This window comes from Acinonyx jubatus, chromosome C2 (assembly GCF_027475565.1).
Source record: "Acinonyx jubatus isolate Ajub_Pintada_27869175 chromosome C2, VMU_Ajub_asm_v1.0, whole genome shotgun sequence".
In the NCBI taxonomy this organism is placed as follows: domain Eukaryota; kingdom Metazoa; phylum Chordata; class Mammalia; order Carnivora; family Felidae; genus Acinonyx; species Acinonyx jubatus.
The window spans coordinates 79652158-79722978 of record NC_069384.1 but is presented as its reverse complement, the minus strand read 5'-3'; the positions used below and the strand labels follow the sequence as shown (position 1 = coordinate 79722978).

General features: G+C 42.4%; 3 protein-coding genes across 6 annotated transcripts; all 3 read left to right on the top strand.

Moving 5' to 3' along the window:
* The first annotated feature begins 11544 nt into the window (after window positions 1-11544).
* FETUB (fetuin B) lies at window positions 11545-23264 on the top strand. Its single transcript, XM_015064336.3, has 7 exons — window positions 11545-11858; window positions 12195-12308; window positions 14318-14405; window positions 16572-16735; window positions 17456-17557; window positions 21559-21642; window positions 22788-23264. The coding sequence occupies exons 1-7, from the start codon at window positions 11634-11636 to the stop codon at window positions 23166-23168; spliced, it is 1158 nt and encodes a 385-aa protein (XP_014919822.3). The 5' UTR covers window positions 11545-11633; the 3' UTR covers window positions 23169-23264.
* A 3281-nt stretch (window positions 23265-26545) lies between these two features.
* HRG (histidine rich glycoprotein) lies at window positions 26546-36484 on the top strand. Of its 2 annotated transcripts, none has more exons than XM_015064337.3 (7): window positions 26546-26832; window positions 28738-28854; window positions 29703-29790; window positions 30430-30596; window positions 31752-31835; window positions 33852-33953; window positions 35526-36484. In XM_015064337.3, exons 1-7 carry the CDS (start codon window positions 26557-26559, stop codon window positions 36447-36449), a joined length of 1758 nt encoding a protein of 585 aa, XP_014919823.2. In that variant the 5' UTR covers window positions 26546-26556; the 3' UTR covers window positions 36450-36484. The 2 variants fall into 2 exon arrangements, with proteins under 2 accessions (XP_014919823.2, XP_053077067.1); XM_053221092.1 differs by having other exon boundaries at window positions 26810-26936.
* Window positions 36485-39192: 2708 nt separating this feature from the next.
* Window positions 39193-67806, top strand: KNG1 (kininogen 1). 3 transcript variants are annotated; one of them, XM_027061227.2, is made up of 11 exons: window positions 39201-39604; window positions 44337-44447; window positions 45475-45559; window positions 49478-49650; window positions 50534-50641; window positions 57548-57632; window positions 58498-58670; window positions 63672-63779; window positions 63897-63983; window positions 65418-65495; window positions 67576-67806. In XM_027061227.2, exons 1-11 carry the CDS (start codon window positions 39413-39415, stop codon window positions 67654-67656), a joined length of 1281 nt encoding a protein of 426 aa, XP_026917028.1. In that variant the 5' UTR covers window positions 39201-39412; the 3' UTR covers window positions 67657-67806. The 3 variants fall into 3 exon arrangements, with proteins under 3 accessions (XP_053077064.1, XP_026917030.1, XP_026917028.1); XM_053221089.1 differs by lacking the exon at window positions 67576-67806 and having other exon boundaries at window positions 39193-39604; window positions 65418-67499; XM_027061229.2 differs by lacking the exon at window positions 65418-65495 and having other exon boundaries at window positions 39200-39604.
* Window positions 67807-70821: the final 3015 nt, after the last annotated feature.

Below are 70821 nucleotides of genomic sequence, written 5' to 3'. Positions count from 1 at the left end.
GTTGGTTGTTCTGTAGAATGCCCTCCAGGTTTGGGTTTACCTAATCTTTGCTCACAATAGAGTTAGTTTATGCTTTCCCCTTCCCCCAGGAATACCAGAGAAGGGATGTTGTGTCCTCAGTGTATCACATCAGAAAACATGTGGTATCTACTGGTCCCATTATTGGGGATGTCAATTCTGATCCCTCGGTTAAGGTCTTCCACGTTTCCCTGCTATATAATTATAATCTCCCCTTATAATTAATAAGTAGCTTATTAATTAATAAGTAGTCTGTAGGGAGATACTTTAAGACTGTATGGATAATCTATTCCATGTAAAAATTTTCACTTGATAGTTTAATACACACTGATGGTTCTCCCCTCAGTTCATTATTGCAACAATGGTTACCATGTTGATTTTCCGACCCCATGGTTTCATCTATTTTGAGTCATTGGCATTTTATTGTAAACAAAAGTTTCACCTTTTTCCTTATTTAGTTAGTACTAGTATGGGATCTCTATTTCATTCTGTAGATTGTAATTCACTACCCTCATCATTTGTTGTAACGCTCAGGTAGTGCCAGATTTCTTGCAAGTGCCTTCTTTTCAGAGGCAGTCTGTCATTCTTGGAGGGCTTCCTTACTTTTCCACCTTCCCTGGGATCAACCATTACTTTGAGGAGCTTTGCTTGCTCCTAGTGGGGAATACTACTTAGAAAGCAAGACCCGAGCACTGCATGGGCTGAGTGCTCTCGCTTCCAGGACTTCACAGTGGATGAAGTTGCAAAGAATAGTCATTTCATTGGGTCTTGCACTCATGCAGTGTAGCTTGCACTCATGCAGTCTACATAAAATTATGAATTTCGGGCCTCCTGGGCGGCTCAGTCAGTTAGGCGTCCAACTTGCGCTCAGGTCATGATCTTGCAGTTTGTGAGTACAAGCCCCACGTCAAGCTCTGTGCTGACTCGAGCCTGGAGCCTGCTTCCAATTCTGTGTCTCCCTCTCTCTCTGCCCCTCCCCACTTGCACTCTGTCTCTTTCTCTCTCTCAAAAATAAGTAAACATTAAAAAAATTAAAAAAATAAAATTATGAAATTTGTACTGCTCCCTCTATCACGGATCCAAACTCAGAATGTTCCTTGTCTTTCCCTATTCTCACTCTCCTCCTGGGGGAGAACCCTTGTTGCCAAACAGCAAAACATTTGCTCAATACTGAAACACACAAAATAGTTTCAGGAACTGCTACATCCATTCCAAAACCAAACCTACTAAGTAAAGTTCAAGATTTGTCTGTGTTTCTTTTTTCTTTACACTAATGATATGTAATTAAAGAATTGTGTTCAAAAGTTACTTGGATTTCTCCACTTTTCCCCTTTCACTGTGTCTGGTATTCATTTGAAACACAGGCGCATGTGTTTCAATTTGTACTCGTTTTTCGATTTTCGTTTTCTGCCCCCAGCTTTATTGAATTAATTTTATTGTTTGGAATAATTAAAACATTAGCATGATTCAAAAAGTCAAAACTCTACAAAAAGGAATATTTAGAAAACGGTGCTGGCAATTTTGAGTAATTTATTTTTTGCCTCATTATATTTAAAATTCTCTTTTAATTATTACCAGGTATGTCTCTCTTCAATAGGATTTGGTGAACACCCTGGAACACCCCTCCTTCTTGTTCCACTCAACTTTAGCCACCCTATATCCCTTTTCTTTCCAGCTTCATCGAGATATAATTGACATATAGCCTTATGGTAATGTAAGGTATACAATCTGATGACTTGGTATTTGTGTATATTTAGAAATGATCACCACAATAAGGTTAGTTAGCACATCCATTGCCTCACATACTTACCTGTGGGTTTTTTGTTTTTTCCTTTTGGTGGGGGGCATTGGGTTGGTGAGAACATTCAAGATCTACTCTCTTGGGGCGCCTGGGTGGCTCAGACAGTTAAGCGGTTAACTTCGGCTCAGGTCATGATCCTTCAGTCCGTGAGTTCGAGCCCTGCGTCAGGCTCTGTGCTGACAGCTCAGAGCCTGGAGCCTGTTTCAGATTCTGTGTCTCCCTCTCTCTGACCCTCCCCTGTTCATGCTCTGTCTCTCCCTGTCTCAAAAATAAATAAAACGTTAAGAAATTAAAAAAAAAAAAGATCTACTCTCTTAACTTTAAGCACATAATACGGTATCGTTGACTAGAGTCACCATGCTATACATTAGATCCTCAGAATTTATTCATCTTATAACTGGAAGTTCATACCCTTCGATCACCTTTGCTCGTTTTCCCCACCCTCAAACCCATATCCTTTTATTTCTTCATCAGAATCTCCTTAACCTCAACCATTCAAGCCAAATCCAGAAAACAAACAACTGAATCATAGCTGAGCTTCCACTGAAAGAAAATGTGCCAGAGCGGCCGCCCCTCCATGAGAATGTGTCCTGTGGTCAACTTCTGGTTCTGTTAATCTGGCAGGTGTCACCACACATGGGATACCGGAAAGGGCACATGATTTGGGGTGACACAGTCATCAGATAGGGATAGAAAGATCTTCCAACAGAGTCTGAGGATGGAGTGTAAGACCTGCCCCTCAACAGTGCTGGCATGAACCAGGCACTCAGCGGTATCAATGCCCCTTCCCTTCTTTGGTGAGAGTGTGAGTGGTCCTGGTCAGGGTGGAGTCTGCAATCAAGCCATCCACGGGGAGTGAGACCCATGAGAACCAGCACTTCTGGGTAAAGGAAGCCATCTGCAGAGTGGCCGCACCCTCCAAGCTGGTTTGTAAAGGTGTTGGTGAGGTAATTTGGGAAGTCCCAGGTCCGAGCAAGGTGCTGGGCGGCTCCTCAGAGAGAAACTGTGCCTAATTAAAGATGAGCCTTCTGCCCCCAGCTCTAATTCTGGAACCAGGGTGTGTGCTTGGCAGTGGAAGCCAGCTAATGAAGGCTGCGGCTCAGCCAAGTGTATGGTTGCCTAGCATTCTGACATGACAATGAGGTCTGTTCGCAGGATACAAAAGGGTGATCAGAGGGGAGAAACTTGTCAGTGTTGGTCCAGCCTGCTGGGGAGATGCTGGAAAGGCATCCCCCTCCAGTGTAAATTAACCAGTGGGCTTCTGGTTTTTACATAAGCTGCTTGTGCGTAGGGTCAGTGTGGGTCAGCCCCTAGGTCTCAGTGACTCTGGATCCTTAGGAAAGCCTGAATGTGTGATCTGCTCTGTTGACATGTGCTTGACATCTCTTCATAAACCAGCACTGCTCCCTCCAACCTCATTCACAACCGTGAATGGGAGATGCGGGTTTGGAGATCCTACCTGTGTTCCCTGAGGGTGCCTTCTTACCTTTTAGAATCTCCTTGGTGAGGAGCGCCTGGGTGGCTCAGTTGGTTAAGCATCTGACTCTTAATTTCAGCTCAGATCGTGATCTCACACTTCATGAGATGGAACGCCAAGTTGGGCTCTGCAGTGTCAGTACAGAGCCTGCTTGGGACTCTCTCTCTCTTCCTCTCTCTCTGCCCGCCCCCGGTCTCTCTAAATACATAAATAAATTTTTAAAAAATCTCTTTGGTGAGGTGTTGAAGGAAAACTGTATGCCAGGCACTTTATTTGTGTGTTGGAACCCACCTGACCCTCTACATCCCTCCTGTGGATTAACTGTGGCCTCAATTTATCAGTGAGGAGGTTGAGATTCAGAGAGGGGGAGGAACCCCTCTTTGGCCACACATCTGATGAATGGTAGAGCTGGGATTCCAACCCAGGCTTGTTTGGGCCCAGATGTCCTCTTGGCTACAACACCATAGGGGTTCTTAGACGACATCTCACTCATGACACTGTAAGGCAGATTTGCCCTAAGAATATTTTTGATACTGGGAAACGTACCCCAAACATTCTGAACTTTTTTCAAACATTACCTAAATATGATTGATAAAAGTAAGGGAGAGGAAGATGCTCCCGATGTAGGGTTCTTTGGGAGCTGGACTGCTAAAAGGTAGCTCGAGGCTATTGGGTGGGGTGGTGGGGCAAATACCATTCAGTCTATGGAGGAGATGGCTGAAAAGACAAGGAAGACAAACTATGTAACTCACATTTTATGTTTATTTTTTTTTCAATATATGAAGTTTATTGTCAAATTGGTTTCCATACAATACCCAGTGCTCATCCCAAAAGGTGCCCTCCTCGGTACCCATCACCCACCCTCCCCTCCCTCCCACCCCCCATCAACCCTCAGTTTGTTCTCAGTTTTTAAGAGTCTCTTATGCTTTGGCTCTCTCCCACTCTAACCTCTTTTTTTTTTTTCCTTCCCCTCCCCCATGGGTTTCTGTTAAGTTTCTCAGGATCCACATAAGAGTGAAACCATATGGTATGTCTTTCTCTGTATGGCTTATTGTGGTTTATATACACAATGGAGTACTACGTGGCAATGTAACTCACATTTAAAAATTTTTACTGATTCCTGCTCCCACTTCCTGGGGCTCCCTTCATGCCTTGTCTATCAGGAGTACTTTTCTTCATTCTTCCCGCCCCAGACAGAATGTTACCTCCTCCGGGAAGCCTTTCTTGACTTCCCCAGCAGAGCTAGTCTCTCCCCCTGTTCCTCTCCTAGTATCCACTCAAGAGGGCTTTCCTTTCTGAAGCCATATTGGCTAGATGCAAACCCTAACAGCAAGGCTTTGGGCAACCCACTACATCTCTCTTTTCCTCAGTTTTCCTTGTCTGAATAATGAGAATAATAGTAGCACCTACCGTCCTGGGTTGGTCGTGGACTTTAAGTGACAGAAGGAATACACACTGTTTAGCACAGGGCTGGGCACATACCGAGAACTCATTAGTGTCGTCTATTATTTATAATGCTGGGCATTGGCAGGATACAGAATATGCTGGAAGGATATTCCAGGCCCTCTCAAGCCAAGACTTGGTACCTGTCTTTCTAACTTCCCAGAGACCCAATCCCATGCACCACGCCTCTCCCAGCTCTGCAGCAAATAATGTCCTGCCTGTCTGACTGCTTCCTGCTCCAGAACAACAATCCTGAATCACACCTGTGTTGGGAGGCGGGCGGATGAGGAGTCCTGGTACCAGCCCCTCCTGGCTCAAGACAAATCAGCCCTGTTTAGAACCTGACTCACCTGTTTCTCCTAATCTGGCCTACTTGCTGGTGACTTTGTTCAGGTGGATCTGGAAAAGGCGGCCAGCAGAGTCGAGTGGGATCCGCACTGAATGAGACAAGGTGGGGACACAAGGAACATCACGGCACTTCGAGCAGATGTTGTCTCCCGGCGCCCTATGTGCCAGTGCTTGACAGACACCTTGCTCACACTTCCCTGTCCCTTCCCAGTCCCGGCCTGAGGACAGACTCAGGAGGTGGGTGATCCAGCCGCCTTCCTTTGACAGGGAAGAGCCTGTATGGCCTCATCACGTGGCCACATCGGACCACTGGGCACCTTAAATGAGGTATGCTGCAGTGTGGAACCAAGAGGGAAATTTTTCTCCTTGCTCACTGTTATATTCGTTTCAGATTCAAATGATAACGTCTGGACCTCATTGGGTGAAGCAAAATATTAACATTAATTTTATCGGTTTCTTTTTACTTTTTAAACATGGCCATTAGAAAATTTAAACTGCCATGTGTGAGTGGGGTTGTGTCTGTGGAGAAGCACTGGATTAGGCGATTGCCCTAAACCAGAGCCGAGATGGAGAGCCAGGCGGAAGGTGTGCGCAGCCTTGCCTTTCACTCTTGCAACCAAACTTCTCCGCTGACACTAAACTCGTCCCCACACGCGATGGGGACCAAACACAAATATACCTGGGCGGGGGGCGGCTCCTGGGGACACCAAACACGTTCCCTTCTTTCTTCAAGTGGGTGCAACGTTGTGTGTGCGTGCACACGCGTGCACTGGGCGTGGGGCTGTTTCGCGGAGAAAGGAACTAAATGCTACGCGCAGGCAGTGTCTGCGTGTCCCGGGCCCCCCACCGTGCAAAAGGCAGAGGTGGAACTGAAGCCCAGGTCTGTCTGACTCCAAAGACTGGCCTCTTCCCCGCTGTAAAATACTAATCTGAAAGCCTCCCTCCAGTCTTGTTTTTTTTTTTTTTTCTCTTGCAACAAACTACCTCTGATATGTGTATGGGTTTTTCTTAACAGAAAGTTTAAGATATTTATGTTTTGCAGTTTCGATCAGTAGTAACTTCCTGAACCCCAGGCAGAAGCTGAAAGAAACAAAGCAAGAGTGCTGACCAGGGTATTACTGGCTTTCCAGCCCACCTCCCAATCATTAGCTGTCTTTTCTTTATTGTTTTATGTATGTGCACATAAGTTTATTCTTTTAATTCTTTTAAGTTTTTATTTTAATTCCAGTTAAAATACAGTGTAATATTAGTTTCAGGTGTACGATGTAGTAATTCAACACTTCCATACGTCACCTGTGCTGTCCTTAATCCCCATCACCTATTTCACCTCCCCCTTTCCCTCTGGTAACCATCTCTGTAATAAGAGTCTGTTTCTCGGTTTGTCTCTATTTTTTTCTCTTTGCTTGCTTGTTTCTTAAATTCCATATATGAGTGTAATCATATGGCATTTGTCTTTCTCTGACTTATTTTGCTTAGCATTATATGCTTTAGCTCTATCCGTGTTGTTGCAAATGGCAAGATCCCATGCTTTTTTAAGGCTGGGTAATATTTCACATATATGTATCTGTATGTGTGTGTGTGTGTGTGTGTGTGTGTGTGTGTGTCTGTGTGCCCCACAACTTTTTTATACATTCATCAGTTGATGGACACTTGGGCTATTGTATCTTGGCTATTGTAAATAATGCTACTATAAACATAGGTAGAGGTACATGTATTCCTTTGAATTAGTGTTCCTGTATTCTTTGGGTAAATACCCAGTAGTGTGATTGCTGAATCACAAGGTAGTTCTATTATTAACTTTTTGAGGAACCTCCATACTGTTTTCCACAGTGGCTGCACCAGTTTGCATTCCCAACAACAGTGCATGAGGGTTCCTTTTTCTCCACATCCTTGCCAACACCTGTTGATTCTTGTGTTGTTGATTTTAGCCATTCTGACAGGTTTGAGGTGATTTTGATTTGCATTACCCTGATGATGGGTGATGTTGAACATCTTGTCATGTGTCTTGTGGCCACCTGTATATTTTCTTTGGAGAAATGTCTATTCATGTCTTCTGCCCATTTTTTAATTGGATTATTTGTTTTGGGAGTGTTGAGTTTTTTTAAGTTCTTTGTATATTTTGGATACTAAACTTTTATTGGATATGTCATTTGCAAATATATTCCCCCATTCTGTAAGTTGCCTTTTAGTTTTGTTGATTGTTTCCTTTGCTGTGCAGAAGCTTTTTATTTTGATGAAGTTTCAATAGTTTGTTTTTGCTTTTGTTTCCCTTGCCTCAGGAGACATATCTAAAAAGGAGCTGCTACAGCCGATGTCAAAGAGGTTACTGCCTGTGTTCTCATCTAGGATTTTTATGGTTTCAAGTCTCACATTTAGTTCTTTAATCCACTTTGAATTTATTTTTGTGTATTGTATAAGAAAGTGGCCCAGTTTCATTCTTTTGCATGTAGCTGTCCAGTTTTCCCAACACCATTTGTTGAAGAGACTGTCCTTTCCCCATTGGTTATTCTTTCCTGCTTTGTTGAAGATTAATTGACCGTATAATTGTGAGTTTATTTCTGGGTTTTCCATTCTGTTCCATTGATCTCTGTATATTTTATGCCAGTACCATACTATTCAATTACTACAGTTTTGTACTATAACTTGAAGTCCAGAATTGTGATGCCTCCAGCTTTGCTTTTCTTTTTCAAGGTTGTTTTGGCTATTTAGGGTCTTTTGTGGTTCCATATGAATTTTAGGATTGTTTGTTATAGCTCTGTGAAGAACGCTTTTGGTATTTTGATTGGAATTGCATGAAATGTGTAGATTGCTTTGGGTGCTATAGCCATTTTAACAATATTTGTTCTTCCAACCCCCTGAGCATGAAATGTCTTTCCATTTTTCTGTGTCTTCTTCAATTTCTTTCATCAATGCTTATAGTTTTCAGAGTATAGGTCTTTCAGCTCTTTGGTTAGGTTTATTCCTAGGTATCTTATTATTTTTGGTGCAATTGTAAATAAGATTGTTTTCTTAATTTCTCTTTCTACTGCTTCATTATTGGTATAGAAATGCAGCAGATTTCTGTACATTGATTTTGTATCCTGCAACTGTACTGAATTTAACAGTTCTAGAAGTTTTTTGGTTAAGTCTTTTGGGGTTTTCTACATAGAGTATCATGTCATCTGCAAATAGTGAAAGTTTTACCTCTTCCTTACTGATTTGGATTCCTTTTATTTCTTTTTGTTGTCTGATTGCTGTGGCTGGGACTTCCAGTATTATGTTGAATAAAAGTGGTGAGAGTAGACATCCTTGTCTTGTTCCTGACCTTAGGGAAAGAGTTCTTAGTTTTCCCCATTGAGGATGATGTTAGCTGTGGGTTTTTCATATATCACCGTTATTTTGTTGAAGTATGTTCCCTCGAAACTTACTTTCTTGAGGGTTTTTTTTTTTTTTATCATGAATGGATGTTGTACTTTGTCAAATGCTTTTTCTGGATCTATTGAAATGATCGTATGGTTCTTCTCCTTTCCCTTCTTAATGTGATGTATCATGTTGATTCATTTGGGAATACTGAACCACTTTTGCAACTTGGGGGAAAAAATCCCATTTGATTGTGATGAATGATTTTTTTTAAATATATTGTTGAATTTAGTTTGCTAACATTTTGTTGAGGATTTTTGCATCTATGTTCATCAGGGATATTGGCTGTAGTTCTCTTTTTTTGTAGTGTTTTTATCTGGTTTTTGGTATCAGGGTAATACTGGCCTCATAGGATGAATTTGGAAGATTTCCTTCCTTTTCTACTTTTTGGAATAGTTTGGGAATGGATTTTAACTCTTCCTTAAATATGTGGTAGAATTTGCCTATGAAGTTGTCTGGTCCTAGACTTCTGTTTGCTGAGTTTTGGTTGTTGATTCAATTTCTTTGCTACTAATCAGTCTGTTCAAATTTTCTGTTTCTTCCTATTTCACTTTTTGTAGATTATATGTTTCTAGGAACTTATCTATTTCTTCAAGGTTGTCAAATCTGTTGGCATACAACTCTTCATAATATTCTCTTATAATTGTTTGCATTTCTCTGATGTTGGTTGTTACTTCTCACTCTCATCTGTGATTTTATTTCTTTGGGTCCTTTCTCTTTTCTTTTTTATAAGCCTGGCTGGAGGTTTATCAATTTTATTAATTTTTTCAAAGAACCAGCTCCCAGTTTCATTGATCTCTTCTATTGTTTTCTGTGTTTTTTTTTTAAAAAAGTTTATTTAAAAAAATTTTTTAAATGTTTATTTTTAAGAGAGAGAGAGAGGAGGAGGACAGAGGATCTGAAGTGGGCTCTGTATTGACAGTAGAGAGCCTGATGTGGGGCTCAAACTCACAAACCATGAGATCAGGACCTGAGATGAAGTCTGATACTTAACCGACTGAGCCACCCAGGCACCCCGATCTGTTCTATTGTTTTTTTTCGTTTCCACATCATTTATTTCTGCCCTAATTCTTTATTATATATTCCCTTCCTTCTGCTGTCTTTAGGCTTTATTTGCTGTTCCTTTTCTACATCCTTTAGGTGTAAGTTTAGGTTTTTTATTTCAGATTTTTCTTGCTTCTTGATGTAAGCCTGTATTGCTGTATGCTTCCCTCTTAGGACCACTTTTGCTGCATCACAGAGGTTTTGGACCATTGTATTTTCATTTGTTTCCATATACTTTTTATTTCTTCTTTTATTTCCTGGTTGACCCACTCATTGTTTAGTAGCATGTTCTTTAACCTCCATGTATTTGTGGTCTTTCCAGATTTTTTCTTGTGGTCGAATTGAAGTTTTATAGTGTTGTGGTCAGAAAATCCTTCTTGATTGTCTCCTTCTGTTTAGATGATCTGTCCATTGATGTAAGTGGGGTATTAAAGTCTTCTGCTATTATTGCATTGTTATTGATTAGTTACTTTCTATTTGTTGTTAACTGTTTTATATATTTGGGTGCTCCCATGTTACATGCATAAATATTTACAATTATTATATTTTCTTGTTGGGTTATCCCCTTTATTATTATTTAGTGTCCTTCTTTGTCTCTTTGTTTTAAAGTCTTTGTTTTAAAGTCTATTTTGTCTGATGTAAGTATTGCCACTCTGGCCTCCTTTTGACACCCATCTGCATGATAGATGTTTCTCCATCCCCTCACTTCGAATCTGCAGGTGTCTTTAGGTCTAAAATAAGTTTCTTGTAGGCAGCTTACAGATGGGTCTGTTTTGTTTTGTTTTTTATATCCATTCTGTCACCCCATGTCTTTTGGCTGGAGCATTTAATCCATTTATACTCAAAGTTATTATTGATAGATATGTATTTGTTGCCATTTTATTACTTGTTCGGTGGTTGTTTCTCTGATCCTTTCTTGTCTTTTTCTCATGTCTTGCTGATTTTCTCTAGTAATATATTTGGATTTCATTCTCTTTATTCTTTGCATGTTTACTAGTGGTTTTTGGTATACGGTTACCATTATTTTGTACATAACCTCTTCTGCAAATAGCAGTCTATATTCAATTGCTGGTCATTCAAGTTTGAACCCCTTCTCTCCTCCTCACGTCTTAGGTATATGTTGTTATAGTTTATATCCTTTTTCTTGTGTGAGTCTCTTGACTGTTTGGTTTTTTTTTTGCAGGAATATTCATTTTTACTGCTTCCATGTTTCCTATGTTTATACTGTCATTTTTGGTTTCTCCTTTTTACTCAAAGAGTCCCCTTTAATATTTCTTGCAGGGATGGTTTAATGGTCATGAACTCCTTTAGTTTTAGTTTGGGAAACTCTTTATCTCTCCTTCTATTCTGAATGATTACCTATCTCTTCTTAACCACAGTGTGTAACGAGTTTGCTTCCGTACAGATCCATATCCAGAGAGGTGGGCTTGAAATCTGATGCAAGAACTATTGATGTACCATTCACTTCTTTTTTTTTTTCTTTGCTTAAATGCAGTATTTGTTTTAGAAAACTTAAATAAGGTTAAATAGAACACTTTCTAGCCACATCCCAAATTGCTTTAGGAATGTCACTGGTGCTTCATGTAGGTGATGTGATCTAACAAGAATGGTGAATATGGGAGGTCACAAGGGAAATCTGAACTCACTGAATACCATTGAGATCAAACCCCGGGTTCCATACCGGGAATAACTATCAGTGTAGCCCAGAACATCAGCTGGAGGGCAGGTGCTAGGGGAGAAGGGTGAAGATGACAGCCCACATATTCTGATTCAGGTGGACCCTGGACACAAACCAGAATTCATTCATGACGTCCTACAAGCCTTGACCCAAGTATTTATTATGGCTTCTTAGGAAAAGGTTAGGAAACAAGTTTGTTTACATGACCCATGACTGTGAGATTGCTCAGGAGTCCAAGGTTAGAAACGTTGGTAAATCCCAGGCAAAGTACTGACTCAGGGAAGTCCACACTTAGAATTCAAGGAGATAAAATGGGACACTGTGTTTCAAATCTGATTACCGGTTCAAAGTGTGATTACAAAGAGAGCACTATAAACAGCCCCGTCCCTGTAACTCTACCCATACTGGGCCTTGTTCCCCACAGAATGGGTCTGCTCTTACCGGTGGTGCTCTGTGCACTGGCTGCATGCTGTGGGGCTACATCTCCACCCCTGCCGCCCCTCAGATTCTGGCCTCCCATCGCCCGTGGCTGCAACGATTCAGGTATTCTGGAATTGGCAGGCTTTGCCTTGCAGGACATCAACAGGGACCGAAAGGATGGCTATGTGCTGAGCCTCAACCGAGTGAGCGATGTCCGAGAACACAGACAGGCAAGTGACAGTCCCCTGTCCAGGGCATGTGCTTGCACAATCTGAGGAGAACAACCAGGGAGGAGGGACCCAGGGACACATATTGCCAGGTACTTTCCGAATTGGAAGCCCTGCTAAGAACGCTCCCCTCTCCTCTGCCAGGGTATGCGCCACACCCCTATTGTTATTGTGCTAATAGTTATCGCACTCTGACCCTTCTCTACTGTCCCACAGGTTGTCAAAAATCTTCACAAACATCACAGACTTTGGCTGTACCATAACAGAGACTCTTTGGCCAGTCTTTAGGGGTTTCTGCTTCACGTGGGACACAATGCATTTCTCAACCCCCTCCAACAGGTTAACAGCCTGGGATCTCTGTTCTATTTCACACTGGACGTGTTAGAGACTGACTGCCACGTACTCAGCAGGAAGGCATGGAAGGACTGTGGGGTGAGGACCCTTCATGAATCGGTAAGTGCTCGTGTCCAGGAGCTCTGGAGAAGCTAGGTGTCCTCTGAGCTGAATGAAGATTGCTCACTATGTGCCACTCTTTAATGTTCTTCATTATAATCTCTTGGGCACAATGCCCATGTCGTTATTCCTGCACTGTAGATCAAAGAGCATCTAATTGAAGCAGTTTCTGTGAGTCCCAGTGGGAGCCATAGCCCCAGAATTGATGTTGCCATCAAATTGTTTCCCACCTCCAAGACTCTCCTGTAGTCTCTGAGCTAGTGTTCAAATTGTGAGAAAAAGGATCAGAGATACAGTGCTGTGGATGCGGATCTAAGGAAGACTGTAGAAGCAATGGAGGGAGAGCTTCTTTGTTGGTTTTATTTTGCTTTTGTTTCAGTGAACAGTGATATGAGACATGGGGCTGGGGAGAGGGAGGGTTTACAGTATGACAGCTCCCAGAGGTGCCATGGAAGGATTTCCTGGATTCCTAGAACCTAAAGGGCCTCAGAATCCATCCTTTCAAAGGCAACTGTTGAAGAGGCTTGAAAATAACATAGTCAGCTTTCTTTTGATTCTCAATTATCTTGAGGTTATTTCCATTAACCGATATGAAACTATATTTTGAGGGCAGGACTGTGTTTGGAAGTAAAGTACTTTTCTAATCATTTAACCAAATTTGTCAAATTGCACCTATCTGATTTTGATGAGCAAAGAGTTTGTTTACCCTGTTATGAATTATATTTGTTAAGGTGACACTAGCTGCTGTGATACATGCCCTAAAATGGGTTACCTGGGTGGCTCAGTCGGTTAAGCACCTGACTTCAGCTCAGGTTACAATCTCACAGTTTGTGAGTTCGAGCCCTGCATTCGGGCTCTGTGCTGACCGCTCAGAGCCTGGAGCCTGCTTCTGATTCTGTGTCTCCCTCTCTCTCTGCCCCTCTCCCACTCATGCTCTGTCTCTCTCTCAAAAAAAAAATGAATAAACGTTAAAAACACTTTTTATAATACATACCCTAAAAAGTATATACCGATTCCAATGTGATAGCGGTTTATTTCTCACTCATGTAAAGTTCAAAATAGAAATTCCTGATGAAGAGGACACCCAAGTTCCTTCCACATTGTGGCTCCAGACTCTGCCACCTTCAACTTGTGGTTTCTGTGACTGCCATGGTCATCTGGATAAGGCTATGGAAAGAGAGCATGGTGGGCAGGTCACGCATGGCAGAGCTTCATGGGCCACGTGGAAATTGTTACAGCCACTTCTCACCTTCCTGTGGTTGCAACTCAATTATACACAGTCACACCTAAGCTGGAAGGAGGCTGGGAGATGGGGTCCAGCTGCGTCTCAGAAGAAGGTTAAACTGTTTGTTGATTTGCTGGTGATTTCTCACACTCAAAACTGCCAAAATTGATCTTTGTTTTTCATTATTGAAAAATAAAGCATCCAGTCTAATTCGGGGGCTATGTTTTTATTATTATTTATTTATATATATTTTATTTTACTTTTATCTTCAAGTTAGTTAACACACAGTGTGGTCTTGACTTCAGGAGTAGAACCCAGTGATTCATCTCTTACATATCACACCCAGTGGTCATCCCGAAAAGTGCCCTCCTTAATGTCTGTCACCCATTTAAGCCACCCACCACCTCCAGCAACCCTCAGTTTGTTCTGTGTTTAAGAGTCTCTTACTGGGGCGCCTGAGTGGCTTGGTCGGTTAAGCGTCCGACTTCAGCTCAGGTCATGATCTCACGGTCTGTGAGTTCGAGCCCCGTGTCGGGCTCTGTGCTGACAGCTCAGAGCCTGGAGCCTGTTTCAGATTCTGTGTCTCCCTCTCTCTCTGCCCCTCCCCTGTTCATGCTCTGCCTCTCTCTGTCTCAAAAATAAATAAACGTTAAAAAAAAAAAAAGAGTCTCTTACTGTTTGCCTCCCTCTCTGTTTTGATCTTATTTTTCCTTCCCTTCTGGGGGATATTTTTAAAAGTCAGAGTTTTTTCTACAACGTCATAAAATGTGTTTGTCTGTTCCAGGTTTATGGTCAATGCAAAGCATTATTTTACGTTAACAGGCCAGGAAGAATTCTCTATGTACTTGCTTACAACTGTACTCTTCGCCCAGGTAAGAGAGCCCTCTGAATTTGTTCATTTTAATAAAATATGGAAAAAGAGCATGAAATGGGGCTATGCCTAGAGTATACAGGGTTCTCCCACCCTTACTTCCTACTCATACCAAGGCCACATTCTTCTATCCAGTATTTGCCTCTCCGGTGAAGTCCAACTTGCACTGCTCCTCTTCCCACGATGAATCTTCTTAAATCCCTGCAATTACTTATTAGTGAGGACTGCATTAAACCCTGAATTTTCAGTCTGATGTAAACGGCATAATCTCTATGCAGGTCCCCAGGCTCCCTCTCTAGCTCTCTCTGCTATTATTTCCCTGACCACACCCACTCTGCACTTGTTGTAGCTGGATCCTTCACTATATTCTGAACACACATTGCACTCTCCAGTCTCCACATCTGCCTGTCCCTCCTCCTCCGTGGAGGATGCCCTTGCCTGATACCTTCTGCCCTTAGAACTTACACCCATTCTTTGCGGACCCCCGCCAATGCCACTTATTCTACCATGTTCTCTATTCAAGAAAAGAAAGCTTCTCTCCTGTTCTCATTCCTATAAAACTTGAGCCTGAGCGCTCCTGGAACACAACATACTGCCTTGATTTGAGTCTCCTATCTTACATCACATAGAACAGGTATTCCTTCTTCCTTCCTGCCAAAGCCCTCCCTGGGTTCCTATCAGGTGTAAGGAGTCCATAGTATTGTTGAATAAATGAACTGAGAATGGGGCTGAAACTAATGACATTTCAAATACGCATATGCATTTATTCTGGATGCTTCTTTGGAAAGCAAGCATCCAAGGTATGGGAAAATAGGATATGGCTACTTGTCAAACCACTATGCGCCTGTGACTCCCTGGGTGGGTCTTGTTCAAGTGCAGATTCAGATTCTATAGATCTGGGGTATGGCCTGAAAGTCTGCATTTCTAACAAGCTCTAGGAGATAACAATGTTGCTGGTTCCTTTGGGAGATAAGACAACAGAGCAAATAGTTTCTTAGCCACGGTTTAAGCTTCCTGGTTGTGAAGATGAGTCTTACATAAATAAGAGAACAGCTAACAAGGCAGATGGGAACTGAAAATGGACGTCATAGGTGCCAGAGGTATGGGAGGTCAGGAAGTGACACGTGGGGGTGGTGCCAGGAGCGACAAGCTGAGGAAACCGCCTCACAATATGCCCAGATGCATGCAAATGAACACGCAATTGATCAAAACAATGCGTTTGCTCTACAAAAATAACTCCCAGAAAAGTTCTCTTACCTGACATTCATTCATATGAGTTTTGCCACCTCCAGGTCCTCCCAATCAGAAATTCTGGCTACATCTTTAGCCTGATTATTCTATCTAGTCCACACAGTGATTTGACCAATATTTGTTTCTGGCTCATTTGTATTTTTTAAAAAATTTTTAATGTTCTTATTTATTTTTGAGAGAGACAGACAGAACATGAGTGGGGAAGGGGCAGAGAGAGAGAGAGAGAGAGGGAGACGCAGAATCCAAAGCAGATCCTAGGCTCTGAGCTGTTAGCACAGACCCAGACATGGGGCTTGAACTCACAGACTGTGAGACCATGACCTGAGCTGAGGCCGGACGCTTAACTGACTGAGCCACCCAGACTCCCCATCACTTGTATTTTCTCATCTGGGAGGGTGTGCTTCTATCTTCCATATTTCATTCACTCATCCATTCATTCAACAAGCATTTGGTAATAAGCACTTATAATGCAATAGACCTTGTATTAGGTGTTGGGGACTTAAAGGTGGATTAGACGTGACAGTGATGAAATCCCAACATTTTAAGACACTCAGTCTGCCTGACAGAGGCAACGATGGTGGAAGATACTAAACTAACTGGGGAAAAGGTTTTACATCAAAATAAACACATATATTATGTATTTTTGAACAAAATTCCTAGGGTAAAAACCTTTGTGTGAGGTGAAAAAAAATCTTGCTTTAATTTTTTGTGAATAATGAAAGTAATACACACTCATGGCAGAAAACCCACAGTTGACAGCTTTCTTTCCAGATAATGCCTTTTCTAGTCCATCCTTGTCAAAACGATTATCTTTTTGTTTTTTTTTTCAATCTCTGCCTCTTGCGGTCTTATGATTTGTGGGATTAAAACTCACTAAGAAATTTTATTTTTCAACTTCTCTCTTTGGCATCAACAGTTTCTCGAAGAAGTATTCACACGATGTGCCCTGACTGCCCCAGCCCCTTTAAGTTGTCAAATCCCAAGGTTCTGGAAACTGCTGCCGAGTCCCTTGCAAAATACAACAAGGAGAGCGCGTCAAAGCAATACTCTCTCTTCCAAGTCACGCGGGCTTCTGGCCAGGTGAGGTTGAAGAGCTGTTATGCCAGCAATGTGTCTCATAACACTTGCTGTCCATGCTTAAGCTGAGACGTGGATATCAAGGCACTCCTTTTAGTTCGCACTGGAAAGCCTTTTCTTCATTCTCTACCTCAGTAGGCCTGATGCACAATTCAATCATGTGTCAGTTTCTGAAACTGCCATGGGATTTCCACCAGGTGACTGCATGTCACCTCATTCGCCTTAAGGCTAGAAGGGAAATGGACTCCTAGTCTCCTTGGCAATTCTACGTAGGCTCACTATTGGCTGCTACGTGCGCATATTTGATTGACCACGGACCGTTTAGCAAGTCAGTTTGTGCTGCATCTTAAGGCCCCGAGTGGATTATGAGCTTCACAGAGTAGGGAAAATGGCGGCTCATTTGTATTTGGATCATGTTGAATGAATTATATAGACAAAAAACTAAAAACAAATCTCCAGTGAGGAAAAATAAGCTCACCTAAGGGAAGGTTTTTAGAGCCCTTTCAAATCCTTAAGAAGGGAAGAAAGGTATGTTATGTTTTTTAAGGAACAAAATCGCAGTACTTGCTTTGATCTTGATGGGGATACAGGGTCAACAGGAGACCTGTGTTGACAGTGACGCTGAGGATGTACAGTTCCCATAAATAAAATGCTGCCAAACCCAAACCATTTCTCCATGTGGTAAGATTTGATTTTTATTTCCCAACTCTTGTCTCATACCAGTGGGTGTTTGGCTTTGCCTTCTTTGTGGAGTACTTAATCAAAGAGTCACCGTGTACCAAACACCAGGCCAGCAGCTGTGCACTTCAGCCCCCTGACTCTGTGGTAAGTATTCCTGAACATCTTCAGAAATGATTTAGGATTTGCATTCACAAGTCATCTCTATATGTACTTATTGAGCATAAATTATTGCATGAGGTGTTACAATGCATAAGATGCTTTTCTTCCCCTCAAGGAACAATTGATAATGCTGTTTAATTCTTCTTATATGTTGCTGAATTCAGTTTACCAGTGTTTCTTACAGGATTGTCCTTTTATAATCATAAGAGACATTAATTTGTAGTTTTCTTGTATTGTCTTTGCCTGATTTCCTAAGAGTTTAATATTGGCTTCATAGAATGAGTTGGGCAATTTTCCCTCCTCTTTGATTTTATTTTGGAACAGTTTGTGAAGGATTGGTGTTCATTCTTCTTTAAACGTTCATTAGAATTCACCAGTGAAGCCATCTGGGCCTGAGCTTTTCTCTGTGAGAACTTCTTGTTTTTGTTTGATTAATAACTCAGTCTCTTTACTTGTTATAGGTCTATTCAGATTTTCTGTTTCTTCTTGAGTAAGTTTTGGTAGTCTGTGTCTTCCTAGGAATTTGTACATTTCCTCTATGTTACCTACTTTCTCAGCATACAGGAAGATGTTCATAGTATTTGCTTCTTATTTTTGAAATATTAGATTTAATATCCCCTATTTAATCCCAATTTTAGTAATTTGAGTCATTTTTTTTCTTGGTCAGTCTAGCTAGTTTTGTCAATTTCGTTTATCTTTTCAAAGAATCAACTTTCAGTTTGTTTTGTTTTTTTTTTTAATCATCTAGTTCATTTATTTCCTTCCTGCTCTTTATTATGGCCTTCTTATTGCTTACTTTGGGATTAGTTCTTTTTTTTTTTTTTCTATTTTCTTAAGATGGAAAGTTATGTAAATGAGTTGCTATCAATTTTTTTCTTTAAAAAAATTTTTTTTTCATGTTTATTCATTTTTGAGAGAGAGAGAGAGAGAGAGAGAGAGAGAGAGAGAGAGAGAACATGAACAGGGGAGGGGCAGAGAGAGAGGGAGACACAGAATTGGAAGCAGGTTCCAGACCCTGAGCTGTTGGCACAGAGCCCGACGTGGGGCTTGAACCCACAAACCATGAGATCATGACCTAAGCAGAAGTCGGATGCCTAACTGAACCAACCAGGTGCCCCTCATTTTTTTCTTTTTTAAAAATAACATTTACATCTGCAAATTTTCTTCTACGCAGTGTTTTAGCTGCATCTAAGTTGCATATGTTTTGTTTTGGTTTCCATTCATCTTAAAGTATTTTCTAATTTTCTTTGTGATCTCTTCTTTGACCAATTGGTTATATAGGAGTATGTTATCTAATATTTGCAAAACTCCTCAGTTTTTTTCTGTTATCTACTTCTAATTTTATTCCATTGTATTTTGAGAATATACTTGATTTGATTTCAATTCTTTTAAGCTTATCGAAGTTTGTTTTATAATTTAACATAAGGTATATCCTGGAAAATGTTCCTTGCACACTTGAGGAGAGTGTATACTTTGTGCTTATTATCAGGTGGAGCATTCTGTAATGGTTGGTTTATAGTGTTTTTCAAGTCTTCTATTTCCTCGTTGATGGTCTGCATAGTTGTTCTATCCATTATTGAAAGTGAGGTTTCCAGCCATTATCGTTGACTTGTCTTTATCTCCCTCAAATTCTGTCAGTTTTTGCTTATGTTCTTTGGGGCTTTGTTGTTAGGTACATAAATATTTATAGTTGTTGTGTCTTCCTAATAAATTGAACTTTTTAGCATTATAAAGTGTTTTTCTTTGTCTCTACTAACAATTTTTGTCTTAAAATCAATTTTGTCTGATATTTGTATAGCCATCCCAGCTCTCTTTTGGTTATTGTTTGCATTATTTTTATTTTTTTCCATCTTTTAACTTTCAACCTATGTGTGTCTTTGAATCTAAAGTGTATGTCTCAAAAGCCTCGTGTAATCAGCCAGGTGAATTTTCTCAAGGAATAATTGGGAAAACATCTTCATCCTATTCTGTAGGGTCTTTCTCACTTGTCAATAACATCTGGGGCAGATCGCATAATTTTCTATTCATTTTCTGTAATAAGAACACTTTCACTTAGGTAATTGAGATTCACTCTGGGGTATGAATAAAATCTGTTCAATCAGTTCTGAACTAAAACTTCTATCTCCTACCCAATGCAAAGCTTTTTTTCTCTCTCTGTAGCTTCAGCCTGACTTAGAGCTTAGGACCTGATGTGAGAAAGGGGTCAGGTCTATTCTCTCAACTTTTCTTCCCCTTTTATAGTCTTTTGTTTAATTCCGGCTCATCCAAGTTCCAAGAAGAATGAGAGACAATAAGAGAAAAAAGTACAAAGTCTTTTTTATATAGCTGAAGTTGTAGTTTTCTCTTGATCTCCATAAAGCAAGTTCCAGACCTGCTTCTCTCAGGCGATACAGGTGTGGGTTTGTACAGAGGTCCTTTCTTGGCAGAATGATGGATTCTCTAGCTGACCCCTTGGAACCACCCCTTCTCAGATTCAGCCCCCACAGGTTTTTACTATTAAATGCCCCTTCTCTGGAAGATTGTCCCTTGAGTAGGTACTTTCAAAAGAGCCCTACCTATGACATTTGCTTAGCCCATGGAACCCTCACACATTTTTACTGTTCCAAACAGTGCGAACATCCTTCTCTTTTCTCTCTGTCTCCTTACCCTACCATAGTAGGGTCTTGCTTTAGCCAAGATCCTGCCTTCAGAATGCTCTGAGAGAGAAGCAGATACCAATATTCATAGCCCATATGTCCCCAAACTCTAGGGTTCACAGGTTAAGCATGCCCACAAACTCCCTCTTAGTGGTCCACTCTAGTTAGAGCACCAGATAGGCCTATGAATTAGAGTAACTCAGCAAATCTTAGAGTGGGAGTGACCAGGCTCTGCTTGGTACAGGTAACTGCAGTCTCTCCAGAAGGTTCTCATAGAGCCCATCCCCTATATGATTTGGTGATGAATTGGAGAAGGAAGAAGCTGAAGTACCATTCTCCGAGGACTTCCTACATTAATAAATTTTCCCATCTTAAGGAATTTCAAATCGTCTCTTTGCGTATTCTGGAAATGAGTGATAGAGCAATATTCAGGCAAGCCATTTAGACACATTTTAGTGAATTCCATGTGAATATTCTTAAAAGTTCTTTAGAAATCGAGGCAACATTTTATTAAAATATTCTATTTGTGCTCGAATATATGTACACAGTATGACTCTAAAATTCCTCTTCTAGGAATTTACCCAAAGGGAGTAACTAAGAATTTGTTAAGTAATGCAGAGGAATATTAGGTAGCGATTATAAAGAAAATCACAGAAGACTATTCAGTGCCATGAAAGGATTTTCACAATATATTATTAAATGACAACAGAAAGTTAGAAAATAAAATACGTAACATAATCCTGTTTATCTAGAAGAAAATATGTATGCAGAGGAAAAGAGGTCAGAAGAAACCAAATCATTGTAGGAAACAGTTAACTTCCATGCAGTCACAGGTCCTTTAATTTTCTTTTTGTTTATCCATATTCTAAATAACTATTATTACGTTTATATTAAGGAAATGAAATTATTTTATTTCTAAATTTTTAAAAAGTCAAAGGAGCTGAGAGGAAGTTTGTGTGAGAAGAGAAAACTCGGGTGGAACATACATAAAAGGCTACCATTACGTGAGAGATGAAAACAGGTTTTCAAAATGACCCAAGGGTAGAAGTAAGGCCAAGAGGTAGATGTTCTATAGACACAGATTTCTGCTCAATACAAAGAATTTTCTAATTGGGTTTGTTCCTCAAGAAATCCTTAGTTTCACATCACTGGAGGCGATTTAGCCTAGTTTGGGTGATTATTGGTAAAAATGATCTAGTGAGAACTGGCTCAGAGTCTGCCCATAACATGATAAGAACATAAAACTGTTGATTGCCTGTGTGTCTACACAAGCAGAAAGCTAATGGATTTCCATTTATAGGCATTGATAATCATAATACTCACAGGACATTGTATTTTCTCTGTCTTTAGCCTGTTGGTCTTTGCAAAGGTACACTGACTGAAAGAGAATTACAAAAGTTTGTCTCCGTGACTTGTGACTTCTTTGAACCACAGGTATTTTTCAGTCTAATTGTTTGTCTTCCTGTGAAGAGAGCAGATCATCTAAATCCTATGGGCCCCTACCCCACCCTCTCCTTTTCATTTCCTAAAATCTGTGATCACCACTGTATTCAGGCTGCCCCAAGGCCACACCCTGAGGGTGGCTAAAGACCTATCACACTATTTTTTTAGTCACAACGAGGTCCTATACAATAAGTAAGACTCCTTCAGAAACAGGAACATCCCAGCTCAGATGGCTCAGGCTGCTGAACACTGAAATCCAGTGGATTTCTGACACTGAAATCCAGTGTCCTGAAGAGCCTTACCCTGAACTGCAGGTAGAAGTTGTTTCACTGGAAATATCCAGTCCCTTTCCAAAAGTATTTATTGAGTGTTTACTATAAGGCAGTCAGCTGTAGTTGAGAGGATGATGGACACAGGACACCTGGTCCCTGTCCTTTCTGCCACCTGCGAGCTGTGTGACCCTGGGCAAGTTCTTACCTGTCTGAGTCTTGGTTGCCTTGTGTGTAGAATGGGGTTGCAACACCCACCTCATTCAGATCCCTGTGGGAAACCCTAAGAGGTATTGGAGGAACGACCCTGTACCTGGCCTGGCAATGAATAAGCAATCAATAAGATGGCTGGGGCTGTACTTACTACTGAGAGCAGAGTGATGGCTCACCAGGGACTTGGAAGAGACCATTTAACCTCCCTGAACCCCTGTTCAGCTCTGAATTTGTGAGGCTTGCAGTCAAGCTTCTGTTGTCTGGTTTTGCTTTTTAATCCTGAAGTTCATCCCTCTAGCTGGTCTCCCTTTGTTTTTGTTTTTCTTAATTTTGTATTTTATTTTAGAGAGCTGTGGGGAGTAGGTGAGGGAGGGGCCAAGGGAGAGAGAGAGACAGAGACAGAGAAAGAGAATTTCAAGCAGCCTCCACTCTCAGCACTGAGCCCAATGCAGGGCTGATTCCAGGACCCTGGGATCACGACCTGAGCCGAAATCAAGAGTTTGACACTCAACCAACTGAGCCACCCAGGCACCCCTAGCCAGTATCTCTTTGAAACGTTCCATCAGAAAGTCCCAGAACAGCTTGGTTCCGTACCAGGTATGGCAGGAGGTTTTCCAGGGAATGTTCCCTTATTTGAAAATGTTCTTATTTCAGGTTCCCGCCCCTGGAGGGGAAAACCCTGCAGCTAACCAGGGACCTGCGGACCTCCCCACAGTGGAAGAGTCCCAGCAGAAAATCATAGCCCCTACTAACTCGCCCTCCAAAGCCGTGCCTAAAGGATCTGTCCAGTACCTCCCCGACTTGGATGATGAGAAGAAGCCTGAGGATGCTCAGGAAAATAGCCCTGTTGAGGCCTTCCCTGTGCAGTTGGAGCTCACCACAGATCCCCTGGGAGAAAGTCTGGATGTTTCCTTCCTCTTCTTGGACCCTGAGGAGAAGAAGGTGGTTGTCCTGCCATTCCCCAAGAAGGAACAACGCTCTGCTGAGTGCCCAGGACCAGCCCAGCAGGCCAACCCTCTTGTTCTCCCACCTTGAGAACCACGTAGAGTTCTCATGCCTCAGGTGAAGGCATGGTCCCCTGTAGAAGTCAAATGTACAGAGTGACTCATAAAGTATATCTTTTTGACTCTTCTCGGTTTCATAATGTTATCTGGAAGTGGGAATTATGAGGCTACACTCTCTACTTGTACACTGGGCTGCATCCCTTCTGAACCACCCAAGGCCTCATATCATGTTCAGATGCCACTGTGCCTCTCATGTCTTCAGCCTCTCCTTCTGCAATCTTACTGACTTTTACCTAAATCTCTGATACAGGGCCTGCTATACTTAGGTATGCCCTCTTCCATCTGGGCAAGAGCACACTGATTCTTTTGATCAAAATGAGATAAAAATTGAAGGGTATCAAGAAACTGGGATTCATCAGAGTTTCATTCTCCCTTTATTCCATAATTATTTCAGCAGCAAGTATTGGTCAGATATTGTCTGCACAGCCTTTGGCCTGAGGGTGGAATCTTGTTTCTTTCTTACCTGTTTGAATAGTCTCCACTCCCCAGAACTTGATAGACTCACTTACCTTCACTGCTGGAATACAGAGTCTATGGCCTATGGCTGAGCCTGGAGGGAAGCAAACACTGCTCCAAAGATGGGAAGCTTTCTGATTCCATTAATAGTTTTGCTCAGAGTGGAAATCAAGGGCCCAACAACATTCATTCTCAATTTTTTCACTTAAAAAATAATACATGTAGGGTAGGGGTGCCTGGGTGGTTCAGTCGGTTAAGCGTCCAACTTTTGACTTCAGCTCAGGTCATAATCTCACAGTTGATGAGATCGAGTCTTGCATCAGTTTCTGCACCGACAGCACCAAGCCTGCTTGGGATTCTCTCTCTCCCTCTCTGTCTGCCCCTCCCCAGCTCATTCTCTCTCTCTCAAAATAAATAAACTTAAAAATATGTATATAAAATATACACATATATGTATATTATGTGTGTATATACATTTACACAAATACATGTAACACCTGCATATACATATGCACACATATCTTTTGAAGTTTGACAGGCGTTATGGGTTGAATTGTTTCCCCAGTATTCATATACTGAAGTCCTAACCCCCAGTACCTCAGAACGTGATTATATTTGGATATAGATCTTTAAAAAGGTAACTTTGTTAAAATGAAATCATTAGGGCGGGCCCCAGTCCAACATGACAGGTATCCTTGTAGGAAGAGATCAGGACACAGATGAGCATACAAGCAAAACCATGTGGGGACACAGAGAAAACGTGGCCAAGGAGAGCTTGGCCTCAGAAGAGACTAACCTTGACCTTGGACTTCTAGGCTCCAGGATTGTGAGAAGATCAATTTCTGTCATTTAAACCACTCAGTTTACGGTACTTTTTTATGGAAGCTCTAGCAAAGCTAACACAACAGAGAATTTGCAGAGTAACAGTTGTCTTCCATCCCAGCAGGTGTTTCTTGGAGAGTCACCTCTGTGCCTTGACAGCATTTGTTTAAGAGCAGTAGACAATATTCACATGCTGTTACTCTTAGCTGCATCCTTTAGGAAGGAAAAACGATCAAGTAGAGACATCATTTGGAGTCTTAGACCCTGTCTCAATCAGGGTCTAGCAAGAAATACAATGTATCACTAGCACTGGGTAACTCTTTAAGGTTCAGTGAAGGTAGGGGGAAAGGATGTCCGCTGCTTTCGTGAGCATGCCTTAATCTCAGCAAAACTACTGTAGGAAAAGCTTATCCTCATTGTGGGGGCCTTTCCACGTCCTGCCTTTCCCTCCACCAGCATGTAGCTCCCTGAGGGCACTCCATACTGGGGGTGGCCAGTACAGCAAGAATAGAAGCCTTAATGAAGGAGCTCGGCTCATTGAAACATACGTTTTTGTGTTCATCGATAGACTTCCCCCAGCCCCACCACAGGTTAGAGCCCCTTAGTAACACGTTGGCCAGATTCCAGACTATTTCTGTCATTCTACATTTCATTGAAGAGGTCCTGTTTCGGTATTCAAAAGCTAGGGTCGCTAACATTAAAAGTTCAATGTCAAGTGTAACTCACAACGTGTTTTTAGTACCTTGCTGAACCAACCTGGGACTCTGGGAAGTGAGGCCTTGCTTTTCACATACCCTCTCCCTTCCCTCTCTCTCTCTTTCAACTCTCTCTCTACTCAGGATCTGTTTAGAGCCCAGTGGTTCTCAACCGTGAATGCACATTGGAATCACCTGGAAGTTTTCAAAGCACCAGTACCTGGGTCCGTTCCAAGAGATCCTGATTTAATTGCTCCGGGGAGAGGCCTGAACACAAGGATTTTTAAAAGCCCCTCAGGTGATTCTAGTATGAGAACTATTACTATGGCCTTTACAGACATTCCCTGCAGAGGGAGCAGAGAGTGGGGAGCTTCTGTTTAAGGGACTAGTCTCAGGAGGGAACCTCGGCTAAATCCCTCTGGTCCTTTCTGATGTTGGTCAGCTGCTGGTAAGAAGAGTGCATACAGCTACATTGTTTCTCTGGAGGGATGGGGGCGCGATATCAGCTTAAGGCCATTCTGAGTCCCTCCCAGGTATAGCCCACCCAACCCCTTCTCAGAGATGGGCATCCAATTGCTTGACTACTACCCTCACGACCATTCTCTTCCACATGAACCAGTTCTCTTTAGCACGCTTAGGGGGCCACTGAGAACCGTGAATGACAAGTTGGGGCGTCCCCAACTTCTTCTCAGACACACCAGTGGTAATAATAACAAGACTACGTAGCATCATGCATTCAGTACCTGAATCTGTGCCAAGACGTGTCGTGGTTCCTTTATCTGTGTTTTCTATTTAAGTATCACACGATCCAGCCAAAAGGGATGAATCCCCATTTTGTAAATGAGAAAATTAAGAATCAGAAAGGTTTTACAGCTTACCCAGCATCACACACTAAGAGTAACAGGGTGGGTTTGAACTTCAGATCTGACTCCAAAGTAACAGCTGTTTAATCCTTCCATCTTATTCAGAATTCAGTTCCTTGTATGGTATCAGGAGTTTAACGTGTTACCTCCCTTAAATAATGCAGCTGCATTCTACTGAGGACGTTGGGGACATAATCCGAACAGGGGAGCGATGGGGAGATTTCTGGCGGCGATCGGCAGGCAGAGGAAGGAAACCTGCTTTACTTCCAATCCCACCCACACACCAAGGTAAACAGTGCCTGTGCACCAAAACACACTCTGCCTCCATTACTACTAGAAAAATCCAGATTTTGTGCAGATCACAAGTCCACCCACCCACCAGTGGCGTGTCTCGACTTTCTGTCCCCAGGACCCACTAATCATTTACAGCCTGTTGGCAGGTATTTTAACCAGGGGTCAAGGTGACTCTCCCCGGTTACACAACAGAAATACATAAACACTTTGTTTAATCAATTGTGTGTGCATGTGTGTGTATCTTCAGAAAGTCTGTATAAAATTCTCTGCTGGGACATACTGTAGCAAGGGATGGTTTCCACGTTTTAACAAGATGAGAGCCTTCACCGCAGCCCTGCTTCTCATCCCCTTCTTCACGCTGCAGAATTCCTGCGCTCTGCGTCCCACAGACTGCGATGCTACTGAGCCCTTGGCCAGGAAAGTGTTAGACCTGATCAATAAAGGACGGTGGAAAGGCTACCTTTTCCAGTTGCTGCGGGTCGCTGATGCCCATTTGGACAAAGTGGTGAGGAACTGCCTGTGGTAGAGCTGAGTTGGGAGACCAGGCCCCAGGGGCAAATGTGCTGTCGGGCCCCACGCTTACTGCCTTGCACAATGAAATGGCTCTGGGTAGGGTTTCTGGTTTCGTTTCTGCTGCTCCTCTACACTGTTGGGGTTTTTTTGGGGGGAGGGATGCCTTCAAACTAACATTTGCTATTAACATCTCCTTAATTATGAATCAGTCTGTAGGTACTTATAAGCATGTATGCTGAGCCAACTCAAACAGTAAGTACCAGGAGAGGCGAATTAGAATAAGGTGTCGGCAGGACCCTCAAGGAAATAATCATCAGCTCACGTACACACACAGGCAAACTGCGTTAAGACGGGACACATTCTAGCAATCAAGTGGTATAGACGCAGAAGTAACCTAATGGAAGGAGAGCTTTTAAAATTGGTTGGGAGAAGGATGTAGACAGGGAATGAGGAAGGAGAGTGTCAGGGAATAATTGAATGCAGCGGGAATGGAGTGTTCTGGAAGTTTTTTGTGGGCTTTGGAGCAGTTAACAGGTCGGAAGACTGACTGTAGGCTTACCGTGAAGCAAAGAGAGCCTACTGTTTTCACTTAATAAGATTATATGCTTGTTTGGAGTGGATCTGAGGCCTTGAAAGAGATTAACGGAAGGAGGGCTCTCTCCCCACCCCACCCCACCCCACCCCCAAAAAACCTACCCTTTGGTGAAACCACTGAAATCTAGGAGGACAGACTATGGGGCCCCACAGAAGCAGAGAAATTTCCACTTGTTGCTGGTATGAGAGGCACCACAGGTTGCAGAGAACAAGAGGGGTTTCAGGAATTTAGGGTCCAACCGGCAATTTAGTGACCGTGAGTCCTGTTCCAGGCTCTCTGTGACACATGCAGGCACAGGACAAATTGGCACAGTGCTGCCTCTGAGTGACGGCAAGAGGGTGTGGGGGTGGGTGAGGAAGGGGGGGGTGCGGTGTGCCTGGGGAGATGGACACAGGAGACATGAACTAGGAAGCCGTTTGTGCTCAGGAAAGAGGCAATGAGGACCAGCCCCAGGCAATGGAAATCAGAGCAGGGAGAATGAAGAAAAGACAGGAGACATTTCAAAGAAAGGCCGTTGAACACCTGGCTCCTGGAAAGTAAAAGCAAAGGAAAGAAATCAAGGTCACCCTCACATTTCTAAGCCAGGGACTACGGCAATAAGTCATTAATGACACCTCGGACAACAGGCAGGGGAAGTTGAGAGAGAGACAGCTTGTAGGAGAAGACAGTGTGTTTAAGCTTTGGGCAGGTTGAAATCAAGGCAAAACAATCCAAGTTCAGGAATAGAGCTGGGCAAGAGGACACAACTGCACATACAGATCGGAGGCTGTCATCACTTATAATTCTGGGCCTGCACCTTCAACACCTCCACCCAAACCCACACTGCTGCTCAGTGGTTGCTTTTTAAAGCTCGTGGGCAGAAGCAACATCATGACCAGTGAAAAAGAACATTTGGAAGTAACTCTTTGAAGCTATTTATTCAAAAGAAGTAGATCAAATGACACAAAGGTAGGACATCTGTGATGATTTGGAGAGAAGCAGGAATTCTCTTTAAGAAATAAAGAGATTGCGGGTCACCTGGGTGGCTCAGTCGGTTGAGCGTCCGACTTCAGCTCAGGTCATGATCTCGCGGTTCGTGAGTTCGAGTCCCGCGTCGGGCTCTGGGCTGATGGCTCAGAGCCTGGAACCTGCTTCGGATTTTGTGTCTCCCTCTCTCTCTGCCCCTTCCCTGCTCATGCTCTCTCTCTGTCTCTCAAAGATGAATAATGTTAAAAAATAAAGAGAAATAAAGAGATTGCTTTTATTGAAAAAGCACTAGGCTCCCACATGCTACTCACATGTTGTTCTTCTGGTATTCCTCAGGAATCTGCAGCTGTCTATTATTTAGTCTTAGATGTGAAAGAATCAGACTGCCCAGTCCTATCCAGGAAACACTGGGATGACTGTGACCCAGCTCTTTCTAAGCGTGTATCTGAGATTGTAAGTAAACAGGGTACTTTGAATTTGTATCATTCTAGACTTCTGTCTATTCTGTTTACTCAGGGCAGCAGCATGCCTGCGCTAACAGAGTGAACAAGGAAGGGCAGATCCTGCCTCTTGACTCGTGAAGACTATGTTGACCTTGAGTAAAGTCTCTTGAGAGTCATTCCTGGGATTCCCAGTTCAGGCTGAGTCACTGGAGATTGTGGTCCCTTGGGATAACATGCCCAGCTGTGAGACCTTGGGAAAATCACCTCAAGTGTCTAGACTTCTGCCTTCTCAGCTGTAAAATAACAGGAGGGGTTTGGGGTACCTGGACTTTAAGGGTTCAGGCCCTGAGAGTCCGTGTGTCTGAGAACATACGAACCTGTGACTGTGCCCTATGAAGACTGGCCTCGTTGGCAGGAATAGCCAGGGGGAGTAAGTGTAGTTGCCTTGAGGAACAGGGTCTCGTTCTCCATATTGCATGTGGGTACTCAGATGCCAGGTTCTCCGCCACAGGAAGAGAGCAAGAAGATGAATAAGCACATATATCAAATTTCAGTTCTAGAAAATAAGACGTTTACCTACCGAGGAGTTTTAGCACTGTTTTCCCTTGAAAATGTTTGGGATATGGCCATGATCTATTTAAACAGTTTCTCCCTGGCTCTCGTGAGGGTTTTGGATGTATATAGCACCCAGCCCACAGAAACAGACTAAGAAAATACAGGTTTTGAGAGAGGACTTGGTGAGAGAAAACCAAGGTGGATTCTCAGTGGATAGTAGGAGTATGTGACATCACTTTTTGTCCCCTCACATTCAACCCAACAAAGGCAGTGTGCGATGACATAATTCCCTCTTTCTTACAGGTGATCGGACAGTGTAAGGTAATAGCTACATATTTGAATGAATCTCAGGATCTTAGACTGAATGATTTTAACTGCACCACAAGTTCTGGTATGGTCATATGTTCAAATGCTAATTAATTTTAATTAATATAGAATTCAATCATACTGTGGTATTCACCATATAATACTAAGATGCGCATATCAGGAATGGCCCCTGCCCTCAGAAAATCAATTATTATTTGCTCTCTGTGGAAGGAAAAGCAGAGGGTTTTCTTCTGTTGTTGGTATACCTTCCTTTAAAGAAATTCAATATATAAGATTTTCAACATGATTCAATATACAAAAATTCAACAGTCAAGCAACCCCTTTAAGAGGTTACCTTGAAGAAAGGGTGATCTGTATCTTCTCTCTCTGGGCAAAAACTATGTTAATGATGCCTCTCCCTCCTGGGCGAGACAGGAGGAGTTTAGTGAAATATGAACACTTTGTGAGTGATGGAGAGGTGTCTGAATGGAGTCACAACAGAGACATAAGCATCAGAAGGATCTGGTTTTAAGTTCAGTCCTGCTGTTGATGGGCTGATTTGATCTTGAGCAAATTACTTTGTTTCTCCAACCCTCAATGTACCCATCTGTAAAATGGAAGCTATTGTTTTTCTTGCCAACGTGCTTATACATATGAAGTCCCAGTATTGACATTGCTATTTCCAACCCTCTGGTAATGGAAGGTTGCCATCTTCTTTCTCCAGTCTCTTCAGCACTGGCCAATACCAAAGACAGCCCTGTACTCTTTGACTTCTTTGAGGACACTCAGCCTTATAGAGACCAAGCCAACAAAGCCTTTGAGAAGTACAAAAGAGAGAATGGAGATTTTGCCTTTTTCAGAGTGGACCGAGTGGAGAGAGTTGCCAGAGCGGTGAGTGTCCCCTCACGTCAGCTAGCGTCTGAGGGCCCAGCTCCGGCCTGGCAGGCGCAGACCCAGCGGCCCTGGCCCTCTCCACTGGCCTCACGTGTCGCGCTACTTTCAAACTGAGGTCCCTGTGGCAGCCTCCATAGGCAAGAGATACCAAAGACACTGCTTTCCTGCGTTTTTTTTAATTTTTGGAGTTGTGGGGAGTATGAATAGCTACTGAGTGGAATGGAAGGAATGGAAAGAATATAGCACAATTACTAAAGGGAATGTCTTGGATCCTTATGCATTGGGAAGAGTTTCTAAGGGGAAAAGCAAGTTAGAGACAACACTTAGACTCTGAGCCCATTTATGTTAGATATATGGGTACATGTGCGACATATTTAGGAAAAGGCTACGAGAAACCCCTCAAATAGGTGGTAGTGGTACCTTTGGGAAGAAGAGATCGGGTACAGGAAAGGTGATTTTTCACTATGCTTGATTATGTCTATATTATTTGCCCTTTTCAATGAAACAGTATTTTTTGAGAGAGAGAGAGAGAGACTGAGAGAAAGAGAGAGAGAGAGAAAGCAAACCCATGCTTGCTCACACTTTAGCAGGGAAGGGGCAGAGGGAGAGGGGGAGAGAGAATCTTAAGCAGGCTCCACACCCAGCTTGGAGCTCAATCTCATGAGATCATGACCTGAGCCTGAAATCAAGAGTTGGACACCCAACCAACTGAGCCACTCAGGTGCCCCTTTAAAAATATATTTTATTGGGGCGCCTGGGTGGCTCAGTCGGTTAAGCGTCTGACTTCGACTCAGGTCATGATCTCACAGTTCGTGAGTTGGAGCCCTGCGTCAGGCTCTGTGCTGACAGCTCAGAGCCTGGAGCCTGCTTCGCATTCTGTGTCTCCCTCTCTCTCTGCCCCTTCCCTGCTCATGCTGTGTCTCTCTCTGTCTCAAAAATAAATAAACATTAAAAAAATTTTTTTAAATAAAAATATATTTTATTTGTGATAAATTTTTTTAAAGGCAGTGGTCATAAGAAAAATAGCACATGTTGGTGATTTGGAATCCCCACAGTGCTTTATAGCATATTGGATAGCAGGTATCTACCGCTTTTTTTTTTTCTTTTTTAATTTTTATGTTCCTGAAACTGCTTTGATCCAATTTGTTCTAGAGAGGAGGGAAAAGAACCAATTACTACGTGGACTTCTCTGTGAGGAACTGCTCCAGTAGCCTCCATTTTCCCAGGCACTATAATGTGAGTATAATAAATGTCTGTGAAATAGTAGGTAACATTTAGAGACCACCTACTATGTGCCAGGAACCTGTCCAAGTGCTTTACACATATGTTATTAACCCCCCAACCACTCAATAAGGTAGGTCTTATTTTTATCTCTGACTTAGAGATGGAGAAACTGAGGCACAGAGGAGTTGAGTGAATCATGAGACTGTGATTTTACAATATACACCACACTTAAACTTAACACTGAGGTTTTTTCTAACCCATTAGGATTAAAGACTTAGCTAAAACTAATAACCGGCTTATATTAAGAGCCTACACATCAGTGGGTGCCTGTGTTCTCTTCATCTCCTTTATTCCTCACAGTGGCCCCATGTGACAAATGTGGAGCTGAGGATCAGCAAAGTAAGTGTCTTGCCCAGTGTTCATAACCAAGCTGAGATTAGAATCCAGTTCTCCTAAGGCTCAATGCAGTGGGCTTTTTTCTCCTAATCACTTATAAATGGATACTCCTGTATCTGCTGAAATATCTTATTAATAATACTCAGCATTTGTGTGTAGTTTACATGCATACTATTGCTTCATTGGATCCCTGTAACAACCCTGCTGAGGAGAAGCAAATGCCTGCCTCCATGTCCTTGGGACAGAACAGCCTAGAAGTTTAACCACTTTTTTTTTTTTAAGTTTTTATTTATTTTTGACAGAGAGAGAGAGAGAGAGAGAGAGAGACAGAGCATGAGTGGGGGAGGGGCAGAGAGAGAGAAGGAGACACAGAATCCAAAGCAGGCTCCAGGCTCCGAGCTGTCAGCACAGAGCCTGATGCGGGGCTCGAACTCACAAACCGTGAGATCACGACTTGAGCCGAAGTCGGACACTCAATGGACTGAGCCACCCAGGCACCCCTAGAAGGTTAACCACTTAACCTCAGGGCACTTAGCTAGAAAATGTTAGGACATAGGATTTTAACAATGGCCTTCTGATTTCAAGGCCAGGATAATCCTGAGGTTTAACAACAGGCTCTCTAGGGTCAAAAGCAAGGAAGCATTCATTCATTAGTTCCTTTTCTGGCTGTTCAACATTCCTGCCTGAAGCAGTTCTAGAATCTTGCTTAGTGGCCACCAGAAAAGACACCTCCCTCTCCCACTCCCTTCTTCAACAAATCCTTAATAATCTTGGTGTGGGTGATGCCATGCAGAAACATGGCAGCTGGAAAAGAGGGGTCTCAATGTTAAGTGTTTTGCAGCATAATCTCATTTAATTAAGCCCTCCCACATCCCAAAGATAGTTAGTATTGTGCCCATTTTACAAAGACTGGATTTTAGAAATTTTAAGTAATTTGCCTGAACTCACACAACTAATAAATGGTGAAGCCAGAATTAACATAGGTCTGTCTGACTGCAAAACTATTCTCAGACCTCAGTGATTATCTGTCTCTTCTAGAAAAGCATTTCTTCTTGTCCTAGTCTACCTTTGACAGCTGGGTTTAGGAGACTCTGGGGCATAGGGGTGCAAGCCAGCGGTAGCCTCTGTGCTCCCAGTAAGGCCCGCAGATGGTTACTTTGACAGGGTCCCGCAAGCCATTTTCATACTGGTTCCTTCCTTTCCAATACTTTCCTTCAAGGGACTGGATAAAGTTGTATACAAATCCCTCTTCTACACCACTCTTAATTCTCTCTAGGCACAGGCAATTTGGGTCTTCGGTGCAGAAGGGTTGGCCTAAGGCAGGGCATCAATGATGTGGTTTCCTCACTGACCCCTGTGGGAAAGCTAAGGACTGGTCACCACTCAGGAAAGAAAACCACAGCAACTTGAAGTGAGACACTTTGGAACCTGCACTTTCTTCTAGGAAAGATTATTAAATAATTAGTGGAGAAATTTGATAATAGTACCCTGATTGTTCTAAAGCTCTTTTGCTTTCCCAAATGTCTGAAAGTTTGCAACTATAGCTGGGAACCTCCATACCAGCTGCACAGAAATAGAGACTCACACGAATACACTCATACACACCCTAACAGGCTTCTCTCTTCTTTATAGGCCTTTGGATTCTGCAGAGCAGATTTGTCCTATGATGTAGGAGTCTCAGACTTGGAAACCCCAAATGACATTGCCATAAACTGTGAAGTCTTCAACTTGGAGGTGGGTTGCCTAAGGAGTCCTTATCAGAAGCAGGCCAGACTAAGAAATATTTTCAGACACAGAGTGTATTTTGTTGTTATAGCTCTGGGGGTGGAGGGGAGAAAGAGAAAGAGAGAGGCAGAGAGGTGAGAGGTGGCTGAAAAGAAATACAGGGAGAATAGGTCCCTGGGGAAGGGGTACTATTGCTGGTATGACACAAAAAGCATAAAAAAATTCCAAGAACTGGGGAGAGGTAAGATTCGTAAAGTAAAAATCATAACCAATTCAGTCACCCTCTAATGAATATGAAAATGGCCCTTATAGTTAAGGCACCAGTGCTGAGACTTAATAATTTCTTGGGGCGCCTGGGTGGCTCAGTCGGTTAAGCGGCTGACTCCGGCTCAGGTCATGATCTCGCGGTCCGTGAGTTCGAGCCCCGCATCGGGCTCTGTGCTGACAGCTTGGAGCCTGGAGCCTGTTTCAGATTCTGTGTCTCCTTCTCTCTGACCCTCCCCCATTCATGCTCTGTCTCTCTCTGTCTCAAAAATAAATAAACGTAAAAAAAAAACCTTAAAAAAATAAATAAATATAAATAATTTCTAACTTTTATTATTAAGCATAGAGCCTAAGGGGAATGGATTAGCCTCAAACATATTATATAAAGATACATAAACTGAGGCACAAAGCAATATTTCACATCTGTGCCAGAAAGCTTTGTTCTATACCAAGGCATTCATTACAGTGCTTTTCATGTCAGCAAAAAACCTGAAAATAATCCAAATGTCCATATGCCAGACCAAAAAACAAAATGGGGGAGGGGCGTGACAGGTTTGTCACCGTGAACATGGCTCCACAGCTTTAAAAACAATTTTTTTTAATGTTTATTCTTTGAGAGAAAGATCACGAGCAGGGGAGGGGAAGAGAGAGGGAGACACAGAATCTGAAGCAGGCTCCAGGCTCCGAGCTGTCAGCACAGAGCCTGACGTGGGGCTCGACCTCATGAACTGTGAGATCATGACCTGAGCTAAAGTCAGATGCTTAACTGACTGAGCCATCCAGGCATCGCATCCACAGATTTTTTTTAAATTAAAATCTGAAGAAGGAGGAGAGGGAAGAGGTGAAGTACTCATCCTTTAAGACTAAGAGATGCTTGTACCATAAAGCCTCAGAACTCTGTTGAGGTTATTAAGTATAAGGCACTAGTTTTCCAAATGTTGATCTACAGATGAATACCATCTAGAATATAATTTCACCATTTTATGCTGAAATGCGAAAAATGGGGATAATAAATACTGTTTCCTAATACAACATTTATTCCATCTGAAGAACCACTCTTTACTCTGAGATTATCTTTCTGACTCTTGTGTTATCAAAATATTACTATTGTGAAATAATGATGACAGTAGATGATAGTCTTTGTATTTCAAGTGTCAACTTGGGGGATAAAAGCTTGAGAATACTGTTTTGCTATCCTATTTTTAAAAGTGGAATTGTGGAATACAAAAGTCTGCAGGCCCTAGGTCTAAATCAAGTTGTGCATCTAACTTCTTTTGTGTTCCATAATAATATTCACTTTTCTGTATCCTTTAATAGAATGGTAGAAACATCAGTGGCATACAACAGCATTTCAGCCATCCCCTCCACCCTGGGGGGCATGAGCATTCTCTTGCCGGCAAGCCTCCATTTAAGCCTGATGAATTTAGAGATCACCACCATCCCCACAAGCCACATGAACTTGGATGTCTTCCTCCTCTAGAAGACAAAAGTCAAACAGACAGACCACCATTTCAGGCAGAAGCCCCCCAAGTTTCACCTGTTCCAGAGTTAAAATGTCATCATCCCCATTTTGGCACCAATAGGACCCACGGACACCCTCATAATCATAGTTCCAGTAAGCACCATCCCCATGGACCCCCTCCTCATGGGCATCACCCCCATGGACACCATCCCCATGGACCCCCACCTCATGGGCATCACCCCCATGGACACCGTCCCCATGGACCCCCACCTCATGGACATCACCCCCATGGACACCATCCCCACGGACACCATCCCCACAGACACCCTCCTCATGGGCATCACCCCCATAGACATCACCCCCATGGACACCATCCCCATGGCCATGATTTCCTTGACCATGGACCTTGTGACCCACCACCGCATAGTGAGGATCCCCAAGATCACCATCACCACCGTCATGGCCCACCATCTAGGCACTCAGAACAAAGAAGTCCAGGTAAGAGACACTTTCACTTCCACTGGAGACAAATTGGATATATTTACCGACTCTCTCCACTAAAGAAAGGTGAAGTTCTTCCTCTTCCGGAAGCCAATTTTCCTAGCTTCTCATTGCCAGACCACAGCAATGCTCTAAACCCAAAGATTCAGCCCTTCCCTCAGTCAGCCTCTGAATCATGCCCAGGGGTATTCGAGAGTGAGTTTTCACAAGTCTTGAAGTTTTTTGCATATATGCTTCCAAAATCTGATTTCCTCGACGGGGAAAAATTAATGTTCTGAATTAGAACCATAAATAAAAAAAATATGACCAACAATGAATGTGAAATTCAAGTTATTTTAATCTCTCTTTCATACTCAGGGTGGGGCAAAATGTGGGTAGGGGAGGAGATAGCATGAGAAGAGAGAGACAAATGGAAAGGAAAGATCTCAGTGCTACAAGTCACTGGCCCCCAAATCCTTGTAGCAAATCTCCGATCCTCTTTCTTCCCTGGACTTAATTCTTTTAATTCTAGAGTCTTTCCTCTATGAGTACTTATGCTATAGCTGGCGTTATCATAAATTCAGGTGCACAAGAAACATCACTTTATTTTCAGAACAAAGTAATTTCCATTTCATGCCACCGTCCTAGTAGGCTAATTAGGAAATTTTAAAAAATGTTTATTTACTTTTGAGAGGGGTGGGGGAGGGGGAGAGAGAGAGAGAGAGAGAGAGAGAGAGAGAGAGAGAGAGAGAACACAGTGGGGGAGGGGCAGAGAGAGGGAGATACAGAATTTGAAACAGGCTCCAGGCTCTGAGCTGTCAGTGGAGAGCCTGACATGGAGCTTGAACTCACAAACCATGAGATCATGACCTGAGCCGAAGTCAGATACTTAACCAACAAAGCCACCCAGGCGCCCCAAAATATCACCTTATTTTCAGAACAAATTAATTTCCGTTTCAGTCTGCCATCCTAGTAGGCTAATAGGAAACTTAACCTCAGTCCTTCTTGGACTCCCCTGACCCCACTACTCTCCACACAAAGTCGTGCCACAGTTCTCGAATTTCATGTAGTGCCCAGGTGTTTGGGTGGTGGGCACAAGAAGGAGGTCTGATTCTTCATCATTGGTTCGCCAGTTCTCTCCTGCTGAGGAATTCCTCCTAGCCTGTTCCCATCCCTCTCTGGGTCTAGTTTATCTCATACTGCTGTATCAAACTGAGGATATAAGGGTCTCTGCAAGACTGCTAATGAACATGACTGCCAAGAGATACTGTATGGCTGTTCTCTCCCTGGAATCTTGCTGTCTTCCAGGTTGCATGCTCAGAAAGCAGGACAGAGGTGTTCTCTGCTTCAGGAATTCCAGGGCCCTCTGTTTTTCTCCTATCTTCTCCCCGGGCTAGGGAGGCTCTAGTTTCGGGTAACTTCTCTTTATTCATTTTGGTGCCAGAGGACTCTTGTTTTCCGCACTCAAGTCCTCTTTCTTTTCCTTTCTTCCCAACTCAGGACTCAAGCATTTAGACACAGGCTAGTAAGACTTCAGGCTTGGGGCGCCTGGGTGGCTCAGTTGGTTAAGCGTCCAACGCTTGATTTCAGCTCAGGTCATAATCTCATGGTTCGTGAGATCCAGCCAGCATCTGGCTCTGTGCTGACAGCATGGAGCCTGCTTGGGATTCTCTCTCTCCCTCTCTCTTTGCCCCTCTCCCCCTTAAAATAAATAAATAAACATTTAAAAAATAAACATATATTTTTTTAAAGGGCTCTCTTCCTGACTTACTGAAGCAGTTTCAGCTGTGTAGTAATGGCAGAAGGTAGATTGGTGTGTGTGTGTTGGGGCAGGATGTGTATAGTAATAAAACAAAAAACTAAGGCTGAAAGAAACATGGGTAAGTTCTTAGGTTGAGAAGAAGGAGGGGTCCACAAAGATGCTGAGGCTGGGAAAGTGAGGACATTTCTAATGGTGCACAATCCAGGAGTAGTTGGAATCAGAATTTGGAGTTGATCAGAAAGTTTCCTTAGGCTTGATGAGTAGACACCCATATCCAGCACATCAGAAACAAGAAGCAAGGTGACCACCCAGGTGCCTCAGTCAGTTGACTGACCAACTCTTGATATTGGCCCAGGTCATGATTTCACAGTTTGTGGGATCGAGCCCCGTGTTGTCCCCTTATCCAGCTGTGTGTTGGGCTATGCTCAGCCAGTGTGGAGCCTGCTTGGGATTCTCTCCCTCCCTCTCTCTGCCCCTTTTCTGCCCACGCACTCACTCTCTCTCAAAATAAATAAACTTTAAAAAAAGAAATAGCAGGGCGTCTGGGTGGCACGGTCCGTTGTGTGTCCTACTTTGGCTCGGGTCATGCTCTCGCAGTTCATGAGTTCGAGCCCCGCGTTGGGCACCGCACTCACAGCTCAGAGCCTGGAGCCTGCTTCAGATCCTGTGTCTCCCTCTCTCTCTGCCCCTCCCCTGCTTGCACTCTGTCTCCCTCTCTCTCTCAAAAATAAACATTAAAAATTTTTAAAAAAACAAGCCAGGATAGGGGACACAGGACTTCACTCAATTCATCTCTTCTTCTGCTTCTCTCCTGTCTCCTCCACCCTTGGGAGCATTCTTCTTTCCGAAACCAATGCAACTGAATGGAGACCTGACCAGAAACCAGATAGGATGCTCATATTTTATTTTAAGTTTTGCCAGTGTCCTGGTATGAGACTTATCCCCATGCGCATGGGCTCCTCAGACATGCCATGTGATTGGTAGCAACATGCTTTTTGGCAGCTAGAAATCTTGCAAAGAAACTATTGAAAGGTATCTGTGCATTGTATTCACTGTTGCATTGTTGTCCCATGTAGTGACCTTCAGAAACAGCTTTGGGAAAGTCATTTGGGGCAGGGAATAACAGATGTGGTTGGTGTTTTCTCCTCCTCCTTCACTGCTTTCTGTTCTGCTTTGTAATACAGCATTGTGCAATCACCTGGAAATGTGTTCTGTGCTCCCACGTGCTTCCTGAATGCAAACAAGCGGGCCAATAACCTCAGTGTTGCAATGTTTTAGCCTGAAATCTGCTTGGATAACCAACCCAACAGAGCCATTTGTCCTTTGGAAATAGGGCAGATAGTATAGGAAAGCAGGAGTTCACCAGGACCCAGAGTGCTGAGGCAGAGAGAGGAAAGCACAGGGGAGATAAAGGGTGGAGAATAGCTAAAATCACCCTTCAAGTTGGCGCTGGATCTTGGTGAAACCATCCCTCAGCTCCTGGAGGGAGACTGCTAAATCATGAAATTAATTGCTGTGCTTTTCCTTTGCTCTAGGCTGCTACCTAGCTTAACCGAGGAGTCCTCACAAGAAATCGATTGCAATGATGAAGACCTATTCAAGGCTGTGGACACTGCTCTGAAGAAATATAACAGTAGAAACCAAAGTGGCAACCAGTTTGTGTTGTACCGTGTAACCGAGGTCACCAGGACGGTGAGTAAGCTGTGCCTTACCTTGAGATCATTTGAGATTTGTGCTGTCACTTGGAGCCCAGCCCCTTTCCCCCACACCACACACACACACACACACACACACCAACAATCGCCAAAGAACTGACAAGCAGAGGTAGAAGCTTACGACTCTTTGGCCCGGGAGTGCAGGGCAGGGTATGACTCGTCCTGGGCCACCAAGCTTGGGTTCCTGGGTGATCAGAGAAGCAGCATGCTCAGGTGAAAGGAAACAAAGGTAAATGGAGTCATTTGAAAGAAACTATGCAGACTAGGAGAATCCAGGAACTCAGTCGGATTGCAGCAAAAGAACTTCCTAAATGACTAGCTCTAGATTAAAATATAAAGACCTCCAGGGACACCAGGGTGGCTCAGTCCATTAAGTGTCCAACTTCAGCTCAGGTCATGATCTCACCATTTGTGGGTTCGAGCCCCGCATTGGGTTCTGTGCCGACAGCTCAGAGCCTGAAGCCTGCTTCGGATTCTGTGTCTCCCCTCTCTGCCTCTCTGCCTCTCACACTCTGTTTCTCTCTCTCTCAAAAAAAATAAACATTAAAAAAAATTTTTTTTAAAGATTTAAATAAAGACCTCCAGACCTCAGGTGGGGAGGGGGTGCTTAAGGGGAGATGTATAACAAATACCATATGATCTCATTATACGTGGAATCTAAAAAGGTCTAACTCACCAAAGCAGAAAGCAGAAGGGTAGTTACCAGAGGCTGCGAGGTGGGCACAATGGAGGATGCTGGTCAGAGGGTAGAGTTTTCGGTTATAAGATGAACAAGTCCTGGGGATCTCATGTACATCATGGTGCTTATAGTTAATAACACTGTAATGCATACTTGAAATTTGCTAGAAGACTAGATTTTAAGTGTTCTCACCATACGTATATACACACAAAAGGTGAACTACTTCAGATGATGTATATGTTAATCAGCTTGTTTGTAGCACTTTACAACATGTGTGTATGTGTGTGTTTGTGTGTGTATATATACATATATATATATATATAATCACATTGCACACTTGAAATATATGTAATTTTTATTTGTCAACTATACCTCAATAAAGCTAGAGGGAAGGGGAGTTATACCTAAGAGGAGGCAGAAATGAGATTAACATGCATTAGGCCAAATATCTACCATGAAGTCTGTATGGCTGAATGCGTCAAGGGTAACAGCAATGTTCTAGGTGTTTTCTAATATTTTTTATAACACATTGGTGCACTCAGGTTGAAGACGAATCTTGACAGTGTTATGATTTAAAAAAATACAGATCTTTCAATAATTTGTCTAAATGAATTTCACTATAAAACTCTGTGCCTGTGATAGTTATGTAACTGTTTACTTTGGCAGAGGGGGGAAAGCTAGTCATTTGACATGATCAGGATAAAGAAAAAAGCCCAGTGGACAGAATTTCTTTTTTTTTCCTGAAAGTAAATTTGAGCCATTCTGGTTCACAAACTAGTGTAATGCTGTAGATATGTGGTCCTGGCACTCTCAAGCAGCAGTTGATTAGTGCTATCTTCATTGGCTGACATCCACGGCAAATGTGGGTTTTTTTGTTCTAAAATGTCCATAGAGGGACGCCTGGGTGGCTCATTCACTTGAGACTTCCACTCTTGATTTCAGCTCAGGTTATGATCCCAGGGTGTGACTGAGCCCTGCATTGGGATCTGTGCTGAGTGTGGAGCTTGCTTAAGATTCTTTCTCTCTCCCTCTGCCCTTCCCCTCTTTCTCTCTCATAAATAAATAAATAAATAAGCAGCCTATAGAATCCTGCTTTACTTTGCCATGTGAGGACTATCTATATACCACAACAGCCTACATCTTTTTTTTTTTAATTTTTGCTTAATGTTTATTTATTTTTGAGAGAGAGAGAGAAAGAGTGCAAGCTAGAGAGGCGCAGAGAGAGAGGGAGACACAGAATCTGAAGCAGGCTTCAGGCTCCGAGCTATCAGCACAGAGCCCGACGCGGGGCTCGAACTCACAAACCACAAGATCATGACCTGAGCCTAAGTCTCGGTCACTTAACCAACTGAGCCACCCAGGTGCCCCCCGCCTACTTCTTTATCAAAATCTGAGATCTGGAAGGAACTTTGGAGACTATCCTCTTTGACTCAATCATCCCAGATGCACCTAACATGACTCCAGCAGGCTCTGAGAGTCAGGAGACTTGGGATCTGGGGCTGGCTCTGCCTTTCCAAGGTGTGGGGGCTGCCTCAGCCATGCCCATCTACTCAGGGCCTCCTTTCTCTCACCTGCAAAGTGTAGGGTTGGACAAAATCACCTCTCCGTTCCCTTGCCGCCTGAGATGTCAGGACTTTACATCTGGAAAGCTCTCATCTAACTCAACACCTTTGCACTTTTTTCTTCTCTTTTCTTTTCTTTTCTTTTCTTTTCTTTTCTTTTTTCTTTTCTTTTCTCTTCTCTTCTCTTTTTTCTTTTCTTTTCTTTTTTATTGAAGTATAGTTGACACAACATTACACTAGTTTCAGGTGTACAATATAGTGATAAGTCTACACATTATGCCGTCCATGTTACACATTATTATGTATGACTACCATCTGTCACCATACAACGCTATGACAATATCATTGACTGTATTCCCTATGCTGTGCCTTTCATCCCTGTAACTTATTCATTCCATAACGGGAAGCCCGTATCTTCCATCCCGTTCACCTGTATTGCACAACCTCCTCAGCTCCTCCCCTATAGCAACCATTGGTTTGTTCTCCGTATTTATGATCTGTTTCTGCTTTATGTTTGTTTATTTGTCTCAGTTTTTAAATTCCACATTTAAGTGAAATCATATGGTATTGTCTTTCCCTATCTGACTTATTTCACTTAGCATATCACCCTCTAGCTCCATCCATGATCTCAATCTTTTGTATGGCTGAGTAATATTCCATTATATATATGCCAAATCTTTATCCAGTCATCTATCAATGGATGCTTAGCTATTGTAAATAATGCTGTATGAAACGTATAGATGTGTATATCTTTTCACATTAGTGTTTTGGGATTTTTTGGGTAAATACCTGGTAGTGAATTGCTGGATCATATGGTATTTCTATTTTTACTTTTTTAAGGAAACTCCATACTGTTGTCTAGAGTGGTTGCACCAATCGACATTCCCACTGACAGTGCAAGGGATTCCTTTTTCTCTACATTCTCATCAACACTTATGATTTCTTATCTTTTTGATTCTATCTATTCTGACCGGTGTAAAACAATATATCTCATTGTGGTTTTGACTTGGATTTCCCTGATGATGAGTGATGTTGAGCACCTTTTCATGTGTCTTTTGGCCATCCGTTATATTGTCTCCAGAAAAATGTCTATTCAGGTCCTCTGCTCATTTTTTAATTGGGTTATTTCTTTTTTGTTTTTTTCTTCTGGTGTTGGGTTGTATCAGTTCTTTATATATTTTGTATACTAACCCTTTATCAGATATGTTGTTTGCAAATATCTTCTCCCATTCAGGAGGTTGCCTTTCCATTTTGATGATGACTTCCTTCACTGTGCAGAAGCTTCTTAGTTTGGTGTATCCCCAGCGGTTTACTTCTGCTTTTGTTGCCCTTTCCTGAGAATGTGAGAGAAAGGGCAATGTCAGAGGAATTACTGCCTATGTTTTCTTCTAGGAGTTTTATGTTTTCAGGCCTCACAGGTCTTTAAAGCACCTTCACTTTAGAGGTTTTATCTATTGTGGTGTCTGGGTGGCTCAGTCGATTAAGCGTCCCACTTGGGCTCATGTCATGTTCTCACGGTCCATGAGTTCAAGCCCCGCGTCAGGCTCTGTGCTGACAGCTCGGAGCCTGGAGCCTGCTTCAGATTCTGTGTCTCCCTCTCTCTCTGACCCTCCCCCATTCATGCTCTATCTCTCTCTGTCTCAAAAATAAATAAACATTAAAAATAAATAAATAAATAAAGGGTTTATCTATTATCTCATGACATGCCAGAAAAAAAATAAAGCAAATAAAAATACTAAAGTTACCAAAAATTAACGCACCATTCAGAGATAACCATTAACATTTTTTTTGAAAATGAAAAAAGGCCTCTTGTTTTCTTGGTGTAAAAGAAATATATGTTTACTTTTTAACAAGACAACTCATAAACGTTTGTTTAGAAAACAAAGTGAGACAGGGGTACCTGGGTGGCTCAGTTGGTTAAGCATCCGACTTCAACTCAGGTCATGATCTCCTGGTTTGTGAGTTTGAGCCCCACATTGGGCTCCGTGCTGACAGCTCACAGCCTGGAGCCTGCTTCAGATTCTGTGTCTACTCCTCTCTCTGTCCCTCCTATGCTTGTGCTCTGTCTCTCTCTCTCTCTCAATAATAAATAAATGTTTAAAAAAAGTTAAAAAAAAAAAAGAAAACAAAGTGAGACAGCTGTACCTGCACCACTGAAAGACAAGTATTTTAACAGCTTTGCTTTATAACTTTCCAGACTTCTAAAAGTCCTATGTATACCTATAAATTGGTTTCCACAAAAATGGGCTAATACTATGGATAATCTTGTAACTTACAAATACATATTTGTAAATATATTATGAACATTCTTCCAAGTAAATATTTATAACTTTCAGTGTTTTTAATAAATGTTTTGTTCTTGTTGAGTTAAATCAAGATCGAATATTCATATCTGCATTGGGTCCCACACAAAGTATTTGCTGGAGCATTTGGATGAACCCTATGTGTCTTTGGTTGCTTTTTTTCAGGATGACCCTGAGACATTTTATTCCTTCAAGTACCAAATCAGGGAGGGAGACTGTTCTGTTCAAAGTGACAAAACATGGCAGGATTGTGACTACAAAGAATCTGCACAAGCTGTAAGTAGGTTGGTTGATGGTTCCCGAGCCCCCAGTTTTCTCCACCAAGACTGTCAGATTTTTCTATTTTTAGAGCTAGAGATGTTAGTATTGTTAAGCCTCTTTGTAAGGAATGCATGTAAACCCTCCAATGTGTACAAAAGTCAGATGCTTGGTGTCTGCGTTCCCATTCTCTGTATCAGAGCATGGAGAGGCCAGCAGTTAAACAAAGAGAAAGCCCTCCATGAGAAGGGCACTCTAATGACCAATTAGGACAGTGGGCCAGTCCCCAGAGACACAACAGACCAACATTTGGGCCAAGATCGAGGGCTGGTGAGGGGAGATCACGGGTGCTTTACTTGCATATGCCTGAGTGTAAATCGTCCTCTGTGTCCAACTAGTTGACCACTCAGAACTGGTGTTCTGCCTCGTAAAGGGCAGCTAGCATTGCCTGCATCAGGTTGTTGGAGCATGAAATGAGATATAGTATGCAAAGAACCTTCTTTAATAGCCATGGCTATCTTCACCAAATGCCGAAGTGCCTGGCACAGCACGGCTTGATCGTTTGACCTTAATGACGGGGGAGTACGGACAGTGCCCAGAAGCAAGCCGTTCTCTCCACAGTCCCAGGATTCACCCCTTCATGTCACAACACTGGCGTCCTGCACATCGTTTCAATGCTGAAATTGAAAGGGAAATCAAGAGGAGAGCTTAGGCTGGTTCTAAGGCACTGTATACATTTTGGTGAAAAGGAAACGTACTTCAAAACCTTGCCTTTATCCTGCCTCTCCTCCAACGTCTCGTGATTTCAGTGGCTTGTAAAAATAAATAAATAAATAAATAAATAAATAAATAAATAAATAATTGTTAGGCTACAAAAGCTCTCCTTCTTGTGCCTCAAAACTCGTTAGAAAATTTTGGGGGGCAAGTTTAAAAAAAAAAGGAAAGTCATATTGAGCCATAGTACTAGGTGTACTTCTCCATTTGAAAGATGAAGATAAGTGGTCTCTCTCTCTCTCTCTCTCTTTTTTTTTTCTTTTCTTTTTAGGCCACAGGAGAATGCTCCGCAACCGTCGGGAAGAGAGGGAATACAAAATTCTCCGTGGCTACGCAGACCTGCCAGATTACTCCAGGTAGCTGGCTCTCCCTGGGGGGTGCTAGCGGGGGGGGGGGGGGGGGGGGGTGGGGGGGGGTGGGGGGGGGGTAGGAAATGAACCCTGTCAGTGTGGTGCCAGGAGCACAGCCTAGAAGAAGCCCCCCCCCTGGTGGGTGGTGGCAGCCTTGGGGGTGGGGCGGGGCCAGGGAGCTGCAGAGTCCAAGGTCAGGGGCAGGATCAGGCCAGTCATCCCCTCAGCACATCCTGACTCCCCTCCCGACTGCAGCATTGTATCCTCTGTGTGCAAAGGCTCTGAGAAGTTCTGAGAAGGCACAAGGGCTGCCTTCAATTATGGGCAAAGAGGGAGGGAGAAAAACATGGGCTTTGAGGTCAAACTTGGCCAGGAATCCTTCTGAGTTCTTCACCTTCTTGGCTTTCCTCTTCCATATCCAGTTCTTACAAGAAGTTGCTTTCAAAGAAAACCAGTCCAAAAGCAGAAAAGAACATACAAGTAATTAAAATCTTTTTTTGTTTGTTTGTTTGGAGTAGGTTTTGATTATGCAGTTTAAGGACTTTATCTCAGGGCATCTGGGTGGCTCAGTCAGTTGAGCGGCCAATTCTTGATTTTGACTCAGGTCATGATCCCAGGGTCGTGAGATCGAGCCCCCTGTTGGGCTCTGCACTGAGCAGAGAACCTGTTTCAAAATTCTCTATCTCTGTCTCTCGCCCTCCCCTGCTCTTTCTCGCTCTCCCTCTCACTCTCTCAAAAAACAAACAAAAAAAAAAACCCAAAAAACAAAAAAACACTTTCTCTTGTAAGCAAACTTTATCATCCAGTACACGGCAATTGTATATAGTGAGCGACAAAGCTTAGCCAAACATTCAGAATTTACTTCTAGGTCCACATCCCTCATCTGAAACCTTTGTAACCCGATGTGTTTCAGAATCAAAAGTCACAATCTTTCTTTTAATTTTAAAAACCTCTCTCTAGAAATGTTGGGGCAGGGTGGAAAATCACTGGGACACAGAGGAGACTCCACCTCTCTCCAGGCCCCCATCTGTCTCCCCTCCCCACCCCCAGTCACAGCTGCCCTAGAGGAGGCCGACCCACCTCCTCTCTTCTCTATCTCCTTCTGCCTCTTGTTCATTGTTCTTTCTTCTTCCATCAGTAGTTCTCTCCCCTTTCCCCTGTATTCCAGTTTTCTAACTTGCCCACCACTGTCACCATAACTGGGGGTCGCCATGACTACTCAGCGGGGAAGTCTTTATTGGGACACACACACTTCCAGAGAGACCAAGAAACAGTTGCAGGGACGGTTGTGTCCACCTGCTAACAATGGAGGACGGGCTGTAGAACACTGCCCACCCGGCCTCCTGATTCTGTTTGGATGGCACACGCTTGGGCAGGGAGAGCTCACTGGGCGAAGGGGCCTAGGACAGCCCCATGGCTCTTCCCCTTTCTACGGTGGGAGCTTCTACTGACCCAAGGGTTAGGGCTACCTGTTAGGAACATTACTTTGTAATTTAATACAAACGTACTTCTTTTTTAACATGTTACATTGATTTATTACAATCCCTTCAGTGGTTCCCCATTCTCCCAGCAGACCATTCTTAACCAAATTCAGAGGGTCTGTGAATACCCTGAAATTACGTGGAGAGCATTGTGAGTACGCGCATTTTCCTGCGGAGGGGCCGGGGCTTTCATCAGGCTCACCAGGGAGCCCAGGGGACTGGGAATATGGTTAGTAACCCTTGGCCTCCAAGGTGGGGCTTGGGCCCAGTAGCAGAGGACTCTCCAGTGACTGTTCTGACCTCCATAGGCCCCACTCCCCCGCCCTCCTGCTTTAAGCCCTGGCAAAATGTATATACACCATGTCCCACTCTGCTGTCCCTGACTCAACTTGCTTTCTTGGGAGCTATCCTTCCTTCTCAGGCCTTATTGCTCATGTTGCCTGGTTGATCTTTTTTTTTTTTTTTTTTAAGTTTATTTATTTATTTTGAGAGAGATAATGTGCACAAGCAGGGAAGGGGCAGAGAGAGAGGGAGAGAGAATCCCAAGGAGGCTCTGCACTGTCAGCGTGGAGGCTGATGTGGGGGCTCGATCCAACAAACCACGAGATCATGACCTGAGCTGAAATCGAGAGTTGGACGCTTAACCGATTGAGCCGCCCAGGCTCCCCTACCTGGTTGACCTTGGCCCCTCTTGGCTCGGGCCTGTTCTCCTCAGGAAAGTTTTACTTGAGCTCAGTCTGGGCTCCTGACTTTCCAAGTTGTTGCCAAATTATATTGACATGGCCCATCTGCAGTTCTGACTCTCTCACTCAACTTTGCCCAACTCTTTCACAGCAGTGACTATTACTATGGAATCAATGTACTCACGGTGCCTCGCTCCACACCTGGCACTTGCAACAGGTGCAAAGCATTGAGTTGATACAAAATGTATTATATACCCTGAGCCAGGCTTCAAGGAGTTGTAATTAATTCTAAAAAAATAAATAAATAAGATGTATCTGTAATGTTTTACTTTTTATAAGAGTATAGGGGCGCCTGGGTGGCTCAGTCGGTTAAGCATCCGACTTCGGCTCAGGTCACGATCTCGCGGTCCGTGAGTTCGAGCCCCGCGTCGGGCTCTGGGCTGATGGCTCGGAGCCTGGAGCCTGCTTCGGATTCTGTGTCTCCTTCTCTCTCTGCCCCTCCCCCATTCATGCTTTGTCTCTCTCTGTCTCAAAAATAAATAAAAACGTTAAAAAAAAATTTTTAAAAAAGAGTATAAATTCATGTCACTCTTTTATTATTCTTTTTTTTACATTTATGTATTTTTTGAGAGACATAGAGAGACAGAGCACAAGTTGGGGAGGGGCAGAGAGAGAAGGAGACACAGAATCCGAAGCAGGCTCCAGGCTCCGAGCTGTCAGCACAGAGCCTGACACAGGGCTCGAACTCACAAACCGTGAGATCATGACCTGAGCTGAAGTCGGACGCTTAACCGACTGAGCCACCCAGGCGCCCCTCATGTCACTCTTTTAAAAAATGTTTATTTATTTATTTTTGAGAGAGAGAGAGAGGGAGAGAGAGATGGAGATGGAGAGGGGGAGGGGCAGAGAGCAAGGGAGAATCCCAAGCAGGCTCTGCACAAGCAGAAGCCTGATGTGGGGCTCAAACCCACAAACTGAGATCATTATCTGAGCCCTTAACTAAGAGTCAGATGCTCAAATGACTGAGCCATCCAGGTGCCACTAAATTCATGTTACTTCTATGATTTAAAATTACTTTTAAATAAATTTAAAATAAGTGCACAATAGTATGCATGCAAGATGTTCCTAAGTAAATAATATAGGTTTATCTCTCTGGCTAAAAAGCGGTCTTGCATTCTCACTTTTTTTTTTTTTTTTTAGCATTTACTTATTTTTTTTTTTTGAGAGACAGAGAGAGGCAGAGCATGAGTGAGGGAGGAACAGAGAGAGACACGGAGACACAGAATCCGAAGCAGGCTCCAGTCTCTGAGCTGTCGTCAGCACAGAGCCTGACCCGGGTCTTGAACCCACGAACTGTAAGATCATGACCTGAGCCAAAGTCAGAAGCTTAACTGACTGAGCCACCCAGGCGCCCCTCACTTTTCTTTTTAACTTTATTTACTTATTTTGAGAGAGAGAGAGGAAGAGAGAGCAGGGGAAGGGCAGAGAGAAAGAATACCAAACAGGGCCTGTGCTGCCAGCACAGAGCCCAACTCGAGGCTCAGTCCTACGAAACGTGAGATCATGACCTGAGCTGAAATCGAAAACCAGTTGCTTAACCGACTGAGCCACCCAGGCGCCCCTCGCCTTCTCTTTCTTTAATGTATACTACGATTTACTGGAAAGTTTACCAGGGCCTTCTAAGTTATCTCATTTAGGGCAGCGTATGTGAACGAAGGTTTCACTCATTAATGCTGCCCTTTTGCCTGCTCTTTGTCAAGCCGAGGGTCCTGTGGTGACAAGCCAGTATGACTGCCTTGGCTGTGTGCACCCCATATCGACTGCGAGCCTTGACCTGGAGCCCGTTCTCAGACACGCCATTCAACATTTTAACAACCACACCGGTCGTTCCCACCTCTTTGCTCTTAGAGAAGTCAAGAGGGCCCACAGACAGGTTTGTTCTTTAATTTTTCATTCCGCACGGTAGTCAGTATTACATGTTCTTTGTAGAGACAGTGAAATGGAAAAGCCATTCTGTCCTTAGGGTCTTAAGAAAACTTTATTAATACCTCACTACCATGAGGCAGACTTGGCTCCAAAAATTAAATTGCATCTAAAAGGATGGCACAGCTTTCTGGGTACCCTCTAAATCATAGGTTCTGTACCATCAGGAAAAAAAGTAAATACTTGTAACTCTGGTCTTTTCGTTGCCTCCATTCGTTAAGCCTTTAGTGACAGTCGACTGGCTCCCTTGCATTTCAGCCTCTAATTACGAAGGACTCACTTTGGTCGGTAACATTCCCTGCTTTTAATAGACCTTCCAATTTGCTTTCATGCAAGACATGTGCTTTGCTCAGTTATGTCCATAGCCAGCTATCAGGGTGCAACTGGGCCCAGATAAAGCAGGAGAGATCTCATTGCCTGGCAGTCTGGGAACCTGAGGACCTACTGGTCAAAGTCACCCAAGTTCCAGAGTTTTCTTCATCCACCTAGAACAGCATTATGCATATTTCACAAATTCAGTGGAAGACTTTCTTCCTGCCGCCTAGCTGAGGAAATACTGCTAGGTCTTACTTAAGGAAATACAGTACCTCCGCGTGTAGATTGCATTTGGTTGTTTGATGTGTAGGAGTGTGGTGCGTGCGTGTGCATATGTGCGTGCATGCACGTGGGGAGGGAGTGAGAGTCATAAAGCACTCAATATTTATTCAGAAATGCCTTCTGCCTAGTAATAATCATCGTTCATATTTTTGAGCCAGGCAGCATCCTACACTCGTCATAACACTGTGAGTGATGTTTAAAGTGCCTTTTAAATATTCAGTCCAAAACTGTTGCAGGTGGTGGCTGGATGGAATTATGAAATTACTTACTCAATTGTGCAGACGAATTGCTCCAAGGAACATTTTCTGTTCTTAACTCCAGACTGCAAGTCCCTTTTGAATGGTGTAAGTAGGCAAAAATCTAATTATAAAGTTCTTAGCATTTTGTGTCCAGTCTTTCCAAGCGTGGAAAGTCTCAGCTGTGTGGGAAGACTCAGTCACTAAAATGTTAGGTGACCTTCACCGGTTCACATTCCCTTGGGGATTCTGAAGCTCTCAGCACTGGTCAGGCTGCCTTACCTACCCGGTCAGAGAATCTGCACACCTAGCAATAGCCCTTACAGATATAAGCGGAGAGTAGGAAGAGCCTGAGACAAAATAATGCCATGATCAAGTTTGTCTTTTCTCGCCTTCACTTTCCTATCTTCTTTTCTTTCCCATGTGCTCAATGTCCTGACTCCAAGCTCTACCCAGAGCAGTCCCTCATTTTCAACTTGTCTCTGCTTGTTTTCTCACCCTTTCTCCCCTGCTCTGATCTCTAACAAACACATCCCGAGTCTCCATCCCTTACGGACCCTTTCTGGGATGATACCTTTTGGTCTGAACCAAAATTATGTTAAAAGAGAGCATCTCAAGGTAATCGTCATTAGCACATGTTGAGACAGCTAAGTCTGCTTCCGATTCTGTGTCTCCCTCTCTCTCTGCCCCTCCCCGTTCATGCTCTGTCTCTCTCTGTCTCAAAAATAAACGTTAAAAATATATATATATTAAAAAAAAAGAGATAGCTAAGGCATGAAGACCTCCCCAAGGATATTGGCATTTTAGCCAAAGACTGCTTTAAGCGATGGATGACTTAAATCCAGTAACTTGACTTTTAGGCTTCTAACCTATGGGAAGAAAATGAGGAATCCAGACAGCAAGGTGTTAATTTCAGCCTTATTATTAATAGAAAAACATTGGAAGTAACATATCTTCAGCAGTAGGGAATGGTTAAGTAAATTATAGTAGTATATCCATATAGTAGAATATGTGTGGCCATTAAGATTCTGTTTCAAGTTTTTAGTGACTTAGTGAAATGGCTATAATATGTTAAGCAAAAAAAATAAGGTAAAGAACTATATAGACAGATTCATTCAAACGTGTAAACATAAGTATCAATAGTGATGAGAAACAAATATGGCAAAATATAAAATATCATTAACCTTCAGGTGGGAATATAGGTGTTTTTTTCTGATTCTTCATACTTTTTGGAACTCTTCAGTCCTTCTCAATGTTTCTGTTGAAGCGTATACTAATTTCATAATTGGAAAATTCCCAGAGTGGGAGAAAAAATTTGCAAATCACTTATCTGATAAGGGGTTAGGATGAAGACTATATTAAAAACCCCTACAATGTAACAACAAAAAGACAACCCAATTTAAAAACAGGCAGAGGGATTAAAAAGATATTACTTGGGGCGCCTGGGTGGCTCAGTCGATTGAGTGTCTGACTTCGGCTCAGGTCACGATCTCACAGTTTGTGGGTTCGAGCCCCACGTCGGGCTCTGTGCCAGCAGCTCGGAGACTGGAGCCTGCTTCGGATTCTGTGTCTCCCTCTCTCTCTGCCCCTAACCCACTCGCATTCTGTCTCTGTCTCTCTCAAATATAAATAAACATTAAAAAAATTTTTTTAAAGATATTTCTCTAAAAAAAAACTATAAATGGCCAATAAGCACCATCAGAAGAATGTGAATACAAGCCACAGTGAGATGCCACTTCAGACCCAGAGGATGGTTATAATTTTTAATCATTGGAAAATAGCAAGTATTGAGGCAGCTGTGGAGAAATTAGAACTTTCGCATATTCCTGCTGGGAATGCAAAATGATGCAGCCACTGTGGAAAACAGTTTAGCAGTCCCTCGAAAAGAAAAACATAGAGTTACCATATGACCCAGCAGCTGCACGCCTAGGCGTATACCCCAAAAGAGTTGAAAACGGAGACTCAAACAGTTAGTTGGATGTCAGTATTCATTGTAGCATTATTCCCAATAGCCAAAAGGTGGAAATAACCCAAAGGTCCGTCAACAGATGAATGGGTAAACAAAATGTCATATATGGATAAGACAATGGAAAATGTTTAGCCATAGAAAGGAAAGAAGATCTGATACATGCTACAATGTGGATGAGCCTTGAAATCATGCTAAGTGAAATAAGCTAGGCACAAAAGGACAAATGTATGATTCCACTTATATGAAATACCTAGCATAAGCACATTCATAGAGACAAAAAGTAGATTAGAGTTTATCAGAGGATGGAGGAGGGAGAATGGGGATTTATTGTTTAATAATTGTTTATCGAGGTGATAAAAATTTTTGGAAACAGTGGTGATGGCAGCACACGACTGAATGCAATTAATGCCACTGAATTGTACATTAAAAAAATTTTTTTTAACGTTTATTCATTATTGAGAGACAGAGAGACACGGAGCGTGAGTAGGGGAGGGGCAGAGAGAGCGGGAGACACAGAATCCGAAGCAGGCTCCAGACTCTGAGCTGTCAGCACAGAGCCCGACGCGAGGCTCGAACGCACAAAACACGGGATCATGACCTAGGCCGAAGTTGGACGCTCAACCGACTGAGCCCCCCAGGCGCCCCTGAATTGTACATTTTTAAATGGTTAAAATAGCTAATTTTACATTGTATCTATTTTACCATAAAAAAAAAAAACAGTAAAAAGAGAGAGGACTCTTCTAAAAAGATATGTTCTCACTACTATTTAACTTTGCCAGTTTGATTCAAGTCTGACGTTCAAGCATCCATTAACACCTCCTGCTTTTACATTTAGTTAACGGCTTGAGGTTACATAAGCCTACATCCTTTCTAGCTTTAATCTTTCTGCATCTATTTGTAAGGCCTCAATTTAGTTTTCTGTTTGCAACAAGAGAGATACTCAAAGGCCAGTTGGAGCCACAAAGCCAATCAGATTTTTGGTTCAGCCTCTCTGGGCCTCCACTTCCTCATTTATAAAAGCGTGAAGAACACAGTTGGTTAAGCGTCCAACTTCGGCTCAGGTCATAATCTCGCAGTTTGTGGGTTCAAGCCCCAAGTCAGGTTCTGTGGTTCAAGCCCCAAGTCAGGTTCTGTGCTGACACCTCGAGCCTGGAGCCTGATTCAGATTCTGTCTCTCTCTTTCTCTCACTCTCTCTCTCTCTGCCCCTCCCTCATTGCACTCTCTTTCTCTCTCTCTCAAAAACAAACATTAAAATAAAATTTTTAAAAGAGTGAAGAAGAACAACACCTGTCTCACAGAGGTGTTAGTATAGCTCAAGGGCATGAAATAGAAATGAAGTGTTCTGCCCACATTGGTATAGTTTAAGGCCTTGCTGTTAAAGTGTGTTACAACGACCAGCAGCATCAGCATCACCAGGGAAGCTGTTAGAAAAGTAGCATCTCAACCGCCCCCATGCCTTCTAAATCAGAATCTGCATATTAACAAGATCCTCAGGTGATTTGTTTGCATACTAAAGCTTGAAAAGCACCACATAAGAGGTTTCATAAGTAGTTCGCAGGCCATGCTGCATATTAGAATCACTCAGCTAGCTTTAAAAAATGCCTATTCCCAGGCCATTCCCCCAGACGTTCTGATGTAATTGGCCTGGGTGTGTCCCTGGAATCAGAATGATCTAAAATCTGCTCACGTAAACTAAATATGCCGATAGAATTGAGAACCTTTGGGCTACTTCCAGCTTCCTCACCCCATCCAAAATTAAGATATCGTGAATGTGGTGTTCGCTGTATCTTTAAAAAATATGACATTATATATATGTTCCTTTATTGGAATATACATATATAGAAAACTTTAAGAAATGCAGAAACATAAAAAAAAAAAATAACACTGAATCACACATGCCCAAACATCCAAAGATATCTTAGTATATTTCCCTCTTGTCTTTTTTGTAGGGGATATGGATACTTTTTGGTAATTTTTTTGTCTGTATATATATCTAGAATATTTCTCACTAATGATAATCCTAGATTCATTTTGTTTTTTGTTGTTGGTTATTGCTATTAGAATTAAACCCTTATGTTTTTACTTTTTCTCTTTTAAATAAGTTATTACATATACAACTGTATCAATTTTTATTTATTTTTCTTATATCCAGCAACTTCACTGAATTCTTATTAGCTCTAACAGCTTCTCATTGATTCTTTTCATCCAGGCATACAATAATGTGTTATGCAAAAAATACCTTTATTTTCTTCTTTCTGATGCTTATTTTTTTGTTCTATGTCTCAATGAATTGACCCAAATAGCCAGAGATAATTTTTGAAAAAATGGTGATTACACACTGTCATGTTTTAGGCCTGATTTTATTTGGAAAGCCTCTAGAATTTTGTCATTATTTTGCTGTGGGTTCCAGGCAGACATTCGTTGTCATGTTAAGGAAGCATCCTTACATTCCTGTTCTTTAAAGAGTTTTGTTCTGTTTTGGTTTGGTTTTAAATAAGGAATTGGTATTGAATTTAGCTTTAGAATAGATGTTAAAATATGATATTAAATTTTTCTAATTTAATCTGTTATGTTGTTTTGACAGCTTTCCTAACAGCGATCTTTAGATTCTTAAACTGAACTCACTATGTGTTTAGTGTTAATTATTATTTAAATATGCTTTTGGATCCTATTTCTAGTTTAGAAATTCTACATCTATATTTACAAATGAAAGTGGCTTAACAGTTTCTGGGTGTGTGTTTGTATGTGTGTTCTATTTTTTTAGGTTTTAATATCTTGATTACAGTTTTACAGAATGAAAATAGTTTGCCACTATTTTCTTTTCTTTTTTTTTTTAAGTTTATTTATGTTATTCTAGTAATCTCTATGCCCATTGTGGGGCTTGAACCTATGACCCTGAGATCAAAAGTCATCTGCTCCACCAACTGAGCCAGCCAAGCACCTCTGCCACTATTTTCTGTATTCAGAGACAGTTTATATAACATGGGAATATATATACCTTAATTTTTGAAATTATTCATCCATAAAACATCTCTGTTATTTGGAGGTGGAAAGTAGAATGGAAGTTTAGAGTAGGAATAGCATTCTCTCCTTCTTCTCCAGTCATTGGTCTATTCAAGTTTTCTTCTTGTTTTTAAGTCAATATTGGTTATTTATAGTTTTTGAGGAAAGTATTTCTTTGGGATTTAAATGATCATATACTTGTTTATAATATTCTGTTATGTTTTTATACTTCTATGTATACTTTGCTATGTTGCCTTTCATATACATTTGATTTTTTTCCTTACCCCAAGAGTGATCTTTTGGATTTTTTTTAAATGTTTATTTATTTATTTTGAGAGACAGGGGGAAAGAGAGCAAGCAAGTGAGCAGGGGAGTGACAGAGAGAGAGAGAGAGAGAGAGAGAGAGAGAGAGAGAGAGAGATTGAATCCTAAGCAGCTTCCTAGTTATCAGCAGGGAGCCCTATGCGGGCTCAGTCTCACAAATCATGAGGTCATGACCTGAGCCAAAATCAAGAGGGATGCTTAACTGACTGAGCCACTTAGGTGCCCCTGGATTTATTTTTTAATGCTAGTGCTTTCTGTTTTCTAACTTATCAGTTTTGAAAAGTTTATAATCTGGCTTTATCTTGTTTTCTCCTTCTTATTTTCCTTGAGCCTATTTATTATTCTGTTTCCTTTTTGAATTTCTTAAGAGAAACACCTACATTTGGAGTTGTTTTGTTTGTTTCTCATCTCCCTTTTTAAATTACAAAAGCAGGGGCGCCTGGGTGGCGCAGTCGGTTAAGCATCCGACTTCAGCCAGGTCACGATCTCGCGGTCCGTGAGTTCGAGCCCTGCATCGGGCTCTGGGCTGATGGCTCAGAGCCTGGAGCCTGTTTCCGATTCTGTGTCTCCCTCTCTCTCTGCCCCTCCCCTGTTCATGCTCTGTCTCTCTCTGTCCCAAAAATAAATAAACGTTGGAAAAAAAAATTTTTTTTTTTTTTTAAATTACAAAAGCATATAAAGCCACAAGTTAATTCTAAATGGTGCTCTGGCAATATGATGTGGAATTCTCATTTTTCTTCTTTCGTCTCTCACTTTTTTCCTTATCCAAGGAACCCTGCCTATTTAGGCAAATGTGCTTATATTTCCAAGTTGTTTATTTGTTTAAATTTACGTCATTAATTTTCAGGGAGTTTTTTTTTTTTCCTTTTGGTGCTGAGGCCAAAGAACATGGCCTGTATTGTTTTTGATTTGCTAAATTTATTGAGCTGTTTTTGTGACCTAGAATGGAAGCGATTAAAAATTTTGCATCATACTTATGAAAGTGTCACTTTAAATCATGTGTATTGTATGAAATTATGATTTAAATAAATCTTTATTATGTTACTCAAGTCTTCTGTGACCTTATTTATTTATTTATTCCATTTGGCCTGTCTTAGGTTTATACTTGTACATTAAATTTTCCCACCACAATGATTTTTATCCATTTCTATTCCTATACATTTTCTGCTTTATGTATCTTGATCCCATGCTTCTAGACTGTATCTTTTACAAAAATAAAATAATCTTTTTTACTACATTTGTGAGGTTTTTTGTTACCTTGAATTTTACTTTTTCCAATATTAATTATATTTTAGCTCCTTTTTTTGTCATACTTGCCTCCTACAGCTTTGCTCATTCATTATATTTAACCTTTCTTTTTTTATGATCAGAAATTATACTTGAAGATGCAATACATTAATTTTGTTTTTAACTTAATCTAAAAACCTTTGCCTTTCTAAAAGCAAATTTTATCCATTCATTTATATGGTTATTATTTCTATACTAGGTATTCCTATCATCTCGTTTCATGTTTCTGTGGGTTTGTGTCTACTGTTCATTGTTGATGCTGTTAACTAATTGTTTTTTATTCTCCCTTTGCGATCAGACTGTGTTTCCTTTTGGTTCTCTATGTGATGATTTGTAAAGTCAATATACTATTTTTAGTATACTAGTTGTTTATTTAAAGCTTCTTAAACATGTGTTAACTTTATGTACCTATGTCCTTTTTAAAAACCAGGATATCGGTGAATGTACAGATCATGCACACGTGGACCTGCAGCTAAGAGTTGCTTCTTTGTCGCAGAAGTGTGAACTCTATCCAGGTAGGAGCTGATGCGTGCTAGTGCTCTATGCTGCATGTTGGTCGCGGACAACTAGCTAGGTCTTTTCACAGAACTCGTGCTTTGGTGTCTGTCTTTGGCACAAAGTCTATATGACCAGCAGGTTTACTGAGAACAACTTAGCCCATCTCTGCCCAGCAGTATGGCGGTAGGCATAGGGGAGACTGCTCTGGAAGTAGCCGGAAGGGAATGTTGTGGCAAAAGGGGAAATTGCTGGCCTCTGGGTACAACACCAGCCAGTTTCCTTGTACAAGAATTCCCTAAAATCAGGTGCTGTAAATGGGGAAAGCTGCATCTCATTTTTGACCACTCAGAGTAAAAATAAGCCTTTCAATTAAAGATTTTCCCCCCTACATGTTATAATGGAGGGAAAGGGAAATACTGCAAGATTATGGTCAAGTCCTTATTTCTTATGTCAAGAGTCAGCTTTTCCCATCCTCGGAAGATAGTTGTATACATTTCCTGATGAGAAGCATGACTGAAGCTAGCTGCTCCCGGGAAAAATAGGATTTACATTTTTCCCACTAGAGAATCTTTCCTTTAAGTTAAGCATTGCTTTTTGCAGTTTCAATGACAAATGCAAAAACTTAGGAAAAGTACAGCATATCAGTTGAGCCACTAGTGTCTCCTGATTGAATGTTTCCCCTAAACACACTTGGCTCTGAGAAGAGGAAAAGAGGAGAGGCAGTAAGGTGAAGGTCAGACAGACAACCTCCACCCACTCACTCCTGGGCCTTGGGCTGTCATGTGATCCTCTGTAAATGACCCTGCAGGTCATGTGCAGGGGAGATAGTAGGCTACACTTCTCCTTCAGTGACACGCTGACTTAAAAGCTGATCTTTTTCAGGAGAGGATTTTATAGAACCGCCTCCCAGTATTTGCCCTGGCTGTCCCAAAGAGATACCTGTCAACAGCCCAGAGCTGCAGGTGGCTCTGAATCATTCCACTGCAAAGCTTAATGCAGAGAATAATGGAACGTTCTATTTCAAGATTGACCACGTGAAAAGTGCAACAGTACAGGTCTGTAAATTATGCTACAAAAATAGTGATCTTATAGCCGATGTGTGAATTGCTTACTAATTTTACCACTGTCCTTGGCTCTGCATTGAGAACCAGTGTCACGGTGAGCAGGATTTGGGAGATTTGAATTTCAAGTCCCAACCTCGCTGCATTCTTTGTGAGTGATCTTGGAAGAGTCACTTAGAACATTTTCTCCATTTTCTCTCTGTAAACGATAGGGGTGAAGATCAAATAAGAACATATATGTCAGTCACTTTTCAAACTCTCAATCGCTCTCTAAATACTAACAACTATTCTATAATTAACAAAATTCAGTGCTAGGAGAAGCAAGAGTCATTCTTTGCCTTTCTGGACTCATCTCTCACTGTGGCATCACTTTGTGCCTTGGGCTCAGCCCCATCATCTGTCACTGCCCAGACTGTCTTCACCCTCTCACCTCCAAGTCGTTTCTCCCCTACCTGGGGGACGCTTCCCTCCTACAAATGTACCCTCTGGGGATTCATCTCTCTTTCCATGCCCTGTCAATAGAGGCTAAGGAGTGTCCTGGTCCAGGGGTTAAGAGACCCAGCTTTACCACAGCACCACCAATGTCCTCAGCAACCCCACAGCCAGCCACTCAGACTCACTCAGCCCTTTGGCCCCATCTGAAAATTGAGTGGCTGGATTAATAGATCCCAAATTCCTTCCACTCCAGCAACCTATGACCAATGTATTCATGAACAGAGTCCTATGGTAGACCTCAAAACTGGCTTCCGTAAATACCAGCTAAAGAAAAGTCATCAAAATAAAACCAAACTGTTACAGCAAGCCAACATGATCTTTATAATCTGGTGAAAGAAATATCACTAAAAACGAGTTCATACTTTTGACTTAGTAATTGAATTTCTAGAAATAGAAACTAGAAGTCGTCTTTATGGACAGTGATATTCGTTGCAGCTTTAACAATAAAAGCCAAAAAGAAAAGGTAAACTGTCAAAATGATCAATAATACAGAGGTGATGAAATACATCTGGCATGCCCTTCAAATGGAGCAAATAAGCAGCAGCTTAAAGTATCTTTCTGACACGCTCTTGGCGTGTGGGCAATGACCCGTGTTAAAATATGCAGTGGAAAACAAGAAGCCATAAAACTGAACACACATTCATCTTTGAAAAAGTACAGAAAACAGGGGCGCCTGGGTGGCTCAGTTGATAATGCGTCCGACTTCAGCTCAGGTCATGATCTCATGGTCTGTGAGTTTGAGCCCCGCATCAGGCTCTGTGCTGACAGCTCAGAGCCTGGAGCCTGCTTCGGATTCTGTGTCTCCCTCTCTCTCTGCTCCTCCCCTGCTCACACTCTGTCTCTGTCTCTCTCTCTCTCTCAAAAATAAACATTAAAAAAAAATTTTTTTTTTAAAGTACAGAAAACAATGCTGAAAAGAAACAGGTGCCTCACGCTATTCACAGTGGTGGTTTTTAGGCGCCAGCCCAATGGGCTATTTATTTCCATCCTTCTAATTTCCTGTTTTAGTTTTTTTTTTATAACCAGAAGAAAACCCCTAAATGAATGGTATTAAAGTGAATCAAACCTGACCCTTTGATCTGTCTCCTACTCAGGCACTTATTCCTGCCCCCCCACCCCCCTCCATGTCATTACCCTCTCCCTGGTCTCGCTGGCACGTGACCCACACCAGATTCACTTGGGGAAGATATCAATCTGTGCTACTCCTGTTTGTCACCTTTCCTTTGCAATTTGCATCTCTGCTTCCCTGTGAATGTCCCTTATTCGTAATGTTGCCATAGTAGCACCGTCCTCTGCCCTTTATTACATGCCAGAGGTCTGCTGTCAGGGAGAGAACCACTAATTCCCAAGCGCGAATATATAGCCGTCTTAGTTGTTACAATTCTCTCTGTAAATTAGCACATCAACGTTCTAGCGTGTATGCGCTAGATGTATGCAAGGATGCCAGGGAACACCACCAGGTAATGCTGTGAATTGAAGGGATCCCACATCCCTTCTTTTGCCAGATCAATCGGGAATGTTGTGAAAATTTCAAACTTACTTGTAAGAAATTAATCTTTGTTGCTGTTTGCCTTGAAAGAGAAGAATTTGCTCGTAGATCTTTGAGGCACAGCCTTGATGGAAGCAGCCAATTTACTAAAACCCAGTTTATCGTTAAGATGACGTTGCTAAGAGCCAACCTCCAAATGACCAACCTGCCAAGTTGCTAGAGATTTATTTTACGGTTTTAGTCTTGCCTTGGCTTTGCATGTTTAGTCCTGTTTGAATGCATGTCCATTTCAAGCTGGTGTCATATTTCAGAAACCAGAAACTTCTTAAATCCTCTATTTTTCACACGTGAATGGCTGTGGTTTCTGTCACGTGCTGTTTGTTCCTGCCTCACCCCTGCTGCCGCTGCCATCAGTGTTCCTCCCTGCCTCTGCTCAAACGAATATACATCAAGGATCTGTGTGTGCACATTAAGGAACTTCTCCTTTGACAAAGTCCTAGAAATGTCAAGGGATACGTATACGTCTAAGACGATGCAAATTGCCAAATTACAAAAACATTGGCAGTTATGCCAATTTACATTCGCGTCAACTGGGTATTTAGACACTGATTAATGGTCTTGAATTCTACTCCTACCCAGCAGTCATCGAGGCTGCATGTTCCCCACACCTAGCCAACACCAGGCATCATCGCTGGTTTTCATCTTTGCCAACATGGGAGATTAAAAACGATGTTGCATTGCTTTTTTAAGGCGCATATCCTTGGTTACTAATGAAGTAAATGTTTTTTTTCCAGGACAAATGACCATTTTAACTTCTTTTCTGAAATATCTATTCACGTCCTTTGCACATTGGTTTGGGCGCTGGGCTTTATATTGATCCTACATCATATTTTTCCCAGTTTGCCTTGCTACTTTGCTTACGGTGATTTTTGAGAATCAGTTTTCATTTCTGTATAGTCAAATTTAGACAGTTTTTTCCTTCCTTTAGGTTTCCTTCCTCTGCTTTTCACCTAGGAAAGACCTTCCTCATCCTGAGATCTGATGAATATTTACTTATATCTTTCTAGCTTGTTAATTTAATTTTTAAAATGCATATGGAACTTATATTGCTATATAGCGTTCTCCACTTTAAGAGCAAAACTTGGGCAGGATGGATTTAAGCAGGAAGACTTCTGATAAGAATGATACTTGATGATGATGGCAATATGGATGTGACCTTGAGGCCCTCAAACAGAAGGTCCTCCCTCTGGACCCTGAATAAAGTTGGGTCTACAACTGTGGTTTGCAACTTTCTTTTTTTTTTTTTTTTAATTTTTTTTTTCAACCTTTATTTATTTTTGGGACAGAGAGAGACAGAGCATGAACGGGGGAGGGGCAGAGAGAGAGGGAGACACAGAATCGGAAACAGGCTCCAGGCTCTGAGCCATCAGCCCAGAGCCCGATGCGGGGCTCGAACTCACGGACCGCGAGATCGTGACCTGGCTGAAGTCGGACGCTTAACCGACTGCGCCACCCAGGCGCCCCTAGTTTGCAACTTTCTAAGGCAACATCACATTGATCAACCCTAAGGCCAAAAAATTGGATCAAAGTATACTCTGAAATGAGCAAGAAAATTAATGACCACCAAAGCATAGACTCTAACACTCTCTTAGAACCTTCCTCACCACTTACACATACACTTGGAGTTTTAGAAGTTAAATATTATATTCGTCTTAAGATTTTAACCGTGCTTACCCAGCAAGACCATGGCAGGAAAGAGGGAGGAGGAGCTTTAGTTCTTCCTACAATTCTGCTTTCCTCACCTGCCTCCCATCATGCTTTCCCCATGTTTTCACAAAGTATAAGGAGACAGGGAAGCTGTTGACGTTTGCTTTTATAAAAATTGGATTGTACTATCAGTCCATAACTTCATTTTTTTCACTAAGGGTCATCCCTCCAGGTCAACAGATATGCATGATGTATTCTCTTGATGGCTACATAATCTCTCTCTCTCTCTCTCTCTCTCTCTCTCACACACACACACACACACACACACACACACACTTGAATACTAGAATTAAATACCAAATACCTTGGTCTAGAAACCACACCAACTTTTCAATACCTAATAAAAACATTTTTATGCCGTGTATTTTTCAAGGATAGAATAAGTATAAGATATGACATTTTAAAATGACTTAAAAAGCCACACTTGGGACTTGGTTAAAGTCAGAGTGGTTTAAAAACATGATTTTATTTTGTAAATAAATTGTGCCTCTCCTAGACTGAAAAAAAATTTGGGCCATAAATTGCTTAATGGAAGACAGCATTGTGTAATGACTAATGCTGTTGATAGAGATTAAAACAAATTCTTGGGGGTGCCTGGGTGGCCTCAGGCGGTTGAACATCTGTCTCTTGGTTTTGGGTCAGGTCATGATCTCATGGTTCGTGGGTTCAAGCCCTGCATTGGGCTCAACACTGACAGCATGGAGCCTGCTTGGGATTCTCTCTCTCCCTCTCACTGCCTCTCTCTCAACATAAATAAATAAACAAACAAAACCCCAAATTCTTAATATCAAAAAGAAAGAGAAGGAAGCTCAAAAATGCAAATATTTTTTCTAATTCCATAATTTCTATGGTGGTACTAACTCAGTATTTCTCAGTATTTTCAAAGAAAATGTTTAAGTTTTTCTTCCTACTTTTCTTAGATTCCATTACAACTTGCATCCTTGAGTCATTCATGAATTTTGCAGCGGTTGAACAATAAAGCTCAGAAAAATATAAAAATAGAAATTACAGTTTGCTTCCACCCCCCATTAGAAAAGGAAATGAGACTAGCCATTAGCCAAATATTTTTCACATGCATACAGATTGAAAGTTTTGTTGTCAAACATTTGTACTTTTCTGTGTAACTCTCATTTGGTCAGTATATAATTCAAATGGCAATATTCTTCCCTAAAAGTCCTTAGGGTAAAAACATATGATTTATTATACAATATTAATCAGGCTCCTCCTTTGTGCTAATCTTCCAGGTGGTGGCTGGAAAGAAATTTTCTATTGAGTTCACAGCCAGGGAAACCACGTGCTCCAAGGAAAGTAATGAAGAGTTGACAGAAAGTTGCAATACCAATAAATTTGGAGTGAGTAGTAACACAACTGTATACTTGTTCCTTGGAAACCTTTTTGATGTGTTATACTTGTTTAAGCATCTCATGAATAACACTGTTCTCTCTTTTGACTTCTGTTTTCATGGATAGAAAATTCTAGACTGTAAAGCTGAAGTTTATGTGATACCTTGGGAGAAGAAAATTTACCCTACTGTCCACTGTCAATCACGGGGAGAGGTATGATTCTCATTACAGTCAGCTTGGGTCAATGTTGCTCATTCTGAAGTCCTATTTGGGGGTTGGAAATAAACCATTATTTAAGTGAATTGGGAGACTATCTTCTTAAAATGGGGAGAACTCTCACATTTCTGTGCTGATCTCTTTATGGCTAGAAATGAGAGCAGCAGCCCTCTTAACTACTTGTCATGCATTGTCAGCATCCCATTGTCAGTGCGTACTCTCTTGGCAAAGTGCACACCCTGCTGGGACAGTTGACACAAGCTGTGTACCTTCGAGGCGTGCCTGAGACGAGGCACAGCTCTCCAGTGCCCACTGCTAATGTCCAAGGAGCTCTGGAGAAATGCAGATCTCAGCCCCACTCCACATCTACTGACTCAAAATCTGCATTTAACGTGATCGCTATAGGATTCATACCCATGTTCAAGTTTGGGAAGCACTGGTTTGCATCGTTTTTTTAATTTGTAGAAGATCCCTGGGAGGTAAGTGAGACTTTCCCCATGTCAAGGTTATGATACTAAATATTACAAAGATGCTGAGGTCCTAGGGTGAATAATAACAGTATCAAGTGCATCTCTGTCCCAGGCTCTGTAGTGAGAGCTTCACACATATTTTCCTCCTGACACCTCTATGAGGCAAGTGCTATTATCATCCTATTTACAGATGGGAGAAGTGAAGCCAGCGATGCTTGGATTCAAATCTAGATCAAATAAGAACCCACCCTATTCACTGTCATGCTGATAACTAGTAGGGTCTGACTGGTGTGACACCCAAAACCATGTTCTTTGCACCGCCAGACATTGCCTCCAACCATCACATTCTCACAGGTAGTGAAATTGTAGGTAGAAATAACCCACAAGTCCGTATCTTCAATGCATTCGGCCTCTTCTCACTTTTTTTCTGACTTAGGTTTTTGCCATGTGTATGTACGTATATAGCCTAACACAAACATTATACAAAGACTGTATTTCAAGCTTGTGAACATGTCCTAATGTGTTTCAGTCCAACAAAGTAATTGTGGATATACGCTCCCTAGATATTCAGCTCATACAAGCCCACATAGGACCTTTTAGGATAAAGACAGTAATTGTGCTGAAAGAAACAGTATTGATGAATAAATAATGTGTTGTGGCTTATATAATCATAGACTTAGAAGGTACGCTAGAGATCATGCTGTCAACCACCCAACTTTTCCAGATGAAGAAAAAACTCTCCAGCTTAGATGATTAAGAACAATACCCACAAATTATAAAATCAATCAAAAGAGGAAAAAATATTCATTTCAACCTCTTTTCAATATTAATATAGTGTTTAAAGTCTGGTAGACTTGCCCCATTGTAAACCAAGATAGCATTGCCAAGATTCAGTCCCTTCTGTCTTCATTGATAGTATGGTTTTCACAGTAATGCATTCATCTTAATATTTCCTGTTTAGACCACATTGATGAAAAGGCCTCCAGGTTTTTCACCTTTCCGATCAGTACAAGTGGAGAAAACAAAAGAAGGAACAACTGTAAGTCCACCCCACACTTCCATGGCATCTGTACAAGATGAAGAGCAGGATTCAGGAAAAGAACAAGGACCCACTCGTGGGCATGGCTGGGGTCATGGAAAGCAAATAAAACATGGCTTTGGCCATGGCCATAAACATGAGCATGACCAAGGCCATAGGCACAATAGGGGACGTGGCCTTGGCCATGGACATCAAAAACAACATGGCTTTGCCCATGGACATCAAAAGCAACATGGCTTTGGCCATGGACATCAACAGCAACATGGCCTTGGTCATGGACATCAACAGGAACTTGACTATGATCTTGAACACCAAGGGAGACATGGCCTTGGCCATGGACATCAAAGGGGACGTGGCCTAGCCCATGGACATACCCATGAGCATGGTCATGGCCATGGACAATATAAAAATAAAAGAAAAGACAATGAAAAGGACAATGGTTGGAGAATAGAGCATTTGGCAAGTTCTTCTGAAGATAGTACTACCTCTTCTGCACAGACACAAGAGAAGACAGAAGGGCCAACACCCCTCCCTCCCCTAGCCCAGCCAGGTATAGCAGTTACCTTGCCTGACTTTCAGGACTCAGATCTCATTGCAGCTGTGATGTCTAACACACCACCAACTCCCACAGAGAGTGATGATGATTGGATCCCTGACATCCAGATAGAAAAAAATAGCCTTTCATTTAACCTGATACCTGACTTTCCAGAAAAAACCTCCCCCAAATGTCCCGGACGCCCCTGGAAGCCAGTTAATGGAATGAATCCAACTGTGGAAATCAAAGAGTTTCATGATTTTGATCTCTCTGATGCTTTGCATTAATTTATGCAGCCATGAGTCTTTCTTTAGCATGTCAGCATTCCTTCCCTCCACTGTCTAAATATCTTGATACAATGCACTGAGAGCCATGAAGCTTCAGAACAGCCTAGAAAGAAGGGGTGAGACTCCCAGTGGGGACACCGTCAATCTCTGGATGACATAAAACTGTGTGCAGAATCCTAAATCCTCTCTGGGACTTCCTCAGAAGTTTTCTTAACTAGCACAGAAAATGGACAAACTGATGTGCCTTACGGCCTGTGGCAATTTGCTTTTCTGATGACGAATGTGTACCTTAAAATGCATGCCATCGATTTTCATACAAAGATTCGTGACATTCTGAATAAAGTGTGGCATCTGATCCCTGAGCACAAGTGCAAATAAGGGAAGTCAAGAGACTGAATGCTGAATTTCTTAATGGGAAAAAAATAAAAATAATAAAACCTCCAGAGGTTATTAAGAGGGACAACAAGAAAGAAAGCCAGCGTGGCCAAAGAGAGGATAGGGTGGAAGTAGATGAACTGACTTTCTGTTTCCAAAAGGGCTAGTTACATTACTCCCACATGAAAAAGCTGTCCTGATAATTCTGTTTCTGGGTGACAGTGTTTCCTGTAAGCCCATAATCTCCGTTTAGTCATTAAGGAGCCTTTGCAACAAGGCTTTCAAATAGGAGTTTTCTGCCTGTTTATTTGTTGTCCAGACCACATCGAGTAATCCTTAGTTTTTAGCAGCTCTGAGTTTAGTGATAAGGATGGAAAGCAGAAGAAGTAATATAGAGGCAGGCTTGCCAAGGAAAACCTTTTTGTAATCATTGACAAGGGAATATCATAAGATGTGATGCAAATTTCATTCAGAAATTTTATGAGGAAATTCCTCTCTGGCCTCCCTTTATGATCATATCATCTTTTTGCTGTGACATTGAAGGTACTGATTTTTGCAAAGGAGAACAGTATGATCAATGTGATTGTCTCCAAGTGCCTTATACCACGAGGAGGCATTTATTTTCTAAGCCTTGCTATACTTTTGCCTAGGGAGACAAGATAGGGGTTTAAACGACTGCGCTTACTGTGGATGAATGTGTCCCTGCTACTTCGATTCATTGGATGCATTTGAACCTCCGAGTTTTTATTTCATTTCAAATATCATCTGTACTTTTAAATAAAGAACCGATGATGTCAGGAAAAAGTCTCGTCTTGTCAACTGGTGGCTTCACCTTTCTTTTACCGAATGATAGCAGATTAACAGAGTTTTACTATACTTACAGAGGCATCTAAGGCCCTGCGAATACATGGGCCGACCTCGGGAGGCAGGGGCCGAGCCAGCAGCTGGGAGTGAGGTCTCTTGACCAGTGGGCAGAACCTTCACACCTGGCCCAGTAGCCCCAACAACCCCTATCACCAGCCCTGCATGGAAGGACAAGAAGATGGGATACAATTTACAGAGAAGAATGCCATTTTACTGTTCTGTTGCTGGGTGAAATAAAGTTCAGTCTTGATGCTCTCGTTCCTGGTGGTCTTCTTTTGGCCACACCATCCTCAGCAAAGCCCAGTGGGTGGGAGAGCCAGTGCTACGGCTCTGCCATGGAAACTCATAGCCCAACTCTAGAGCGTCCTTGCTAACCGGGGCAGGAATCCTTTAAGTGAGGCTTTGCTAACCAAGACCTCCTGATGGGTGCTCAATACAGGGTTAGCGGGTCAGGTTTCTACCAGCAATCTGAGGACTCTCTCTCAGCCTCCTCTTCCTCCTCCTCCTGATTCCCAGCCTAAACCTAAAGGTAATTTCATTTTATTATTGGTTTTTATGATCCAGATAATTATCAAAAAAGAAAGAAAAATCTTTTGTTAATATGCTACCAACTTCTTCTTGTCAGAAAATACCTCATTTCAAACACCTTTTGAAAAAAGGTAAAATTATCATTTTGGTCTGAGGAAAGGAGAAAATAGGAAGCCAGTGGAATAAAAAGTGATAAAGGGGCACCTGGGTGGCTCAGTCGGTTACGCGTCCGACTCTTGATTTTGGCTCGGGTCACGATCTCATGGTTTGTGGGATTGAGCCCTGCATCGGGCTCTGTACTGACGTTGAGGAGCCTGCTTGGGATTCCCTCTCTCTCCCCTCCCTTTCCTGCCCCTCCCCCACTCATGTGCACATGCTCTCTCTCTCTCAAAATAAAGAAACATCTTTTCAAAAAGCAATAGAGATTTTAAATTTTCTGTACTGAGTGGATCGAATGCCTGTTATAGCCATTTACTGTGCTAGACCATTTCCTTTTGGTGTGTGACTTAATCCTCATGACCACTCTGAGGTCCCCGTGATCACCTTTCTTTCACAAGGAGGAAACTGTAGCTCTCAGTGCCCTGCCCAGGGTCACACAGTCAATATGTGACGGAACTGGCGTTCAAACTCGGAGCTTTTGAACTGTGCTACACCATGTTATCAGGAGGCCTTATTATCAACATTGTCATTATAAAAAACCACACGAAGGTAACTTCTGATTCCAGGATGATCATTATCTCAATTCCAAGCCCCTTTTTAACTACTTCACCTTGGCAGGTGCTGTTTGGAGTCAGGCGGCCGGCCTTGGCCGTTTTCCACATGTTTAGCATGAGGTCCCAAGAAGAGAAGTTTTAAAAGACAAATCCTTTCCCTCAGAGAGCGTACAATCACATTGGGCAGTCAAGACTAATGCACATAGAACAGACATTTAATCCAAGCCACGATCACTTGGGGAGCAAGGCAGGAGCTTGACTGATGTGATAGGAAGCCATGCGGAGGTGGAGAGGCCAACGTGGACAGAGAAAATGAAGCCCGGGTGGGAGTTTCAGCGAGGTCAGCCATGGAGTGCCTTTTACATCTCTTGAGCTGAGATGGGCCAAAGAGTGTTTAAGACCCATTATTCAGAAGATTCTGGAGTGCACAGATCAGAGCGGGACCAGCTGGACTCAAGGCAGTCCCCCAGCCATCTCTAGTCCGCCATGCCGTAATGCAAGAATGACCACTCCGGGCTGTCACGTAACGCCTACAGTTCTCACTTTACTCAGCAACATCAAGTGGGTCCACTTTGGACATTTTTAAAGATAAAATATTCATGAGTCTCCTGTGACCCAGCACCGACCTTTTACGCTTTTTGAAATTTCTGCGCCTTCCTCCCACTCCTGAGCCAAAGGCACACCCACGTTTTTGACTTCGGCTCTGGAACCACATACTCTTTGGCGTGGGAACTTCCTCTCGCCCAGTCCACCTTCCTCACGTTGTCTAGGCCTAGCAGCTCAGGCAGGATGCCCTTGTTGGCTTTTTACCCCATCGTCCATTTCCTGCTTCTCAGCCTCGTTCCAAAAGACTTAAGGCTGGCTGGTCTCATCCCGGGATGTCCTGCACACATGCTCCAGCCCCTCTGCTGCTGCTCTGTGCCCTCGCCTCGTGGGGACGGCCAGAGCTCCCTAAGGCCCCTGCGAGGAAACGTGAGAGGATCCAGTAGACATGATACCAACCCACCCTTTGAAAAGTCCCGGTGTCTTTCCCTGGAGTAAGTCCCTCCAAAAGCAAAATAGTATGTCAACACCTTCTGTTAGGTTATTTTCCTTCAGCCTTCATTTTCCAAGAATCTCCATTTGAGCACCATTCTGTCTTTTGCAAAACTTTAACTGGAGGGATTGCCCAGTGTATTCACATGGGAGGCAGTATGCAAAGTGGTTAAGAATCAGAGTCACGCAGTTAGACGGCCTAAGTCCAAAAGCTGCAATGTATTCAATTTCTCAAGACCCCGGTTTCCTTATCTGAAATATGATGTTAATAATACCCTCACATCATAGATGTGTGGTGAGACTTAAAGCAGCTCATTCCTTTAATTGGCATAATGCTCAGCACTTGGCAAGCACTCAATAATGGGCAGCTCTCGGGGGCACCTGGCTGGCTCAGTCGGCAGAGCCCGCTGCTCTTGATCTCAGAGTTGTGAGTTCGAAACCCATGTTGGGTACAGAGATTACTATAAAAATAAAGGGTAACTATTATTGCATTACTAGAGCATACACAATATATTATTTTTAGAGCTTCCCTATGGGGGAAAATGTTTTGTCAGACAATGAGGGGTGTTGAACACAGCATACATCCCTTTCTACTTTTGCAGCCATAGCCAGGATGCCAAAGTTGTAATTGACTCGTATCAGGTGGCTGGTAATATCTAGTCTTTCATGTCAGATTCCCCAGGTTCTGAACCTCAGCTTCATGTTAGAGTCACCTGGGGAGCTCTAGACAATATAAGCCCAAATCTCCTGAGTATCACCATTTTTCATAAGTTTTCCATTGATTGTAATGCATCCAACGGTAAGGACAATTGATTCAGGCCCTCTCTGTTCTCTTTTTAATCTTAATTATCTAGTTTTACATTGTTCTACTTTATTAAGTCTTTTAACTCTTTTTGAAAACAGGAGGGTTATGAAACCTACAAGGGATGGATGGATGGATGGATGGATGGACTGATAGATGACTGGAAGTATTACATACACTAGGATTG

Bases quoted from the DNA above. Each gene is read 5' to 3' on its own strand.
- KNG1 (XM_053221089.1), top strand. From the start codon at position 39,413: ATGAAATTAATTGCTGTGCTTTTCCTTTGCTCTAGGCTGCTACCTAGC. The intron at 49,651-50,533 runs GTTTGTTCTTTA...AAACTGTTGCAG, and splicing joins TCAAGAGGGCCCACAGACAG to GTGGTGGCTGGATGGAATTA. The intron at 63,984-65,417 runs GTATGATTCTCA...TTTCCTGTTTAG, and splicing joins ACTGTCAATCACGGGGAGAG to ACCACATTGATGAAAAGGCC.
- HRG (XM_015064337.3), top strand. From the start codon at position 26,557: ATGTGTGTGTATCTTCAGAAAGTCTGTATAAAATTCTCTGCTGGGACA. The intron at 31,836-33,851 runs GTGAGTATAATA...TCTTCTTTATAG, and splicing joins ATTTTCCCAGGCACTATAAT to GCCTTTGGATTCTGCAGAGC. The intron at 33,954-35,525 runs GTGGGTTGCCTA...ATCCTTTAATAG, and splicing joins GTGAAGTCTTCAACTTGGAG to AATGGTAGAAACATCAGTGG.
- FETUB (XM_015064336.3), top strand. From the start codon at position 11,634: ATGGGTCTGCTCTTACCGGTGGTGCTCTGTGCACTGGCTGCATGCTGT. The intron at 12,309-14,317 runs GTAAGTGCTCGT...TGTCTGTTCCAG, and splicing joins TGAGGACCCTTCATGAATCG to GTTTATGGTCAATGCAAAGC. The intron at 14,406-16,571 runs GTAAGAGAGCCC...TGGCATCAACAG, and splicing joins CAACTGTACTCTTCGCCCAG to TTTCTCGAAGAAGTATTCAC.